Below are 72,089 nucleotides of genomic sequence, written 5' to 3'. Positions count from 1 at the left end.
ATTTCTTCTTAAGCCATGGTGTGAAAGTGAGGGTGGAGGAGAGAGAAAGTGTGAATGCGGGGTCAGGGTTCCATGCTCACATGCAGAAGTCAGTGGACGACAACCTTGGCTGTTGGTCCTCACTTTCCATCTGATTGGAAAAAGGTTTGGTCTAGAGATGGCGCATAAGCTCAGAACACGTCCTGCCTTGCAGAAGGCTCAAGTTGGGTTCCCACTCCTGAGTGGCTCATGCTCACCTCTAATTCCAACTCCAGAGGGAAATGAAGCCTCTGGTCTCTGTGTGCGCCTGCAATCGTCTATCTGCACATATTCTCACACAGATACACAACTAAACATAAATAAAGATCTCTTTTTTTCTCTTAAGGAAGCAAAGTCACTTGTCCACTGCTGCTTGCCAGGCTGGGCTGGTTCTTCCTTTTTTCTCTTCTTCTTCTCCCTTTCCTTCTCCTCTCCCCCTTTCTCCTCCTCCCCTAGACAGAAGATGCCAGGGCAGGGAGGGGGTGTCTGGGGAAAGGTTCCACTTAGGTCTGTCAGGCCTTCAGCTCCCTAATCTTTTTCTCCCCCAAGTTAGTTTGAGACTCAGACAAGCAGGGTCTCTGAGAGCTTCTTGGTGTGATCCAATCCATGTTTAATTTCCCAAACTGGCTTTGTGAGGAGATTTATTTCATTGTGTTTGTCTTGCAAACACCATTTGTTCTAAACTTCAATAAAACAAGAAGTGCTGCTGTGCTGCTTTTAGCTTTTTTGAGAAGGAGGATTTTACAAAGAGAAAAAAATGAGCAACAGGACAGAACAAAGAAGGGGGGCAGAGATGCGTGTGGGTTGGAAGACTTGTCAGCCAAGAAAGTGGGGTGAGAAGGAATGCCTCTACTGGGCACTGCTTGCTCTGCCAGGGTCCCTGGTAGCGTCCTGTCCCTTACAGACCACTGTGATTCTAGATGCCTTTCCTTGGGCAGCAAGTCCCACTCAATCCCATCCCTTATAGGATGAAGTGGTTCTCGTCCATCCGCATCCTTTTTCTTTCCTACCATTGCTGGAGCATCCATGGAGCATATCCTTGCCTGCTGCTCCATTAATCTCAACTCTGCCTCAGACTGTGTGACCCCAAGGATACTTTGTTTTGCTAAACCTGAGTATCAACCTGTTATCTATTTAATGCTACCTTAGTTCCCTGTGTGCTTATTGTCTCTGCCCTTTGTGTTAATGGCTCGGGAGCACAGTCTCTCTCCCAGGCCAAGGGGAGCACCCGCCGTGCCATGTGCTCAGTACCCAGTGACCACTCAAGCCTGGGGCTCCACTGAACACCAAGATCCATCTAGAAAACTACCTCACATCTCAACACAAGCAGCACATACCCCGTTCTGTACATTAAATCATATTTTGATTATCTATAATTCCCAGTACAGGTATAAATGTTAATGAAACTACATGCTAGGTTATATTGTTTAGGAAATGAGAATAAGAAAAATTCTGTACAGAACTTGGGAGAAAGCACTGAAGGGAAATGCTTACAGTTGCAGACTCAAAATTTAAGTGTTTGCTCTGGCTAAGCCTTGATGGCCAGTTTGACAGTCAGAGGCACCTGAGTGTTGACCCTCAACCGAGGAGCTGCATGGATAAGATTACACTGTAGTTGTGTCTGTGTGGAACTGTTCTGTCTAGTAGTTGATTGGGAGAGGGGCTAGGTCATTGTGGTCACTGTGGACAACACCATTCCCTGGGCAGGCGGTCCCTGGCTATATAAAAAACTAATTGAGTGTAAGCCTGCTTGTGAGTCACCTAGTAAGTAGCATCCCCCGTGGTTCCTTCTTCGGTGATGGGCTGAGCTCCATGTTTGTTGATAATGTATGTGGAATAGCAAGCAGGGCCGTCTCTGAACTCCTGTTTGAGTTTCCACACTGACTTCCTTCAGTCATGGGTTGTGACCTGTAAGCTGAACCAAGAGAGCTTTGCTCTCCCAAGCTGTTTCTGGTGAGAACAGTTTATCACACTAGCACAGAGGAACATAGAGCTACTTTCTTCACAAGTCAGGGGGCCATGACTCTCCCAGGTGCAGTCACAAAAGAATGTGGACAGTAATTAAAAACTGGGTACCACCAGGATATTTTTTATTTGATTTTTTTTACATGTCACAATGGAATCTTTATATGGTATTGAATCTCTGCTATAAAATAAAGCTAGCAATGCAGATTTATTTCCTCAATTCGCAGTTCCCATTTAAGTGACTTTTAAACTTCTCCTAGAACACAGATGATCCAGGTCCATACTATGTCTGTGGCATTCTATGTAACAAATCACCCTGCTGCCAGTCATTTCGAATTCAAGCTTTTGATAATCATTGCCAGCTTTTACCCTCTGCTTTCTCTGTTTCTCCCCTCTTTGCCCCCGTTCCTCAATCCAGAAGAGTTCATTTATCCAACACTCAGGTTCTTCAGAATGTTTCCTATGACTCTGACATACAAAAGATGTGGGACAATTCACTGACTAAGAAAACTACTTTACTGAAGGAGGGAGATAGATGTATGGATTAGAATGTGCCAGGCAATAAATTCAGGAAGAAACACTGAAAGAAATGGACACTTTGAGGAGAACTTGCTTAGAGGTCTTAGTGTTGTTCTTAAGGTCATAGTAACTGACACAGCCTCAGCGTGGTTCAGACTCAGTGGGATGGTGAGAAACACCACGCAAGGCCGACTTCTGTAGAAGCCATGCGCATTGCTTGATTTAGTGACTCTCTTCCATTTACATTTATTTAATGAAATACGTTATGAAAAAACGGCTACAGGAAATAAGGCATCTATAGAATGGGCTGGTGAGGCAGGCTTTCCTCTGTCCATTAATGACGCAATCCATCAGGTGACTGATATAGCTAGCTCCATCTCAAGGGAAGCATGGGGAGTCTTGAGAGTGATGCTGGCCGAAGTCTTGAAGGGACAGGGTCAGACTGTGCCAGGCCTGTGAGTGAGGGTCTACCGGGACACAACCTAGTAGAGGTGATGGATGAGATTTCAGGGATACCACAGGCTTCTGACATTTGTTTAGTACATGAGTAGTGGCGAGAGCTCTGTAGCCTGACTGTCCTCATCTTTGCTTCCAAAGGCAAGACTGTACCTCCGAGGGAGTTGGGTAAAGTTGGCATTCCTGACATACTTGATTCCCCATAGAGCCTGGTGAGCACCGATGTCCAGTTCTATGGCACTGGCTTCTGGTGGAGAACCCTGACGATAATTTGATGGCTATCCTCTCTGAAGGCAACCAGCTAGGTTTCCTTTGCCTTGCTACTCAGTTCTCAGTCTCCCTTCTTGATAGATATTGGTGGCTGATCTCATTTGTCATATTCTTTCCTGGGACTTGGTATCCCCAAAGAATCTAAGGTATGTACATAAGTCTCGTATCTTCATAAACCAACTTTTCTTGTATGATATTATGAAATAGTTCTGACTCCATGTGTTGCATGTTGCTTAACTATGCTCATGAGCCACACACTCATCCTGAAACTCCTCCCACCATGTGTAGCAACTTCTCAGCCATCATTCTTCTCACGTTCCCAAGGCTCTGCTCTTCTTTGGCTCAGCCCTCGATCGGAGGACCCGAGAGGCTAATGCATCTTTTGCGTCTGTAATTTTCTTTCCTTTGTTCTATTTTTCTGATCTCTTCCATCTCCATCACCTTTGTCTTGCTGTTCTGGTTTCCTTTCTGTTGCTGTGATGAAGATACCGGTAAGATGTAACTTTGTCGAAACGCGTCTTCTGGGAGAGCAGGTTTACGTGGCCTCTGCCCAGGCTCTAGGTGACCTCTGCAGGGAAATCAGAGTGGGAATTCGAGCACCGCTCACATCACACATGCCATTAAAGCAGGGACAGGATGGACTCACGTTCTCTTGCTTAGCACTCAGCTGCATTTCTCGTTCTGACACAGTCCAGGGCCCAGCCCACGAAAGGGTGCTGCCCACATTCAGGCTAGGTCTCCCTATACAACAGAATGAACAAAGGTCAACTTGTTCCAGATAATTCCTCATTTACATTTTGTTCCCAGATTTCTCCAGGTTGTATCAAGTTGAAACAAACAAAAATATTAATAAACCCTGTTACCACATATTCTTTAATCTCTCCATATTGTCTTTTTCCTTTCTTTTTTATTTATTTCTACTTTTTTACATCCCAACCAAAGTTTCCTCTCCCAGTCCCTCCCCCACTGCCCTCTTCCCCTCTCTCTAATCCCCATTCACTCTTCCTCCTCTCTTTCTCTTCAGAAAAGGGCAGACCTCGCATGGATATCAGTCAGCCATAGCGTATAAGTTACACTCAGACTAGGCACCCCCTCTTCTAATAAGACTGGATGAAGCGATCCAGTAGGACGAAATGGTCTCAAAATCAGGCAGCAGAGACTACTCCTGTTCTCACTGTTAGGAGTCCCACAAGAAAACCAAGTTACACAATTATAAAAGGTGTGCAGAATGCCTAGGTCAATCCTATACAGGCTCCCTGGTTGTTGGTTCAGTTTCTGTAGATCCCTATGAGACCAGGCTGGTTGGTTCTGTAAGTTTTCTTGTGATGTCCTCGATCCCACTGGCTCCTACAAGCCTTCTTCCTCCTCTTTCTTAAACACTTTTTCAAAGGCAGACATTGTACATGTTTTCCGAACTCCTCGTCTGTCTCTGGGACTCATCCGCACTGAGTCATGAATGCGTATTCGTAAAACTTGCCCTCATGTACCTCCTTTCTTTTCTCAGTAACTCTGTCCAAATACCTGCTGTTGGCCTCCTGGCATCTGCTCGTCTTCAGGTGGGAACAGGGCATTCTGGATGAGCCTTTCATTGACTAGTGGAGTAGACAGACTGCCTTCCTGGTTCCTCCAAGTCCAGGGTGAAGCCTACCTTAGATTTTCTCTATGTGCTAGTTTCTGGCACGCAAGTGGTTCTTAGGCACCTTACAAGAACATCCCGTCAAGGAACAGCATCTGCTATGATGTCTTGACCGTGGCTTCCCCTCCCTCCTTAGTCACGAGACACTCCTTCCCTGTGATCCTCAATGTCTTCAATAATAAAGATAAGACTGCAAGGGATAAATGTAAGTTGGAAAAGGAGATGTTCACCTATGTGAAGGGGAATTCTGAGCTTCTGTTGAAAACACGCCTCTTTACTTTACTTCGGTGTTTTTCGCATGAAGAGATTGAGGGATATTTATGGGCTAATGTTTAAAAGGCCCTTTTGGACCTCTTTCCTCACCATGGTCCAATCATGATCAATAACCATGTGATGCTTTTCTGAACACTCTCATCTTCAAATACATACAATGTACCCATCAATACTGGACAGTATAAGGTCCTATGGCTGCAAGACACACCCAGTTCCTAGACAAGGACTCATAGATGTGACTATGCTAAGCACAAGGCTTGAGACTCGGGGGTCTCTTTTCTTTGCCTCACTGGTCTTTTCTTCTCAGAGGCAGGGAATGATGTCACTCGTGCCGAGTGTGTTCTTATGGCCCTGCGAGCCTTGCTCTGCTCCCACATGTCTGCGATGAGGTAAGGTGGGCAGAGGGAAGGCTCCACAGGAAGAAACCTCACAAACAGCAGGAGCAGTTCCTGCCCAGCCTGCGGATTCTCAGACAGCAGAGAGCAGTTACCGTAAGGAAGCTGGCAGTCTGGGCCAGCAGCTTGATCAATGAATGATTTCCTGAAAGAAGAGACTCTATGGAGACCGTGCACTATATTTGATCTTGGAGCATGCACGCAATACGCAGGACTATCTTTGATTCAAAGAAAGCAAGATAATTGTTTCCCAAACAGACTCACTGGAGAGCACATTCCCCCAGCTCTGGTGACCCACGCACCAGCAGCCCCGGGTCTGCCCCAGACCATTATCCTGTTTTGCTAGGGAACAAATCGCTCTTTGGGGGTAATTTGGAGCTAGTTTGCCAAGTTCACAGCCATCCCAGGGGAGCCTCTGGGGGAAATGTGCTCTCCAAATCCCCCTCTCCAGCCCTTCCAAAGGAAAGCAGGTCATTTTTTTTTCAAAGAAAGCCAAAGACAGCGGCTTGTTCTATGATTCCTCCCACCTAGCTTGAGGCCTCGGGGGCAATGCTTTGCTTCCTAGCACTTGTCTGATGCTAGGGAACCAATTTCTCATTCGAGTAATTATGCATGCAATTAAGTAATTGTGGAAGAGAGAGAGAGAGAGAGAGAGAGAGAGAGAGAGAGAGAGAGAGAGAGAGAGGGGGGGGGGGGGAGAGAGGACAGTGACAAGGAAGAAGTTATGCACATTTAGCGTTCAAAAGCATGGCCGTAGGAGGCAGGGGTTGAACCGCACCTGGATTTTATTCCCACAAATGACTGAATCAATTCAGAGGTTTGGGAAGAGAAAAGTGTTAATCTGGTAGCTAAGAATACACACCCACCAAGCCACAGTGTCTGTGCTCACAGCCCAGGCTTGTCCTTCATAAGCTGTTCCACCCTGAGCAGCTTACTTCAGGCGTCTATGCCTTCTGTCCACAGACTAAACTCACACTGAAATGCCCTGCGCTTTACCTGAATGGACGCATGTGTTTACGTGTGTGTGCCTGGCTGAATCAACGCCTATGTTTACATGTGTGTACCTGGCTGAATCAACGCCTGTTTACATGTTTACATGTGTGTGCCTGTTTGCCAGGCTTTATGACTTAGAATTGCACCAAGTCCCACACCACTATTAGCTATTGTTATTGTTTAGGTTGGTAGCTACTATTCTTATTTAATGATGGTCCTTTAAACCCATTCTAAATAATTACTTTCCAGGAGATCTGATATGTTTAGTACTAAATACCATTCTCTGCATCTCCCCGGATGTCATTAGAAAAGGGTAGAGAATAAACTAGGTCTTCATTTGGGAGATGACACAAAATGCTGGCTTTGACCAACGGTGGCGGTGAAAGGGTCAATACCCCCAAAACCTCAGAATTCTTCAGAGAACCCGTGTTGTTTACAGTGTGTGTTTAAAATAATATTCCTGCTTAGTTGGGCCTCCCCTTGGGACCGTGCAATTTCAACAGTAACAGCGGATTAATTAAAGACGGTCCCTTGGGTGAGGCTGATGCTCCAGGATGGAGCCGGGGGTAGACCCTGCACTGTCCCTACATTGTGTTGGAAGGGGCTGGGCCTTCTGGAAGTCATTAGTGTGGCCCCAGGGTGGGAAGGCACTTTTGCCTCATTTGTAGGCTCAGATTTCACCTCCTTTGACTGTGGGAAAGGGGAGCCACCATGGACCAAGAAGACTGTGATTCCCAACACCCAGATCAACAGGGAATAAATCTCTCAGTGGCCCTCAGCCAGGGCTACCTGCTCCTTTGGTCTTATTAGAGTTTCTCTGCCTTTGTGCCTCTGCTGGGAGAGATGGGTGGCTTCATCCAGGGCAGCAGACACAGAGACACACCCTACAGTCTGGGAGCAAGCCATATGGGGCTTCAGGGGCTGAAGCAGGGGCAAGAGACAAACAACATCCTAGAGCTGTCCCCTGTCCCTGGCCTGAGGAAGCTCTCCCATTCCACAGCCCACCTGGGGTGCTTACAGTTGCTCCATCCCAGGCTGTGGCCTGCCCTTCTTCCAAGCGTCTGCCCCTAGATCACGCAGGGACATATGGAAGCAAATGTATGACCGTGACCACTTTGTTTCCTCTGGCACTCCTAGGAGGTCCATTTTCTTGTATCCATAATGTTATCTTAAAGTTGTTTGCAAGAATCTGCAGAGAATCCCAGGTCCCTTGGCCCCTAGAAGATTAAAAGTAACTGTTCTATGGGGCAGGATTGGGGGAGGAATCTGCCTTTCTGGGGGAAGCCCCTGATCCCCAGTCTAACATGCACCATTTTGGGGATCACAGCTCCCATCCTACCTATGCCTGGATTACTGAGCTCATAGTGGCTTCAAGGGTATCTGCCCCCCAGTGCTAGCTAGAACACTCCCTTCACATGCATCTGGGGTCACAGGGCAAGCCTTCCATGGTGGCCTTTCCCATCTTGTGTGCCCTCCCCCCTAGGCTCCCAACACAAAGTAACTGGACCCTAGCTCTGGGTTTGGTGTGTTTAGAAGTGAAGAATGTCTGAGAAAATAGAAGAACATATTCTTCTGAATAAGGAAGCCACCTGCAGAAGCGACCATTTGAATTCAAATGGAAGTGAACCAGACACTGGGTTTCTCAGCCACAGACGTCACTCGGCAGGTGTTCAGTGGCCACATGTGGCTGACAGCCACCTCGCTGACCTGTTTCCTGCGGTGTTCTGCAGACCAAACACACGTGCTTTTTGCGACATGATGGGGCATTCCCACCTCAGCAGGTCTGCCTGTGGCCTGCCTCTCTTCTAGGGTGTCTCTAGCAGTATGGGTTGTGGGAATCTCCAGGGCTTTTTTTTCTTTTCTGCTTATAAGATCTCTGAAGACTTAGAAGATCCTTCGAAGTTCTTGAACCTTACAGAAACACCAGCTTCTCGGGCTGCAGTCTCTTTTCCCTAGTCTTAACTTTGTTGGGTCCCAGACAGGAGATAGAGTAAGCGTGGAAGGTGTATTAACCTCTATATCAGTGGTTCCCATTCTTCCTGATGCTGTGACCCTTTAATGCAGTTCCTTGTGTTGTATTGATCCCCTAGCCAGAAAATATATGCTATGCAGGATATCTGAGATGTCACCCCCCCCCCAAAGGAGAGACTCACAAGTTGAGAACCACTGCTCTATATGGAGTTCCAGCCCCTCCCAAGCTATATTGGAGGTTATGGGCTTTTTAGACTGCTACATAATATAGATACATCTCTGGGTGGATGAGCTATGAATGAAACCTACATTCAAGACATATCCACGCTAGGACTTTGAAGACAGGGCCAGGGCCAGAAAATTTTAAAGGAAGTAATGAGGAGAATTATGTGAATTCCTGAAAGAAAACTAGTAAATTTATTCAAAACTTATTTTTCTTATTTTTAATTAATATATGGGTGTGTGTGTATGTCTGTGTGCACATATAGCTTTGCTCACACGAGTGGAAATTATCTTAGAGACCAGAGGTGTCAGATCACCTGGAGTTGGAATGAGATATACTTATGAGCCATTTGACATGAGGGCTGGTCTTCTGGGAACACAGAAAATGTTCTTAAGTGCTGAGCCACCTCTCCAGGCCCCCAAGTTGGCGAATCACTCAAACATGGCAGAGGTACTTTATCAAATCAAGGAAATTTAGGCAGGGGACTGAAGAACTTCCTCTGAGTACCTGTCAGCCATCAGTGTGTCCATGACCTTCAACATAGTAATGCCCTGGACGAGGCTCCAGCACCGGTCTCATTCGTCGGCAGGGATAATCGGTCACTCTTTGGATTTCCTCCCAGGAAAGGGGGACCCAAGATCTGTTTCCCCGTGGATTTTCTCAGAATGAAGTGCTCAGAAAAGGCACAGGAGGCCTGGCAGTGCCACAGATGCTGTGGCTCCGCAGGAGGAGGGGACCCTGCCATTAGCCTCAGTTACCACCGAGGCCATTCTAAGGGATGACAGTGATGAGCCCAAAGCTCTGAACTGTCTAAAAATCCCTCTGGTATGTTTTGCTGGTCTTGTCCCTGCCTTGGGACCATAAGGAATGGCTGAGTAATTACCCCCAGCCTTGTTGATGGCGTGCACAGGTGTTATGCTGGCACATCTCCTCCCAGAAGCCTCTCTTTCACCATGGTGATCCTTCAAGGTGAGCAAGGTGGGAAATCTTGGTGTGGCTGCTTTTTGGAAGCAGAATTAAGAGCTGGTGGCTTCCTCACACCACCTCCCTGCAACAGTCATCTTTAAGGACAGGGACAAGGAACTGATCATGAGAATCAAGAGTGACCTCTGTGAAGTCACATGTCATGCCAGACAGTGGCTGTGTTGGTAGCTTTTGCTAATATCCAGAAACAGGTAATTCGGCGAGACTGAAAAACAGAGGTTAAAAGGACAAAAACTGATGTCTTTTTTTTGGAGCTAGAGCAATGGCTCAGTGGCTAAGAGCATGGGATGCTCTTGCAGAGGACCCGAGTTCAATCCCCCGCACCTTTGTGGTCACTCACAGTCATTCATAACTCCAGGTCCAGGGTATCTAATGCTATCTTCTGACCTACTCGGGCACAGGCATGCTATGGTACACATCCATACAGGCAGGCAAATGCGCATAAGATAAAAAAAATCTAAAAACAGAAAAAAAGAAAGAAGCCTACTATCTTTCTGTTCTTCTGTGAAGCAAGGGTTATGTCAAAGTCTTTGTCTCCTTTTCTCTGTGGGAAGGGACTGGGTTCCTCCCTACAGGCCTTGCAAAGAAGAGAAGCATGCCACTGAAACACACAGCCCATGGTGATATTCTGTGAGCATCGGCGCCTTCCTGTCTCCCACCACACACATGTTCTTTACACAGACTCACAGGAAAGAAGCAGGCGGATAAACAAGTACCTTGTTGTTGGTCCTCCTGGAAACGTTAAGACAGGCCACGCCAGTTCTCCCTGGCCTGCTCCAGCTGGTGGAATATTCTGCAGGGAAAGGGGTGGTACATTGCCTGAAACTGTGAGAGCCCGCCTCTGCCAAGACTCAGGGACAGAGCCGAAATCCAACAACCAGGGTTCCGTGCTTTTCGTGAGTCTTGTTTCTGCCCATCTATGCCCTACTCTTTGTGCCAGGTGAGAGGCTGGCTCCTAGCAACCCAGAGTCAAAAAGCTGTGGTGGTCATGGTAATGTAGCATGATGGCAGAGGTGGTGTCTGCCCCTCCATGGGATGGTGTCACCAGGATGTCTCATCATTTAGCAAGAACCACATGAACTTACTCTCCCTCCCGGCCAGCAGCCCTGCTCACCTGTCTATGTGGGTTTTCAGTGGGTGGTGATTCATCTCAGGCCTTGGAAAGGAAAGCAGCCAAGAGCCTCGAGATAGGGCAAGGCCGTAATGAGCCATGCCCATCCTGCCGAAGGATAAACAAGAGAGCCTGCCAGGAGAATCTGGCCTCCAATAAACAACTGACCTTGTATTCCGTGACTCTTTTTATCCTCCAACACAGTGAGAGGCAGAGGAGAAGCCCACCAAGCCCAGGGTCCAAGTGGTACAGCCCAGGCCCTCCCCCGTTATCCTGTGTAGCCTCAGACAGGACGCCTCTGAACTCAGGTGGTTCAACTGTTCGCTGGAGATAAGTGACTAACTGCGTGGTGCTGTGGCCTAGTGCAAGATAGTGGAGACTTTGCAAAATCGCCGTGAGCTTGGCCTGTGCTTTTGAAGAATCTCACAGCTGCTTTTGTGGAGGATCATCTACCACAGGGTTGAAAACTCAAAGTCTGTCTTCCTCTAGGGAAATGGGAGACATGGGGACTAGGGTCCACCAACGCCTTACTCTTTCTGATCGTCCTTAGGCACCCGGCTCTCCCTGCCAATGATAACGACATGATTAATCTGCAGTGGGTTCCTGCAGTGAGTCACGCCACATCTAAGCACGTTGCCTACCGTCTTACTTAATCCTCCATCAATCTGACAGGCAGATGTGGTGGCTGTTGGCCATCTATAGATGAGGTCACTGTAGTTCAAACTGCCCAAGCCCATCGTCTCAGCAAGCCCAAAGCCCAGAGCTGTGAGCATTCCAGGTCTATAGATGGCTGCTGTTTCCTTCGCAGTCAGTCCGTCTCACCACAACACCCACCTGCGTGGTGGGGACTGGAGATGTGTATTTCCCTTCCTTTGCCCAGCAGGGTTCTTAGTATGGCATCTCCCAAGCCCCCAGCTGTTCATGATCTCCTCCTCCTCCCCTTCCCTTCTCTTCTGCTCCCCCCTTCTCAATATTGGGCCTCTGGGTCCAGTAGAGGACTTGGCCTCTGGTCAGACCTAGAGGTTTGAGGAAAGTGTAGTTCTGTGTGAACTCCCTGGCCAGAAGAATCAGAGTCCACACGAGGCAAGGCTGTGGGACACCATTCAGTCTCTAGTCCCCATAGGGTGTGACAGAGCAGCTGTCAGAGGTCTTCAGGACTCCCTGCCCATCTGGCTGTTGCCTCACCTCAGCTATTTCTGACAAGACCCTCTCCTCCATGACCCCACTCTAGAGGGGCAACCTAGACTTCTCTGAGGTAGAATCAAGCTTCCCAGGCCTGAGACTCCTTAGATGCCCCTGGAGCTCAGTCAGAGGCTGTCCTGGTTTGCGTCAACTTGACAAAACCTAGAATCACCTAAAAAGTCTCACGTGAGTAATTGTGTCTCTCAGCTTGGTCTGTGGGTGTGTCTCTAAGGGACTGCCTGGGTTGTTAAATGATGCAGGAGGTCCCAGTTCACCGTGGGCAGCACCATCCCTAGGCAGGGGGTCTTAGGCTATATGCTAAAGCTAGCTGAACAATGAGCCTGCAAGCAAGCCAGGGAGCAAGCAAAGCTAACTCCATTTCTGCATCAAGTTCCTGCTGGGGTTCCTGCCTTGGCTTCCCTCAGGGATGGAACATCACCCGTCAACCATAAACTGAAGTTAACCATCCCCTCCCTTGAGACTCTTTCCGTCTGAGCGTTTTATCACAGTAGAAGAAGGAATGTAGGACACTTCCCCTTCCTAAATCCTTGCTTCTGTAACTTGTGGACAACCCAGACAAGGATAGGCATGTCCATATTCCCTACCCTGTGCAGACACAGCATCCATGTGTCTTACTGTTGAATCCGCTCACCATTGGACACTGGCACCATGTTAATGGAGGAGGCATTGTAGACCCTGTATTGACCTTGACTGGTTTAGGAGCTGCTGAAGCTCACTGGTTCATTTGGTCATTCAACAAGTCTTTGGCTGGTATCTCCTCCTGCCTGAAACACACACACACACACACACACACACACACACACACACACACACACATCATCATCATCATCATCATCATCATCATCCAGCATTGGATATACCTCTTCTAGAGAATATAATCTAGTGACATGGGTGGAAATTATAGGTATTAATAAACACACACAGATATGTTTATTTAAGTTGCTCTCTAAATTCATTGTGGCTGCTTCTATGCCTGGGAACAGGAGAGGAATGAAGGCAAATGCGGAAGGAGAGGTAGAAAGACCTACATCAGCTGGAGTCTAGTGATGGACTTGATGGACATTTCTGCCAGGTATCGTGCCAGCAGGTTCATGGAATTCAAATGTGGCCACAGAGCTTTCTCAGAAGGAGACTTTCGAGTCCACATGAATCCATCCTAGTGCAGAAAGAGACTAAAGGCTAAGCGAAGGGATCCTGCCTGTCAGCCCAGAAGGGACAGTGTTATTCAACCATGGCATCTACTATTCTGAGTACAGGAAATGTTGAGTCAAAAAAAATGTGGCAGATATTTTTATTTTTTCCTTCACACTGGAATCTGGGAGCTTGAACTGCCAGGACGTCAGTCAAAAGAGAGAGTTGGACACCCGAAGTGACTTGCTAAAGCCTGTCTCGCACGTAGCTCTGCATCTCACGGCCATCCAGACTTCTCTTATCTCAGGCTGAGTCAGAAACAGAAATACCAAGTCTTGGCTGTGAGGATGGAGGAAAGTGAGCAAGGGCTTGAGAGCCAGGCAGTGAAGGACTTGCCACCCTCCTTCAGGACCCATGAGCACTTAGAAAATGTCAATTACCCACCTGAGCCTCAGTTTCCCCATATGTGGGATGGGTTTGAGGAACCAACATGCTAGGGCAATTAGGAAGTTGACAATGATAGACTCTAAAGTTCCGGTCTAATTAAGGTCATGTGTGTGTTTTCAGGAAACTCAGACTGTACCTTTCTGACAGGCTCTTGAAGGACAACCTCTTTAAGACCAGTTCCTTCACTCCTTACCCACGATGGAGACGGCTGGTGGAGTGCACCAAACTACCTCTCACAAATGGAGGTCCATGTTCAGAATCAAGAACCTTTAGTTCCAGGGCTCCCAAAGAACACCACCAAATGGAGCCTTTTGTTGGCATGAAGGGAGAGGGACTAACAAGTAAAGTTCAAGCCAACAAGGAATTTTCTGCAAGGAGGCTGCAAGGTCAACACATAAGAGAGGAGTCATTAGTCAATCTTCTGAAGCTTAGATAAGTGCCTTCATCGTGACAGGCAGCCATTGCATTAGAAAGGTGTTGGTTTCTATGGGGCCTTTGAAGCCCTTTGACCTTGGTCATCAGTTTCTCTTCAGAACACACATTTCCTCATCTCTGTATTGGGAGCTGTGGCGAGCACTCTTTCATGGAGAAAGTGATGTCGAGTGTGCAGAGCGCTTCCTAAAAGCCATGCCCCACATCTTGTTGAGATGGTTGTTTCTGCACTAGACCTTGTGTGGGTTGAACTCACAGCAGACCTCACCCTCTGGCAGCTGAACTTCTTTAATATTCTCAGAAACCCCCTGCAGTGGGGTCTGGATAATCTTCCGAGTCTGACTCAAGAGGCCTTGGAAATGATTTGAGATTCTATGTTTCCAGAGAGTTCTCAGATAAGTGCTACTGGCTTGAGTCATGCTTGGGGACTTTGTTGAGGTGGAAAGAACAAGCAAGCAAAGAACCAAAGTTTGGTGCAGCTCCATCCTCTGCGTGCTGGATGGGAGCTCACAAGCACAGGCAGATGCTGCAGACATTCAGCCGCATACACCCAAGAGTACATACATGCGTGTTCAGGTTCATATTCCAGCACAATGCAGAACTATGGACACACATGCGCATTCACACATCCACATGCATGTTTGTTCGCCTACAGGTTCACACTCACAAGTGTGTGGGCACATGCCCAATTCCACATTGCACATAGCTCCACCTACCTCTGCTCCCACCTTAAAAAAATCACATGTATTTAGTATTTATGTGTGTGTGTGTGTTTGTGCATGCACATGTACATGCTGCATGTTGGAAGTCGGAGAACAGTTTGTGGAAGTCAGTTCTCTCCCTCCACCCTGTCCCTGTGTGTCCGTGTATCTGTGTGTGTGTACACGCACATTCATGTGCAAGTACATGTTTGCCTTTATGCACAGATGTGAAGACCAGAGGTCAACATCAGTTGTGGTTTCTATCAGTTTTCACCTTATTTTTGAGGGAGGGTCTCTCAGTAAACCTATAGCTCACTGATTAGCTAGGTGGGAGCCCCAGCTCCCTGTCTCTGCCTCCCAGCTATGAGATGACAGGCACTCACCACCCAGCCCACCTCTTACATGTCTGCTGAGGATGGGAGCTGATATTCCCAGAGTCAGTCAGCACGAAGTTACCCACCAGGCCCCAGAATCCATGTTCTTGTAGTGAGGGCACCGTGCACTCATGTTTCATAGCCACAGGCTTAGAGAAAATAGCTCCCCTCCCACTACTGCAGAGAGAGCCGGGCTGGCCCTTTTGTATGTCACCCTAGGTCTGGCCGTGAACTACAGCAGAAGTCACAGAGGGAAAAGAACCAGATCTTCACCCTTGCAGACCTTATTTCAAAGGCTGGGATCCATTCTATTCACAGTGGAGGCCCTGAGTCTCGTATCCCGGCAGGATGCTGGGGACTCTGGATACTCATGCCCACAGAATTGTGTAAGTCAGAAATTGTGTAAGTCCAGAAAATTTTGAAACACATACGTCAAGCTTAACATCATCTCTGATCTATGAACGGTGCACCTGCCTCAGATGTGTGCAAACCAGGGACAAGTCCCCAGGACACATCCAATCACCAATCCAGTGGTGAACAGCCCCAAGAGAGCACCACACATGTCAGAAAGTTTGAGATCCTGATAGGTCTTGCTATGCAGAAAACCGGTTCGGCCAGTGTGGTCTACGGGTCTTGAACATGGCTTCCCTTTAATCTCCCTCGCATAGTGAACTCTGGGCTCTTAAATAGAAGTTTCCACTCCATGTCTGAAAGTTTTCATTTCTTCTAATTTAATAAGCCTTCCTCTGCTGTACTCTGCATGGATTGGAGGCCATCTGTCCCTTGTCTTTTAATGAGGGTTGAGGGGAACAGGGTATTTCATTTCATTAGTGATGGTGACAATCACAGGGGCCCTCTGCTCAGATTTCCAGGTCTGACAGATACTCTTCTACACCTATAACAATTGCTGTGGGTGGATCTGGGGCTCAGAGAAGCTATGTGACTTTCCTGCAGCTGCAGAGCTGGAAAGAGGCAGAATGGACCCATAGATATCTCTAAAATTGGAAATTCAAGATATCTCTAAAATTGGAAATTTTGGGTGAAGCGGGAGATGGGAGTCGAGCCACTTATCTGTATGTGAATGGAGACATTCCCATGGTGTTAGACGTGATGGACGCCCATCGTGGCAACACCCACAGAGAGGACTTGGATTAAGAGTGACATGAGCCCTGTGGGTTGGGTTTAAGGTGACCCCCTGTCCTTATGTATAGTGTGACCTGAGCTCGGATCAGGGGAGTATCTATTGCAAGACGCCTTTGAAGCTTCCTTAGCGTGGCTGCTTGCCTCTCCCCGAAAAGAACAGCCTTTCCTTGGAGTCTACTGGGGATTCCAAAGCCCAAATCGAGACAAGAGCCACGGCACAACCCCGAGGAGAAAAATTAAGGGCAAGTAAAGTCTTTCTTGGAGTGCATGTGCTTCCGAGGAAAGAGTGCCACTTGGTTGTTTGTTGGCACTGCTCCTCGGCAGCAGGCTTGCTGGGAGTCACGGGAGCCCGCCCCGCCCCTCATCTCTGCGCAGGCCCTGGTGGAGACAGCTGAAGGTGCAGGACACAGTCATGCCGCTCCCAGCCCACAGCTCCTGGAGCAAGTCCATGTTCCCCAGTCTTGGGAAGAAGAAAGAACTTGGTTTGCAAGGGGTGTTCAGGCTGCCCCTCTCGTGGCTGCGCTGTTGTGTGCCCTGCTGAAAAGAGACAGCTAGCGCTTGCGCCTCAGGAAAGTCTCTTCTCCATCTGGAACCGATGGGGGGTGCTCAGCGGATGCCCCCTGAGGACTGGCTGATGTTTGTAAGATCCTAATCCTGGGGGACAGGCTGGCTGGGGCGCTGGGAATGAGTCTGAAGCAGCCTCTCCAGGGCACCAGCTGGAACCCAGCCCAGCTCTAATGAGGGGAAGTCTCCTGCCGTCCTGATGGAGGCAGCGGAGGTGGCTCCTGGGTCCCTCCCCCACCCTCCCCCTCCACTGCTTCCCACCATCTCTGTAGCTCCTGTTTCAGGTTCAATGTCAAAGAGCTGCTTGCTGTGCCTCGGGGCTGAGCCAGCCAGGATGAGGTTGCATGGCTGAGGAAAGAAAAAGTGGAGGTGAGAAGATTGTGGCGGCGTGAAGGGGTGCCTGGAAGTGTTCTGTGCACTTCCTGTGCAGACTCCACTTAGGGTCAAGATGGAGAGCCTGTCATCCCATTTCAACCCAGAGGTCCCCAGCCTTGCAACTGAAGTTGGGAAGAGAGAGTCTGAGTGACACGCTGTGCTCAGGGCAGAGTATTAACAGTTCTGAAAGTCCCCAGCTCTGCAGCGTGCTCCTAGCTCCTCCTGTGACCTTGAATACCATCCTCTGGCCACACTGCCACACAGTGCAGCTGGACACTTGCTGCCCATGGTGGGATTGGGTACACACACACACACATGCACACACACACACACACACACACACACACACACACGCACACACACGTTGGTTGGTATCATCAACCACAGAACTCAAACCAGGTTATAAAAGTTACAAGTTCCAGACTCACTCTGTGCTCATAGCTCACACCAAGACAGCATTTTTTTTTCCCTTAAAGGCCCAGAAATAAGTCAGAAATGCCTTGCTTTAGGTTTCGCTTGCCAAACAGTTCCTGTCACAGCTACCTAACTGCCCCTTGATAAGATGGAAGCTGCTGTAGGTAGCAGGTATACAGAGGCCTGGCTGTGTCCGCAGAGACTCTGGGGACAAGAACAGGTGATGGCAAGTTGGGTTGGGCCAGAGTTCAACAAAGTCTTTAGGAATCTTTTCTCAATGAGATAAGCCAGGAAAGCCTTCCTGGATGCTCTTCCGGGTAAAGGACACTTCAGTGGGCAGGTGGGGCTTCAGCTGAGGAGCTGGGAGAAGTGGCTGCTGTAATAATGAGATTAAGGTAAAGGCAGTGAGATGGTTCACCAGGTAAAGGCCACCTGACGACCTAATGCCCACACAGTAGAAAGAGGTAACTGATCCCTGCGCGTTATTTACTGACCTCTGTGGACAATAATGTGGTGTGGAAACACACACACACACACACACACACACACACAAAATGTAAAAGAGATTTCTTTTTTCTTTAAAAAGAGAGTAAAGTGAGTGGAGACTTGGGATGGAAGGTGGGTTCAGGGCAGGAAGAGAATCATGCAGGCAAGAGCAGGAGAGGAGCCCATGGGGGCCGGATGAGACCAGCTGAGGGAGGCCCTGGCCCCAGGGAGCTCAACTGCACCAATCCTGCAAACCCTTTGTCTGGAAGAGAGGCTAGAAGTTGAGTCACCAGTGGCTTAAAATTGGTTACAACAGGCAAAAAAAAAATATCACTCTAGGGGGCCCCAGTGAAATGTATCTTCTGAGAATGTGGTGGGTCTCAAGAGCTTGATTGCAGAGGGGTCTGGTGGACAAGACACAGTTAAATCAGAAGTGCAGGGTGGCCTTGGTCTGGTTTTCAGGCAGTCAGACTAGGAGGTCCTTCTGTAGCTAGAGTCGGGTATGTGCACCATCACAGGCCGTGAGAGGGACGACAGGAGATAGGGCTTAGGGTGGACTCGCTTAGCTGCCGGCAGAGCACATGCTGTGACTCTGGCTCGGCTCTGATGTGAAGCTCAGAGCATCTGCTCCTGGGAGATGTCTATGGGAACGGGAGCCTCTTGGCTCCTCCTTGCTCACTACACTGCGGCTAACTGGGAACCCTCGGCTCTGCTTTCTCAGTGCTTTCTCACCTAGAATCCCCTCCCTTTCCTTCTTCCCATCTTGACCCTCTAAGGTTCAGATGAAAGACTTCCCTCATAGGGAAGCATCCTCTTTGAATACCAGAAGTGATGCACAATCCTGCTCTCTCCAGAGCCTCTCTAAGAGTCACCCTTGGCAGTTTCTGAGGTACCAGGAACCAGGGGGCATTCACAAGTGATGGGAAGGATGGATGGAGGACAGACACAGCCTGTCCTTCCTGACGCATTCAGAGTACATGTTACTGGAATTTTACATCCCGGTATCTTCTCTGTGTCACCCAGCTTCCTGATGTCATTTCCCCATCCCACAGAAGGGGAAGCAGAGGCTCAAGGGCACCTAGCATTGCAGAACTTACATCCAGGTCATTCACGTCTGCAGCTGCTGGTTCGCTGGCAGCTTGCTTTAAACACGCTCTCAAACCTGTTCATTGACAACAGTGCCATCCTTGAGTAGGGGAATAGGGGGCCTAGGAGGTTCTTCATACAGACTAGGAAGGTATCTCACTGAATGCTGTCGCAAGGTTTCCCGAGGTGAGGAGAAAAGGTGCCACAACTCAGAGACCCGATGAGTGTCCAGGGTGACATTCTGCCATGGGCAGAATCAACCCCCCCCCCACACACACCAGTGATGTCATTCTCCCATTCCTCACAGCTTATGACCACGTTTATCTTCTGGGGGAAGGAAGCCATTGTCGTGATACAAGCCTGGAATTGCTGCACTCAGGAGGCAGAGACAGGAGAATGACAAGTTCAGGGCTAGCCTAGGTAGATCAGCCGTTGAGACACCGTCTAAAAAGAGTCTTCGGAAAGGAACACAGCACTTTTCTATCGTGATTTTAACCAATGAGACTCGTATCAGCTGTCTGTTCTATAGAACTGCCGGGATAACAAATAAATGCAAATTAATTAGCAGTCAGCAAGTGGGTGGTAATTGTCACGACTATGCTATAAGACTGATGCATAGAGACTCTCTACAGTCCCTCTCACCAAGAAACTGATCTACAGGTAAAAGGGAGGCAGTCCGCCTTAGCAGTATCCTGTAGCCAAACTTTCTTTTCCACCGCCAGCCGCAAGGAATGGCACAGAGACTTATTGTTAATGATAAAAGGACGGCCTCGGCCTTGGCTTGTTTTTAACTATCTCTTATAACATGAATTAACTCATTTATATTAACCTATGCTTTGCTTCATGGCTTTTTACCTTTCTTTTATATGTATCTTCTGTTTCCTCTCTGGGTCTCCTGGAATCTCTGCCTTTCTCCTTCCCAGAGCTCTTCCTATGTCCGGAAGTCCCATCTACGTTTCATACCTAGCTATTGGCCATTTAGCTCTGTATTAAACCAATCAGAAGGTACATTGGCAGAGACACATCTTCACAATGTACAAAAGATTATTATGTAACAATTCCCTCTTTTGTCCAAATAAAAAGAAAGGATTTAATCCTAACACAATAAACCTATGTACAATAAGAACAATTATCAAATGAGAATTACATTTACAATGTCCAGACCATTTTCACTTGGAATATTCAGAGAAAATATTCTATTATATATCATCCTGTCTTGATGAATCCAAAGTTTTATATCTAATTTATATTACCAACCCCAAACTATCTTTAAGACCTGAAAGCATTTTTTTAGACAATTTAACCTTTATATCTTTCAACCTTATACACTTTACACCTATTTTGTGAGTTTTTTTTCCTGACCTTTATAACAAGAAAAACTGTAACTATAGCTATCTAGTCTCCAACCCCATCAGAGACCCATAATATAATATTTCCTGAGTAAACAGGAAGTATAGAGCAAACAACTTCCAAGGAAATGACAGAAACGTCTGGCTACCTGGGCAGTCACCCCAAGGTTCTTCTGCAACCTTGGGGCTTCTATCTTTTATTTATGGGTCTACAGTATCTGACAGACTTTCCTGTGAATCGGGAATTTTGATTTGTCTTGGCAAAGTTCAGCAGTTGCCTTCTTTTGTCTTTTGCGTGTCTAATTTGGATAGTATACTGTCAGCAGTTGAGACAAGGGTTGTTTCTTGTCCAGATGGCTAGCCTCACCACATTAAAGACAAGCTCCATGTGGAGGTTCTTAATGCCCACCCTCCTCTTTTGAAGTAAATTAGTGCAGTCAGGAGCAGGTGTGCCTCACTGTCATGAAATACCTTATGTTATTAAAACATTATAAATGCCATATTCTGTAGGTTTCTGAAGTGTTTGAAGATCACCTATCTAAAATATATCTCTGATGTTGAAAACCTACCTAACATGAATACAAGTTTGGTTGTTGTAGGTGACTAACAACTAACCTGCATTTCTTTATTATCCTAAATACTTTGTAATAATAACTTTCAAGGACTAGAACTTTACAATAGATCATTAAATGAGATGTATAGGCACAATACCTTAAACAAGACTAGAAACATATATACAGTACGTTCTAGCATAAACAATCATAAATATGTATGAATATGCAAAAACCCATACCTTTGTAAAATACTTAAGACTAGTAGTTGGTTTTTTGTGTTTTAGTTTAAAAGTAGCTTCAATAATCTACCCTTTTACCCTACCATTCCTAGTGCCCACCTGGAATTGTACTGGATGCAGCCCAAGATGACAGAAGCAATGAAGAGAAACCTTTTAAGGATATAAATGGGACCTCTTTCTGTGGTGGTCTCCCCATTCAACTATGACCCACCGTTTAAATAGTCAGTGCTAAACCCCAAAGTCAACACAGGCTAAAGTAACAGGAAAAGATTCACAGCTTGTGTCCGCACTCTGCATTGCTTACCTGTGAGCTATGTGATTTTAGCCTCCCTTGACTTCTTTTGTGGGAGTTAGCAGTGGATGTTCTGCTTGTTTGGGGCTGTGAAAAATATTGGCTTTATCTATTATCTAACTCACCACTGCAACTTAGCTCATAGAAATAAATCATAGGTTTTCTCTTGTTATTCTTTTTAAATTATGGCCTCATTTTCTTCTTCAAGTATGGGCAGGTCAATCAGGTGCCTCCCATGACCATTAAGGAGTCAGTCTTTGTGATGCCAAACCATGGTATTTGCTTGTTTGAATTTCTGAATGTTTTAGGAAAGTGATTGACAAATTATGTATAAAGTCAAATGCTGGCACAGTAATTATGATAAAGTGAGAGATCTTTCATCTCATTGGATTATCTAATTCACCCTCAAGATCCCTACTTCTGAAACCTAATGTAGCAACTAGTTTTGATAGTTATTTTCAATTATCTGTCAGTCTAGTGATAATGCAGAATAGCTTTAGTGGGGGCCTGGAGAGAATGCTGAGCAGTTAGGAGTGCTTGTCATCCCTGTGGAAAACCTGGCTTTAGTTCCCAGTACCCACACTGAATGGCTCACCATCCACCTGTAACTCAGCACTAGGAGATTAAGCACCATCTTCTGTCCTCTGAAGTTACCTGCATACACACGGGGGTCAGGCATACTCTTGGACTTATAAAATAAAAACCAATAAATAATATTTAAGTTAGACCAGCATATTGATTTTCTCTTTCCAATATCATTTCCTGCCATGGAAGAAACTGGTTTAGATTTCTTATAACTCTCTCTCTCTCTCTCTCTCTCTCTCTCTCTCTCTCTCTCTCTCTCACACACACACACACACACACACACACACACACCTTCTATGTAGTTTTAAGACAGTTTTCCCTTTTTCCCCACAAGTCAGAAGTGTTTGAAAGTTAAATATTGAACCTCATAGTGCACTGAGCTTGGAAACACACTATAATTAACATTCATGTTGGTGAAGTTATTTCCCCTGGAGTTAATAACTATTATTGCTAATTGGTTTGCTTAATTTTTCTATATAGTTACTGCTGATTCATTTTTTTTAATTCTTTAATTTTTGAACAATCGTAAGATGACTCACACAACAGCCAAACGCTGGCACTTGGTACCCAGTGGAAACCTCTCTTGGTTCCTCCACCTCCCAGGCTGCCTGGCTGCTCAGATTTGATTTCCGAACTTTTTATGTCACTTTTAGCCTGAAGTTTCTCTTCACTCTTCTTCATTCTCCTGTTAGCAGCTGTCCATCTTCTCTGACACTGCTTTATCACCTTACTGCATTCAAGAACAGTTTTTAGAAAATTCCTGAGGTTCCAGTCCATGGGATACACATACTTAGAACTTGTATATGTCTGAAAAAATATTTAATTTACTTTTATGTTTGATAAATAGATAGAATTTTTTTAACAGGTACTGTTTTTTCTTGTTGAGGAAGGTCATTGTTGGCTGGCTTCCTCGTTTTTTCAGGATCTCGGCTCCAAGGTTTACTGCCCTGCGATAAATTTGAATCCTTCCCTTCTCTGTGTCTAGAGGGTGTTGTGTTTGTTTTGAAGTTTGAGACTGACAGGAACAGATGCCCAAGGCTCTGTGCTGACACAGTGCCCACTTCCTGGAGATGGCCTGACTTTCAAATAGGAGGCGACGTGTTTTGTTCCTAAGAGATTTTCTTGAGTCTTGAAGTGTTGTGTTTGCTCTCTCTGTGGTGTCTGTGAATTGACCATCTGGTTTCTGAGACCATCCCCTCTGCTTTCCAGGTTTCATATAGTTAGTTGACTTTTCAACCCTTTCCCAATGGTTTCTTAACTCCTGTCAATGTTGGTTCCCGGAAGTAGCTCATCCAGGCTCCTGAGAGTATATCTGGAGTCACTCTGAGAAGTCCAATCTAACACATTTTCATGATCCTTTTCCATGACAAGTCTCTACTCTCAGTACTTTGCTTCTTTTGGACCATGGGATCGTGTGTGACACTTTTGGTATCAAACCTCTCCAAGAGTACAAAACAGAATAGTTGTATTCACTTGGCACGCACCAGGGAGAAGAGTCCTGTAATCTAAAGTCCCCAAGATGTGCCAACATGACTGGTTTTCCATCTCCTCAGGCCTTCATGGCCACCTGTGGAAATTCTTACCAACCTAGTCAGACAGTTGGGGCAAGGTCTGTGTGGGAAAATCACATGCCACCACTTTATAACTGCTTGGAGACAAAACAAATGCCACAAGATGGTCTTGCTGACCTCACACCCCTGTTTCCCTTCCATCATGGCTCCGGAGTTGTTGCCCTTCTGCCCTATGGGCCTTGACTACCTCAATACCTGATCAGAGGAGAACATTCATGGATGTCATTCGAAGTTTCATTCACATGTTGATGGCATCAGACTTGCCTAAAGCCATGCCATTCCCCAATAGTAGCAGCGGGATTCAAACCCAGACAGCTGGGTCAGGTAGATGCAGCTGGATGCAAACGGGTAACCACAACAGTCTCCTTTCTTTCTTTAAAACTAAATATGGTGCCCAGTTGTAAAGAATAAAACTCAACTCTTCAGTAAGACATTCACAAAGGCGTCATCTCTGGCCCCTGCTAAGATGCTGCACAGTCCTCTGAGGTTGCTCCATGCTCAGGAGCCCAGCAGGCTTCCTCTCGTGGTCTGTGTCTGAGCTTCGCAGCCAGGCAGGTCACAGTTCTCCTCCCTAAAGGCCTGGGCAACAACAAGGTATCTCTCATGGCTTTGGGAGGGGAGGCCAGCAGTTCTTCTTGAGAATCACCCACGGTCCGTCATTCCTCCACTGGACATTGTCCAAGGTAACATGGAGGCTTGGTCTAGGAAACCACTGTGGCCTCCCCCGAAGCTCCCCTCTGCCTCCACAGTCCGCCATCACTCCGTGGGACAAAGTCAAGGCTCATTCTGGAAAGCCTCCCTTCATCCCTCTCTGAACCCAGACTCCAGCACTCTGAAAGCACTTTTTAAATATTTGTAAAAGAAAGAAGAGAGGGGTGAGAGAACTAGGTAAGAAAGAAAAAAAAATATATAAAAAGTGACAAGTTCCAGTTGCCTGGTGGGAGAATTGGAGTCCTTTTTATAGTCCTGTTAACACGCATATAAATACCGGGAATTCCCCTTGCTAAATTCAACTTTGCAAAGGCTTTGGTCTTTCATAAAATTACATCATTTAAGAGGAAATCACTATTTTTTTTAAACCCAAGCCAGACCAAATCCTGAGAAATGTACAACGGCAGAAGAAATAATAAAATCCAGAAAGTGGTTGCCACAAATATGGAGTTCTTTTCGAAGCAGCACACAAAGCCACACTCTGCTGGTGTGGAGCCCACAGCAGCCCAGGCGTGGATTTAAACCGTTGCGAAATCCACACTGGCCCACACGATGGAGTCAGAGGCAGGGACCATGCTAAGAGGCCTGCTCCAAATACAAAACAATTTACGTCAAGAGGGACACTGAAACAAAAGTAGGAATATCTACCCTTCCAGAGATAGCAGAGGAAAAAGACTGATAAATGATTATTTTAGAAACAGAAGAAAGTGAACAAAAATGATTGAATGAACCCATCATGGTGTGCTAAGGAAAATCTCCCATTTTCTTTTCCTGTTTATTTTTTCTCCTTCTACTTGCTTGACCTTGCTTTTGTCAAGGTCAGGAGGGAAGGTGGTTCAGGTGTGGTGATGCACTCCTATAATCTGAGTGCTGCCCAAGTTGTGGGGGTCAGGAGTTTGGGGTCAGCCTTGGCTACAAAAGTGCGTTTCAAAGCCATCCTGGACTACACAAGAGCATGTCTCTAAACACACAAACAAACATGGGCAAAATCGTCACAACGCTCTGGGGCAAAAAAAAAATAATAAAATAAAAAATGTTGGAAGAGGAGGGCATTGCTCACAGTAGAAGCGATCTCTCCGGGGTTGGCTGTGTTGGAAAACATACTCAGGCTTTAATTAACAGCAGGCCTGTTTTCCTCAGCCAAGGGCTGCCCCTTCCCTGCAGGGGTCCAGGCAGTCTCAGGCAGTTTGTTCTGACATTGGTCCTTCCCCTTTCAAGCCACGCTGGAAGGAGCAAGCAATAATCAGTCACAGATGGAAAGATGGACAGAATAAAGGACATTAGCCCACAAATTAGAAACTAGAACAAACAGCCCGCAGAGGACTTTTCCATCGCCCTTGGAGCTGCTGCAGCTTCCAGCACGTGTCTCTCGCAAGTCTTAAGTTACCTTGAGGCCTTGAGACCTTCGTTGTTCGCTGGATACCACCCAAACCATGGTTTGCTACTGAGCCTCTCCTGGCCCCCGGACAATGTCTGCTCTGGAGAGGAAATGGAAAACCCAGGCAGGGTTTCAGGTTTATGTGCACGTCCTGCAGGAAAACCCTCCATCTGAAAGCGTTTGAAGTTGGTTCCAGGTATACTCACTTAAAAATAAAGCAAATTAAAAAAAAAAAACCAAAAAACCTTTAAAAAAAAAAAGTTTGATTTTCCTTTGTATGCGAGAGGGAGAGGCAGGCTGATTTTTCATCTGCATGCCTGACATTATAAGAAATCTCTAAGTTTTGATAGACTTAATTCCAACCACAAAGGGATGAAATAGCAGCCTCTACTGCCAAGGCAAACCCAGACCACACCAAAAAAGCCATGGGCTTGCAAGGGGCTATCTGCCAGGTCTCGTCTGGCAAAAACCTAGGTAATAAATAAATACACAGTATCCCAATCCATCAAGCAGAGCGTGGCTTTGCCCCAGTTGTCTAGGGAAGGTCTGAGGTAGCCATCATTGATAATTCTGTCCTATTACCCAGAAGTCTGTGACACCCACACAGGGAAGACACGGTTGGAGACACCCTTGAGTTCACAACTGTCCTCTGTACACTGTGGGTTCTCTCTGTGTGATTGTGTGTGTGTATGTGTGTGCACATATGCCAGTACTTTTCACTACCCAGATTTCGTCGTGACTTCTGACAACTACCGGATCTTCCTTTGTTGCTCCCCAGACTGGTTTTCATTCTGCATATGATTTTAGCATAAACGCCTGTAATACATTTACACTAACTGTTGAGCAATATTGCCTCAGCAGAACGAAGCCACAGAGTTCTTTTTATAACACTGGGAATGTCTGGGCTCTAACTGCGGAGCTGACCCTCTGGCTAGGTCTCGTCAGCTCATGGACCCAATGGCCGAGTTTGAAGATGGATGTGCAAGCAGGGATTGAGAAAATGGACTGCGAAGGAGAAGGGTGGGGCAGGAAAGGAAACGAGGCTTTCTGGGAGTCAAAGTCAGTTCACCCCTTCTTGTCTCAGAGAGTCTAGTCATTGCAAAGGCCCACTATTAAATCTGACCTTTGGCGGTGTGGGTGGGCACGACTTCTGTCTGCTTGTTAGCACGCCAGAAGAGAATTCTGGGAGATCTATGATTTGTGGTTAGTGGACTGGGAAACAGGGCAATTAATAACATTATTATTAGAAGAAAGAAAAGATCAAAGAGGACAAAGAGGAAAAGAAGAGGGAGGAAGACTCTGTTTTATGATTCCACTCAATTTCATTCATTTGCATGTGAGTGTTGGGGGGGATTGTGTGCCTGTTTGGGTGAGTATGAGTGTGGGTATACACATGTTGCAGTGTGTGTGTGTGTGTGTGTGTGTGTGTGTGTGTGTGTGTATCAGAAGACAACTGTCAGGAGTCTCTTCTTTCCGTGTGTGTGTGTGGGGGGAGGTGTCCCAGAGATAGAACTCAAGCCTTTAGGTTTTATGACAAGTCCCTTTACCTGTTGTGCCGTCCTGCCAGCCCTCTATGCATTTAATACATGTATGAATGCCTGAGTCTCTTCTAGAGGCTGCAGCAAAACACCTGGAACTGCTTGTCTTATAAACAACAGATGTTTATTTCTTACAGCTATGGAACCTTAAAGTCCAAGATCAAGGTTCCAGCAGCTTTGCTATCTGGCAAGAGTTTGCATTTGGTTTGTGGTTGGCACCTTCTCAACATGCCCTGCCTTAATCACTGTTCTACGATGTGAAGAGACACCATGACCAAGGCATCTTATAAAAGAAAACCTTTAGTTGGGGCTTACAGTTTCAGCGGGTGAGTCCATGCCCACTCTAAAGGGGACCATGGCTATCAAGGCAGGCACGGTGCTGGAGCAGTAGCCTAGGGTTTACCTCTCGTCCACAGGTTGGAGACAGAGAAAGACAGAAACCTGACATGGGTTTTTGAAATCTCAAAGCCCACCCTCAATGGCACACCTCCTCCAACAAAGCCACACCTCTTAATCCTTCGCAAACTGTTCCATGAGCTGGGGACCAAGCATGCAAATGTATGTGCCCCTGGAGCATCTTCGACAAGAATGCTAACCTCATCCATCAGAACCAAGTCCTCCGGATCTCGTCGCTTCCAAAGAACATTACTGCAGGGAGTAGGATCTGAGCATGCGGATTTGAAGGAGAGGGGCACAAATATTTGAAGCACAGGGATGAGTCCTAGGAGTCCTGGTCAATGTGCTTGCACAATGGTCTAATGTCAGGATCCTCACCTCATTGTTTTGATAAAGCAAAAAAAAAATCTATAATTCTTCTAGCCATAGCATCACTCTCTCTATGGCTTTCTAGCATGAGAATGTTCTAAGAAATTTTTACTGACAATTAAAACCCTTGAATCATTCTTTTATTTTTAGAAAACTTAGTGAGCCCTTTATCTATAGAAGTGATGTGTATGTGTAAGGGAATGTGTGTGTGTGTGAGGGAAATGGGGTTCTCTACAGAAGGAGACATGATCTAACTCATTTTTTGGTCCCTGTTCACGAGTCTGTTAGAAACAGCATCATAAACTACATGAAGCTTTGCAGTCCATGCCCAAACACTCACACCCAGACGGTAGGGACCTAAATGATCTTATTTTACATTTCATCCTAACATGTCATTGAGTGAGCAATAGGGATTGCATGCTATTTCTCTGTTTTCATTCTGGCTCCACATTCATTGCTCTTTGACTCAGAGTCTGTAACTCTGCTGACAGCTTACAGAGGGCAGCTCCAGTCTTAAGACTCTGCAGCGACCGACGACGGCTTTGACGGTCAGGAAAAGCCACACCACAAATCGGCTGATAGCCATGCTCTAGTGCTTCTCTGCCTTCTTCGCCCTTGATTCGAGCTGGCCCTTCTGCAGAAGGGATTTGGAAATGCCTCTCCAAGTTTTGCTATGGAGGGTATGGCCCGTCCCAATAGGGAACACAGTCCTGAACATTCTCAGTGTTTGAGCACGCAATGTCTTCTACAAGCTCATATTGTGAATGCTTAGCCGCCAGCCATTGGTCCCCTTTTTGGGGTCGGGGGCTTTACAAACTTAATAAGGTGGAGCCTCACCTCAGGAGTGAGTCACTGGATCACACCTTTAGAAACAGTTCCCCTTTCACTGCTTCCTGTCTTCCATGAGGTGAAGAAAGACCTCTAATAGGCAATGTCCTTTCCAAGCACATGCTATAAAGCAACCACAAACTGAACCCTCTGGACCTGTGAATGAAAATGTCAGAAAACTCAGGGTGCAGTGGGAAGTTGACTGGCAGGCCTTTTAGGAGCTTCTGTTGGGAAATGCCCTTGCTAGCAAAGCCCCAGGAGGCTTTAGCTTGTGTAAGTTGAAGAGTAGTCTGCACTGTTGCTCTCAAGTCTGAGGTCCGAAAATGTTGAAAAAGTCCATTAATGCAGTTACCTTAATTGTTCTAGTATTTAAAAAAGTCAGAAATTGAGATTCAAAAAAAACTGATCAATCCAGAAAATAGCAGAAGAATGATGGTTTGACCCTACTCTCCACATTTCCCAGACCAAAAAGCCTGCAAAATCCTATTGAGATCCCCTTCTTCCTTCCTGAGTCCCTCTATCCTAATCTGAGACCATCAAAATCTCTATGATTTATTCTGGCCAGCTGAATGTGGACTCCACCCTCTAATTCAAGATTTTGCATTATTGGTAGTCTCAATATGACAGTATAAACAAATCAGCAAAATTTCTCCCCTTTTGCCTAAATAAAAAGAAAAGGTTTAACTCTAACATGGTAATATTATGTTGTAGGGAGTGCAGGTCCCTTGTTCGGTCCCACCCAGCTAGCTTACACCCCAAAAAATCACACAGAAATTGTATTAATTTAAACACTGCCTAGCCCATTATCTCTAACCTCTTATTGGCTAACTCTCACATATTAGTTTAACCCATCTCCATTAACGTGTATCACCACTTGACTGTGGCTTACCGTCATGAGTCTAAGCAGTGTCCGTCTCAGGCAGGAGAACCATGGCGTCTGCCTGTCTCTGCTTTCTTCCTCCCAGAATTCTGTTCTGTCTTCCCTGCCTACCTGAGTTCCACCCTATCAACTAGGCCAAGGCAGTTTCTTTAATAACCAATGAAAGCAACACAAATATAAAAGGGCCTTCTACACCAATACTGTATAAAACAAGAACAATTATCAGGTATTGTCTTTAAAAAGAAAGGTTTTAAACTTAAAATAAAATTATGTACAGTAGAATCAATTATCAAGTATGAATTATATTAACAACGTTAAGTTCATTTATATTTGGCAAATACAGAGAAAGTAATCTACTATCTCTCCTGTTTTGGTGAGTACGAAGTTTTGTACCTAATTCATTTTCTATCCTAACATATTATCAATCCCAAACTATTCTTTTAGACTTCAAGACATTGTCTTTGATAAACAACTTAAGCATTTATGTCTCTCAACCTTATATTCTTTACACTTCCTTTGTGAGATTCTTTTCTGATTTGGTTAACAAGGAAAACTTTAATCATAACTATCTAATCTTCAGTCCCATCAAAGACCCCAGAAGGATAGAATATTACCTAAGGAAACAGGAATTGCAGAGCAAGCAACTACCAACAACTATAGAAATTACAAAGAGAGTTGGTGACTAGAGAGTCACCCCAAGGTTCCTCTGCAATTTGGGAGCATCTATCTTCAGCTACAGGCCTAGAATATCTAAAAAACTTTGCTATGAAGCAGGAATTTTGAAGACTGTCCTACCCTGTCTTGGCAAAGTTTGGAAGTCACCAAAAAGAAGTTTCCTATTTGGGACAGAATCTGCTTTGTCACTCTACATAAATGACTGCATGAAACTCAATCACATTACACAGAGTTTCACTAAGTTTATTAATCTCACCCAAAGACCCTCAGAGAAGCAATCAGAATACTATTTTACCAAATTCTTTTACATCAAGTGGCCCAGTCAATTTGTCACAAAATCAAACTACATAGTCTATAAGAAACATATGCTTCAGTTGGGGACATAAACTAAAATGATTAACTACTTGGCTTTTATTATGTTTATTGTAACACAAAGATTAATTTTAATATCATTCATGAACACTCACCCTCACTTTTCAGACTGATAAGTGCAGATTTGTTCTGCTTGTTCAATCTAGACAGCATACTGTCATCAATCAAGGTAAGCACAGTTTCTTTTTGCCACAAAAAAAGCAAATTCCATGATGCTCACCACCTTCTCCAAAGAGGATTCATGCTGCCAGCAGCAGGCATTTCTCATTATCATTAAAAACCTTATGTTATTAAAACATCTTAAATGCTATTTTCTGTAGGTCTCTGAAGTGTTTGAAGACCATCTATCTAAAATATATTTCTGTTTGACCTTGAAAACATACCTAACATGGCCACAAGTTTGATGTTAAAGTACTAACTACTGATCTGTATTTCTTAATTATCATAAATAGATTGTAACAATAACTTTTAAGGACTATAAATTTACATTACATTGTTAAATGAGGTGCATGAGTTCAATACCTTAAACAAGGGTAGAAACATATATATAGTGTTTAAAAAACCTTGAATTTGTATCAATACATAAACATTCATGCCAATGTAAAATACTTAAGACTAGTAGCTGTTTTTTTAATTTAAAAGTAGATTCAATAATCAACCCTTTTATTCTATCATTTCTATACTGAGGATATGCTTTCTTTTCAGAAAGAGATCCCTGAATCTAACCTCCCTTGTTTAATATTTTCCCTGAATATGACCAATAACAATTTGCAACAACCCTCTTAGACAATGATAAACATCTATAATCCACCAAATGAATGAAAACCACTGACCCCACCTGCTGGGAATGTGGGCATCATATTTTTAAAATTACCTTATTGGTAGTTTCTGAGTGACACTGTGAACACATTCCCACAAAAGCCCATGACTTTAAAGAGACCTAATGAGATATTTTGCTGTACAAGCTCAAAATCTCCTCATTTGACAATACTTGCTCAAAATTTCCAAAGGTGTCCAAAGCACTTCCTTTTAAGACGCAGACTATAACAAGAATATTCTGACCTTTTTATCTTCAGGTGGGAACCCACCGAAGCTCCTGGCACTGTGTAAGTTCCTCTTCTTCTAGAGATGGAAGGTGTGTTGAAGTAATGTGTAGTGTTGACAAATAGCTGTTCTAGGAGAGACCAACCTCCAACAGCACCATCTGTCTCTTACCCTAGTGTAAATACTTCTGGGGCCAGTAACAAGACCCTGGTGTGATATTCTTGACCTTGGGATTAGGAAGAGGTGCTCCAGGACCAGCGATTTCCAGAAATATCTTGAAAGGCTATGAGTCATTGTAGGAGAGGGCATGGGAACTAGAGGGGCCATGGTTGGATCTACACTTTCCAGATACTTTCTTTGCTTTAGGATTCTTGTATCATAACTTCAAAAAATTAGGACAAGTCAGATCTTGTGGCTAGGGTGGCCCCATGAGAAGGAACACAGGGTCCTTCGTCCCACCCCAAACAGCATTTCATAAACCACTAAAGGAGAAGGGCATGTGCAGGAGCTTTGCCCTCCTGGATCTTCTCATCTCACCCTCCTAGATCCTCTCATGGGGTTATGTTGCTACTTCCATCTTAAAGAAATATAACCTGGATACTAGAAAGGTGAGCCCCTTATTTTCCCATAAGCATTACAGTCCATGCTGGCGTATCTACAAAGCCCATTTAATCCTCGTGAGGCATGTGAGAGTGGAGTTCATCAACTGGAGAACTGATCAGTAAGGACAGGCAAGCACTCCACCACAGGCTGGGACTGTCACCTGCTTCCTCCACACGTAGTGATGGTTATACCACCCTCCCACCAGGCCACCCAAAGTCAAATGCCATCCTCCTGTACCTGTAGCAGAAAGAATGGTGGCCAGGATAGTGGATGCCCAGTTAGGACTCACTTACTCTGAGCCTCAGTCTGGTTGCTGTCAGTGCAGGATGGAGTCCAGCTCACCGGCTCCCCACTACTTTTGTTGCTGGGAGTCAGAAATTTGAGGACACCCATTCCCAGCTTTTCTTCCGTCTTCCCATGAATTATTGGGTGAGCTTGGGTGAGTCATTCCTTTCCTTTCTTGGGGTATCTGAATATCTTTGTCTATGAAGCTAGGCTATTTGTAAACATATCATTGAATCTCTGTGTTTTGGGGGAGGAGAGAAAGGGTGGGGAGACAGAGGCAGAGGGGGGCGGAGGTGAGAAAGAGAGAGACTTCAAACAATGAGAGTAAGCCCCTTGAAGGGAGAGATTTTTGTCTTACTAGGTTTACTTATTCAGAACTAACCATCAGTAATATTGTCCCTATGTGATAAGGAATGAGTCATTTTTCTGAGACAGATGTCCCCAGGTGAATGGATATCTATTGCAGGTCTAAGTGTGATTTGTAAAAACCCCTGTCTGAGTTTTGCAAAAAAAAAAAAAAAAAAAAAAAAAAAAAGAAGAAGAAGAAGAAGAAAAGAGAAGAAAGAAAGGGAAAAAAAGACAGTTATGGTTTTACATTTTTAAACTTAGGAAGAGAGTTTCATTTATTTATATTTTAATGAGGGCTTGTTTTCAGGGTAAAACAACCTTTCCGGAGTTCCACCGGCAACTAATAAATTGGGAATAAGTAAACTATTACACTGTAAACTGCAGCCCCGTAATCTATCATCCGCACATCTGCTGCGGACGGTGAGAGACAACAATAACCCTTTGGTTTAATTGGGCTCATGAGCAGGAGCATATGCGTGATAATGGTCCCATTGACATTGCTTTGCACCCAAGGAATGAAATTAATGCCTGCTAGTATATGAAGCTCTATGGGGTCCCCTCTCCCCTGGAAGAACCCATGCGCTGCTATTAGCACAAACTGGAGTAGAGTCTGGGCTTTGGGGTTACAAAGGCACCCTTGGGGTGCAGCAGCAGAAAGGCTGCCGAATAGTCCATGGGGCTGTGCACTCCTGGAAAGGCCTGCAGTTGTTCCAGAGGGTGCTCTCTGCAGGTCTGGCTGTAACCTTAATGGAAGTGCCTGACAATGACAGTCAATTGCATGTGTGAGCATGTATATTGACACGTGTAGTGTGTCTCTTTTATTCTTTTCTCCAGAACCTGATGCTGTGCCGTGCTAGGAAGAAGAGAGGCTCACTGCTTATCCTAGGCCTTGGGCTTCGTATCCGTGGCCCTTTCAAACACAGATCTGCTGACTTCCATCTCTTTTGGTACTAGCAGGGCAGTTTAATTCCGGATGCTTCTCTCATCTGAGAATTAAAGCAGTGTTGATGAAGTTACCAGATAAATTAAAAATGCACATTTAGCTTCTGCTTCCCCAGGATGGATGCAAGCCCCGGGCTCACCCACTATGGCCAGGATAAGAAAGAAAAACATTATTACACTGGCGTCCTGGGCCAGAGCAAGTGCACGGGATGGGCTCCTCTTCAAGGGTCCTGTAGACTGTTTCTAGCGGGCCTATTTCATGGAGATTCCGAAGGTCACCCTGCCCCTCCTCCTCCACCTGCACCATATAAGTTAGCTTCAGGAACATGCTCCTAGTTACGGCGGGGCTGGAAACCCAGCCTTCCAGAGCCTGGAGCCTGGAAGCTGAGTAGCACAAGGCAATTATCTGTTTTGAAGGAATACTCTGATTTGACATTCTTAAGGAGTCACAGACGTCTGATTTCATAATATAATTTGTAGAAGTAAAAAAGGCGAGTTAAACATTTGCTTACACATATCATGTTTACATGTGTTCACAGAACTTTCCAGAACTTTGCAGTCTCATCCAACGGCATCTTTTTTAAGCTCGCTTCGCTCTTGTAGGTTTGCAAACAAATTCCACAGCACATTCAACCGCAAATTGATTTACTTTTGGGGAAAGTCCTCGAGTTTCGCGACTTTCTTCATGCTGTTTAATGTACACACAGATGTAAAAAAGAAAAAACAATCTCCTTAGACAGGAACACAAATCTGGCATTCGGAGGAGTTGGGTTTTTTTTTTTTTCATTTATTCTCAAAATGAACGGAAAGCAGCAATGGATGCGATCCAGATTGCCAAGCAGCGTAAAAATGATTTCTTGGGCCCTGCCACAGTAGTGACTGACAGCCGCGGCTTGGGCAGGGTGGATGAGGGAGAGAGAAGAAACCCTTGGGAAGGAAGCTATGTTCCCCTCAGCACCCAGCACCACTATCCACATGGCTGTAGAGACAGGGAGCTCTTCAACGGCCGATTCCCTCTCATCGTCCATTGAGTTAGATCCCTGTGTCCCATGCTGGTGGCTGCCACATCCCTGGACTGTCCACTTTCTCCATGACACTATGGTTGTTCATTGCTTACCCGTGAGCCTCCTAGCTGATCTCACTGATTCCACGTTTTTGTTTTTTTTTTTTTTTTGTATTCCACCTTATGCGCTTCAGTGCAGCCACAAAGAGAGTTTGAGCCCACACCTCAGACGCACTGACATTCGTGTTAAGGCCACAAGGATTCCCCCTCCTCCCAGTCAAGGGGCTGCTTTCTTAATGCAATGTGCACAACACATCTCACTGCCCAGCTGTGTCCCCAGGTAAGCTCCCGGCTCTTCCTGGAGACATTTGCACAGAACATTCTATTGACCAGGAATATCTTCCCGATGTGTTTCAGTCTTGAGAAACTCTTGTTCCTCATTCAGAACACTCCAGGATATTACTTCTAGAAAGAATCTGAGCCAACACAGGGCTGGGATGTTGTGCCCTGTGTAGAGAAAACCTCACTTCTTTTCTGTAGCGTCTTAATGTCTGCCACCCTTTATGCTCTCCTCCCCTCTCTGTCGGTGTGCCTGAGTGTGTGTGCATGCATGTGTTTGTGTGTGTGTGTGTGTGTGTGTGTGTGTGTGTGTGTGTGCGTGTGAGTCTGTGAAGGTATGCATGTATATGTTTTTGGAGCCCAGAAGTCAATGTCAAGTATCTACCTCAACCGATCTCCACCATATTTTTTTGAGACAGGGTCTCCACTAAACCTGGAACTTGGTGATTTGCCTGAGCCATCTGCCAGCACGTCCCAGGGACCCTTCTGTACCTGCCTCCTGAGTGCTGAGTTTATAGACACATGCTGCTGTCCTTGCTTCTATGTCAGTGTGGAAGATCTGAACTCAGGTTCTCATGGGTGCTCAATCAACACTTTATCCATCCATCCATCTCCCACCCCCACCCCACCCCATGTGCCTTTGACTAGTCTTTATTCTGATGAGATTTAGCTTTTATGAGACATGTACTGTGCTTGCCAAGGTTTTACAAAAAACTGTGTCCTTTGTCATCGTATGCAATATTAAACATGCTTTCTAAATGCTCTGTGCACTGTATGCAACGTTTCAAATAAAGAGATAGATAATTAAACCTGTCCTTGGAATTAGAATATATGCAGTAATGCCCAAGGTTGGGAGGCAGAGGCAACCTACAGTGTCCCAAACTTACAGCAAAAGAAAAAGGACCCTGTTTTGTACCCAGGGGGCCTGAACAAAATGTCCACACCGTACTGACTTCTCATCCTCAGAAATCATCCTCTTAGGTAGAGATCTTCTGCCCTGCTACCCAGTGATCTGACCTGAGAAGGGGTTCTTTTAGAAGGCTACCTCCCACAAAGGGTTGGAGATCCTAGGAGAGGGAGGGCAGGGAGGTCTTTCCCTTCAGTTGAGAGGACAAATGTTTGTCTGGTCAAGTATCGCAGATTACCCAGCCATGTCACCTTAGGAGTTTAGGACAGCTCTCTGCCCTGCTTCTTGCACCCATTCCAGCCCACCCCCTTAGAAGTGGATACCAGTCTTTGTCAGCCATCTCCAGCAAGATGCTGGAAGTGCCAAGGATCACATCCCCAGCTAAATGGATCCACTGAATGCAGCATTAATAGCATGGAATTAAGGAGGCCGAAGTTTACCAACAAACACATCCTCCAATCTGCCTGACTTCTGTCCCTCAATAAAGCAGCATATGTCCAGCCGCCTGCCTTCCAAGGTTTTGGGGTTTGCTTTTGCTTAATTGTTTGTGAGAGGTTAGTAAATAACCCAGTGTCTGAGCTGTGGAGGTCTCGTTTATATGCAACCTGGTTGGCAGCCGGCGGCCCTGGGCAGCCCTCACTTGCAGCCAGAGTGGATCCATTAAAGCTTGGAAACCCACAGCGTTAATAGGAACCAGGCAGGGAAAGTGAGCTGAGACCAGGAATGTGTCAGCAGGAACTCCAGCTCTGCTCAGCTGTGAGGGACCCAATCCTGTCACCTAAGGCAGCCCTGGAGTGCCGCAGGAAGGTTTTGGCAAGGGTACTGGGTCCAAGATCGGGACCTTCCTGGGTCTTTTCAACCAGGTTGATGACTACCAGAAGCTCCCTCCCGGTCCCTGGGGTCACTCTGATGCTAAAACCTTGGGGTTTTAGCATCATCCCCTCCTATTTATCTTCATGGCCACCCCACGGAATAGTCAGAAACTCAAGAATTCCACTGACAGAGTGCAGCCTGGCAGAGCCAGGCAGGAGGGGGCTGCATGAGGTGGAATGGTGGCCTTCTTGGGTGATCTCATCTACAGAGCTGTGACCATATCCTCCAGAAGCCCAGCCTGTAGTCACCCTGTGGGAACAGTACTCAATTCTATTTGCAGACGCCCACACCCAGCATGGAAGCTCTGACCTCCTAAGACAGTATCTCTTCTCCAGCCATGCTGGCAGATAAGTGTGTGCTAGAGCAGGAGGCAGCAGACACGGGAACCAGGAGCAGAGCAGGCAGAGGCTGACTTGGCCAGCAGTGCAGAGTTAAACATCTGCAGAGAAAGTTCATGTTGCCTTCTCTGTGTGTATTTTTCACATTGGGTCTTGTTTTTCAGTAGAAAACGGACTGATTCATTTGGGACCGCTGTCGAGGAACTTCCAAGAACATTCTGGGAGCTGAGGGAAATGCCGCTAGATTACCTGGGTCTGGGGTGGAGGCAGGGAGGCTATTCCGTTCTAATCAGCAGAATGAAGGGAGGATTCATTTTCATTGCAGAAAACTTGAAAATACCAAATAGGTACAAAGATACAAGCCGTTTATGACCGCATCACCCAGGGACGAAACTCTCAGGATCTTGCTTACCTCATCTTTCAAGCATTAGTTAAGATATCTCAGATCCACTGGAGCAAGGTTATGCTCTGACTCACTGAACCACTGAAAACAATACGGATGCTTTCAATCTGCTGAGATTATTTTGGGAACCTACGCAATCAACGTTGCCCTGTGTGTGGGCTCCCCCTCCCCATGTGCTTCAGGGTCACAGTTTTCTTATTTGGGGTACATATTGATTAATTTTCTTTTTAAAAATTGGATGCTGTATACACACACACACACACACACACACACACATATATGTTTATATGTCTCTCTCTCTGGGTGTATATATATACACACATATATATGTCTCTCTCTGTACACACACATATTACACACACACACACACACACACACACAGCCCTCTCCTCTTTCACTTTTTAGTTTGAGATTTATAACCTCTCTCTGTGTCCCCCTGTGATGAGTGTGTGTGTGCACGCGTGCACATGCACCATGACACACCTAGAGGACAGCTTGCAGAAGGAGTCCAGTTACTCCTTTCAGGAAATGGATCCCAGGCATGGCACTCAAATCACCTGACTTGGTATTTGGTATTTTCACCTCCTAATCCATCTCACTGGCTCTCTTTCGCTCTTTCACTTCATTTGGGGGACGGGTAGAGACAGAGACACATAGGGAGATACAGCGAGGAGGAGGAGAAGGAGAAAGGGGGCAGAGAGGTGGGATGTCAGAATTGCTTTTAAAAATTCTAAAATGATTTTGACAGCACTTTTTTGGGTACCCAAACCAATAAACTGACCTGAAATACCCCCAGTGTTGAAGAATTCTAAAGAACATCTGCTCCCTAAGTTAGAAGCTACGGTCCCCTTATGTGTGAGCAATGTCAGGCCCACAGAGGCCCAACACGGCCATGGCTAGGCTGACACAGCAAAGCCAGAGGCTGGGGCAACACACAGTCTTCCTGCAAGGGCTGCCCTACCCGGCTCTGAAGGCTGTCCCTCCTGGCTCTACTGTTGACTTTTGCCTACTGTCTTTGATTATCTCTTCCAGATGAATGGAAATTCGTGGCACTCTATGAAAATCTTTATCCCAACTGTAAGAAAGAAATTTTGAATTTTAAAATATATTACAATTTTCTGTTGGGATTTGATGCTATATTCATTTCTCACACCCTCCCTGTAGTCCACCCTCCACCCACCCCTCAAAACTCCCCTTCTGTTTTTATGTCATGGCTCAGATTATATACAGTCACATAGGATCCTGATGTTTCTTAACCATACTGGACACAGAACTCGCTAAGACATTTCCAACTAGTCATGCCTCAAAGAGAAGAGGACGTGTTTTCTTCCCTCCCTTGCATCACTAGAAGTGTGATGGAAGAGTGGCTGTCAGGTAAAGGATGTGGAGGGAGAGGCTTGTATGTTGTTTAGTCAGGGTCGATTAAGAAAAAAACAGCACGTGGTTGGGCATCCAATTTGCCAATTTGCGTATCTGCCCATCTATGGAGAGACACTCACTGGTTCTAATTTTTTTCTTGCCTATCTCCTTTGAGCCAGACACCCAGCCCAAACAGAACAAGGTGAGATGATGCACCAGACCTGAAAACTTCCTCATTGCAACTTAGAGTCAGTGAGAACAGGGAACAATTGTGGATCCTAGTATGTGATCCTATAAGGACACGAGTTCTGTCTGGAGATCTCTGGAGAGTCCCTCAGACTGCTGCTGGATAGGAAGCCGACAAGGGAATGCTAAAACTAGGTTGGACTTTAAAGTCATTCCTTTGCGGTGTGGCCTTGAGCTATGCCCTAGCTCTTCCCTCTCCCCATTCTTCAGTTTCTAGTTGGCTAGGAGGCTATGAGAAGCCATGTTGGACTAGGAGAACACTCTCCATAGTAATTGCATACTTTAGGCACTTAGTGGAGAACAAATGTAGGGGAAAATATGATTATTATCATTGTCTCCAATGAAGGACTCCACTCAACACCAGAAACCAGATTCTAATTCATGATGGCTTTCCTGCCTTCTTTCATAAGTGGTTGCCACAGCACCAGTGTCCCTTATCTGGAGGCAATTAAAGCCACATCTACCCAGAGAATGCCCTACTACAAGTCAACATCAATATGATTTCTTTAACCCAGCAACCTGGTATTGTTCTAGGTGGATGAAGTAGCTTACGTCTAAAAAGATCATCTGCTCACACTATAACACATAGCAGAAAAATGAGTCAGGGTGAAAGTCTGGCCAGCTGAAGGTCAAAGTCCATGCTCCATACTTTGCTCTAGGCTGGCCCTCACCCAGGTTCTCATCAGATTAGCAAGAGGGATGGGGAGATGGTGTGTGCAGCACAGGCAGAACAGATCACAAGGGTCATACACACAACCACCTAATGTCTTATTTTTTTGGTCACTTTTATGGGTCACCATGGTCTTGATCCTAAAGGAGATGCTGAGATTGAAGGATGAAAACATTCTCACCTTATATTATAGGATATCATGACCTGGAAGAGTGAAGGCCAAAGGGGCAATAAATCCTGCCCAATGGGGTGAGAGTCAGTAGAATGGTGTCTGCTGTGCAGCCCCTACCCCACTTCCTTTCTCTCTGGACTCGATTGATTCTTCATCACTCACTTCTCTGTTCATAGAAGCCTTGAACTTCCAGCCCCCTTGGGCTCTGTTTTCGACAGCTTTCTCTGCTTCCCAGTGTCCCTATAACTTACTTAAGCCCTTCTGCCCAAAGCCTTTCTTCTTTCTGAGATTCTAATGGGGCACAATATTCGTCATAGCCTGAAACACACATGTCATCGTTTTTTGTTCTTGTTTGTTTGTTTGTTTGTTTTTGTTTTTTTAACCTATAGCTTAACTCTATCTTATATCTATGGCTCTACTTAGATTCCAAGATCAGAATCCCAGCATTTGCCAGCTCGTGGTAGGTTCACTAACTAGCATCTTTTGACTTGTCATCTTTGAAACTTCCATAGGCAAAGCTGAGGCAGGTCCATCAGCACTGGGTATAGGTAGTATTCAGAGCCCAGGCAGTCAGAATGTTTACATATAGAATGGCCTATGCTCCCAAAGGGGCTAGCGTGACTTGATATATAGGTCAGATAGAGAACTTTTGGGTCTTCGGGTGCGCCTTATTCAGTCCAGAATGAGATGCTAGGGATAGCTGCGGTGGGCTGGAAATGATACAACCATGAACATGACTTCTTCGTGTTAACAGATCACCTCCAGATGTTGGGGGAACTCCTTAGAGACGGGTCCCACCCTCCTCTGTCTAGATAGATAGTTGGGCATTCTACTATGTGACAAGAATGGGGCAGATCTACTCGGCCTCTTGTTGACAGTTGGTTTTGCTTTTCTGTTCCTTCATTTTGTCGGCTCAGTCTCTGCACCGGGCTTCTTCAGCACACTGCTTCCTTCTGCATCGTTGAGTGCTAACCTCAAGCAAGGTCCAGACCAGATCCTCGGGCAGTTGAGTTTGTTCTTTAAGCCAGAGTAAAAGTACTTCTTTCAGGTTGGCTTGCTTTGATTTAGATCAGACTCAGTTTTCTTCATCTTCTGGTGAGATCCATAGGTTTCTACATCAGTCTAGACTCTGGACGTTTTGAATCTTGGAATCTTGGAGGGTTCTGCTTAAGCTACAGCCAGACGTAAAGCCTAGGCCAAATCTGTTTCTTGGAGATTCCAGGAGTCCCCCATACAGTGAGAGTTAAAAATATGTGCACATATTCTAGTAGAAGGTGTGGCTTTCCCCCAGAAATGGCCCTCTTGGCAAACCTACAGTGCTTTGAAAGAACAATTCTGTGTTCACTGCTTATCAAACTCTCTGCATGCCTATAACATGTCAGAATCCATGTGTAAGGTTAATAGGGACTATATAAATGAGATATATCTTTTATATATACATAAGTATATGTATAGTATATTATATTATATGTATAGTATATTCCAGTATATATAGTATATATCTTTTATATATACATAAGTATATGTATAGTGTATTATATTATATGTATAGTATGTATATGTATGTATATATATGTATATACATATATACATATATACATATATATGTATAGTGTATTATATTATATGTATAGTATGTATAGTATATATAGTATGTATATGTAACCTTACATATGTAAGGTTAATAGGGACTATATAAATGAGATATATCTTTTATGTCAGATGAAAAGTAAGTTGCAATTACTTACTTTTTGTCCATGGACCTAATTTTATTCTCCAAAGGTTTCTGGGTTGGGTTTTTTCCTACCATGAAGTGTAATGTCTGGGAAAGTCTACAGAGTATGTAGTACCTAGTCCAGCACATGATACCCAATGGACTACGTGGGTCCTGTGTTATTCTGATTGTTATCTCTGTTCTTCTCACCGTTATCACTTTTCCCATCACCAGCAATGCCATGCTAGACCATAACCCTTATCACCATCACCATCACCATCTCATCATTATCACTACCATCTTTATAATCACCATCACGACCAGTCCCATTGCCATCACGATCATCATCATTGCTACCACCATTATCATCACCATTGGTATCGCAATCTGATGCCATGGTTCATGATCACTACCTCCACCATCATCACCACTCCACCATCACCTTCAGCCTCATTGGCTTCTCCACCACCATCACCACCATCATCATCTGGGCTTACGGAAAGGAGCCTTCATAGTAAGAGAAAAATCAACTAATATTCTATGAGACAGACAGGTTGCTAAGGTAACTGAAGACTGAAACCTATCCCAGGTAGAAGTAAGAATTTATGCAAAGTCTCAGAAGTATGTGTAAATGAGCTGGGTTATTTTTAGGAGGCAGCAGTAGTTGAAATGACTGTAGCCTACACTTACTGGAGTAAAAGGCGTTGGCATATGGATCTTTTAAAGGACTGAGGTGTCAAATGAGAGACGGTGGTCAAGCCCTAGGGGGTCCTGAACAGCACACTGGAAAGTAGAAATAACTAGAAGGTGCTGACAGCATTGTGCTCAGTGTGGCCATCGGTGTGAAAGCTCAGCTACAGGGCAGATTGGAGATCTTGTGTTTAGAAAGACCTAGAAGGAGCAGGAACTGAAGGGATTGAGTACTTAAAAGCAATTAACAGCAATGGACATGAGGCAGCCAAGGTTATTTTCAAAGGCTATAAAGATAGATTTCTTTCCCCACTGCTCTTCTGATAAAAGGACTTTTTGCTTCCTAAGTACATAAAATAAATGAGCATCTACAGCTCAGCTTTATTTGGGTAAAGGGTTACAAGGCTGCAGACATGGCCCTCAGGGACAGACAGGTTTGAGATGGTGGTTTCTCAGTTCGTGTCTATTTCACTGGCCATGAGTTGACCAAAATACAGATCGCTGCCTTCAGGGGACAATCCCTTCTAGTATCTGGTGTATGCAAATTATGAGCCCTTCAGAATTCTGGAATTCAGGAGGGAAGAGAGGGGGGAAGAAGACGGGTGTAAAGAAGAGAAGAGAGGAGAGGAGAGGGGAGGGGAGGGGAGGGGAGGGGAGGGGAGGGGAGGGGAGGGGAGGGGAGGGGAGGGGAGGGGAGGAAAGGAGGAATGTCCAGGGAGGAAAGGGAACATGGGGAGAGGAGGTGAGAAAAGAAAAAAGTAAATATAAAACTTCTTCTTTGGACCCTAATGTCCCCGGTTCTATTTTAAAATGTTATAACTTTTAATATATGCCTCAAGTGTTCAAGAGAGCTTCTACTGTACAGCATAAAAGACTTTTGGGGAAAATTGCTTTTAGTTTAGAGAGTTTTAGAATTGGTGCCAAGAACACAGAAATGAAACACACTGTCCCTGCCTCAGGGAGTCACATGTCCATCCCAGGACACAGGCATGGACATGCTACATCACAGGAGTTGTGCTGACAGGCGCAGGAAACCAGAGCAGAGACATCCATCTGCCTGGGAGAGCGGGACGGAGGCTTTCGTGGGAGGCGAGAGAAGCCCCACAGCCCACAGTGGTGGCAATTCGCTTACCATATGCTGACCATATTTTCTGAATCAAAAATCAAGAAACATGATCTGACAGGGAGTGTGACGGTGGGACAGAATATGTGAGAGCAAGGCTATGACCACCGCAATGGGCCATCGCTGTGCAAAGAGCACGCAGAGTTTCATCCACAGAATGACCCGACACCAGAATTCCTGCAGATTCCTTCCAATGCTCTGCTGCTTGAGTAAGTACAGATCCCAAGCTTACCTTCCTGCCTGGGCAATGTAGAGGGTACTTGCCACTTCAGAAGATCTCAAATAGAGGGAAGCATACTAGTATGTCAGCACACCAGATCTGAAGAGCCTTAGAAGTTACTCAGTCTCAACATTAACTCACCTCAGCAATAGAGAAACCGAGGCTCCCAAAGGAGAAATGGCTCCCTGGAGATAGTTAAACTGTGTAAGGACCGGGCTGGACTGGGTGTTACTCTTACCCCAGAGGCTGGCTTTGAGGACAAGCCAAAGAAGCCCATGAATTGGGAGACAACCAGATACTGGTTTTGGTCTCCCCAAGTCCCATTTAGTAGATTGTAGCCGAACAATAGAGGCACCGCATCGGATGGCCTTGGGCTCAGATCTGGTAGGATACTGAGAAATCTCTCATACTAGATATTAGAAAGACAGAGGAAGATGTTGAAATACCAATCAGCTATCCCCCAAAGTCCCAAGCATTCTGGCTGTCCTTGGACTGTGTGGCTAATCCCCATTGGTGATAGAACAGGAAGAAAAAGCCTGCAGGAACAGGATGGAGCTTGTGCTGCTGGGTACCCAGGGAAGAGTTCACCTCAGGTGGACAAGTAGGAAGTAAAAATCCCTCCGCGTGGGAAGCAAAGCCCCCCACGCACGGGGCTTGAGTAGGCACCCAACTGCCAGCAAGGCCCGCAAGCTCTCACTTCTGCTCTCTGACTCAGGAAGGGGCTGAGTTCCAGGAACTCCTGCTGCCAAGAAACACAGAGGGCCTTCACAGCCAAGAAAACGCAAGGCTCCTGCCCAGCATGTGAGAAGGGCAGGAAAAAAAGAAGCGGCTTTTTCTCTGTGGCTGACAAGTATCGCCCAGAACTCAGACGAAAATTCATGACAGGCCCCTCCTTCCCCCTGATGTGGGTGTGGGCTGAAGGAATGACAAACTCAAAAGCATCAGTAGTGTGGCCTGAGTTTGGCTCACGTGTCTCCCCTACTGGGATTCTAGAACAGTCCCACCCCTGGGATCCAGAGCTGTCTGAGGCACATGCTCCATTCCAGAGGCTGACCACCCACCTTCCTTTCCCTTCCTGTTTGTGTTCTCTCCTCTCTTCCCCTCCCCTCCCCCCCTATGCCCCTCCCCTCCCTTTGCCCCCTGTTCACAGCTTGTCCTTTACCTCTCTCTTCCCTTCCCCTCTCTCTCCTTATCTTTGTTTCCCCTTCTTTTTTCCCCTTCTAGCTGATACACAAAACTGAAATAAACTAAATATGAATTACTCCTTCTCAAGACATTGTAAGAATCTGTGCTGCTCACATCATACTGGTCCTTCTCAAGAAGAAAAAAATCCTCCATATATCCGCTGACCTCTTTGCTTCATGTCCATCTTCCTTGATGGCCTTCCAGGTGGGAGTTGGTAGACTTCTAGATGAGCATCTCCTGACTCACATCCTGGTGACAGAGACTGCTGTGATCTGGACCATGCCATAACGTTTTCGTGGTTCCTGAGCTGGCTTATACTTCACACTTGCTAAGACTGAGGCCTGACTGGACTCTGTGAGGCAGGAGTTCCTCAGTTGCAGCTGAGGGTTGGTGAGGGGAAAGCACAGAAAGACGAAAATCTTCCAAAGGTTGGGCAGCTCTGGAGCAGGGTGGGAGACAGAGAAAGCCCATAAAAAGAGTGTTGGCAATAAGAGTCCAAGTTGGGAAAGATGGCGCCAATTACTATCGATTCAGATGACAGAGAGAGAGAGAGAGAGAGAGAGAGAGAGGTGGGAAGAGAGAGAAATAGTGTGTGTGTGTGTGTGTGTGTGTGTGCAAATTGATTCTAGAATGCAGATAACATGGTGTGCTGCCCCCATAGGCATGGGCTAGAGAAGGTTCTGAAGCTTTGAGATCTTCCCCTTAAAGTCAGCAAAGACTTGGGTGAAACAGAACTGAAAGATCACACCCACACCATATGTGCTTTGATTTGTGTGGTAGACAGAATCGCCACCCAAAGACATCCAATTTCTAATCTGTGGCCCAAATGAATATGTGAACTCATGTGGGGAAAAAAAGGAGTTTTCAGATGTAAACCATGGATTGGGTGGTGGGAGAGCATCCTGGGCAACCCAGATGACCTCAATATCATCGTAAGAGACATCCTTAGAGACAGGAAATGAGAAAGGAGGTCAACATCAGAGAGAGACAGGCCATAATGGAAGCAGAGGCCAAGGTCAAAGTGATACACCTCATGGAAGGGGCCATGAGCAGGAAAAAGCAGAAAATTCTGGAAAAGGCAGTGAGCAGCTTCTCCTGTAGACCCTCTTTGAGGGGCACAGTCTGACCACCAGTTCACTCCTTAGGTCCACCTAGAACTCCAGACTCTTAAGAGAGTGTCCTTGTGTGTCTTCCTGTCACTGTGATGACACTCTAGCCAAAAGGCCTTAGAGAGGAAAGGCTTTACTTGCCTTCCACTTCCGGGTCAGAGTCCATCAGTGAGGGAAGTCAGGGCAAGAATCCTAGCAGAATCACGAAGGAGCACAGTGGTTCGCTTTCCTCTGCTTTGCTCAGCCTGTTTTCCGACACAGCCCAGCAGCACTTGCCCAGGGGTGGCACCTGTGGTAGTGACCTGGGCCCTCCCATATCAATCAACAATCAAGAAAATGCCCCACAGACATGTGGAATGGGAGAAATCCATCAATTGAAATTTGCCCTTGTAGGAGGAAACAGCCGCTTGTTGGTTCCCGGCTGCTTAGCCCCAAAATAATCACACAGAAACTGTATTAATTAAATCGCTGCTTAACTCATTAGCTCTAGCTTCTTAATGGTTAACTCTTACATATTGATTTAACCCGTTTCTATTAATCTGTGTATGGGACATGACTGTGGTTTACCGGCTAAAGTTCCGGCGTCTGTCTCCAGTGGGGCTACATGGCATCTCTCTTTAATTCCTCTCCCTTTCTCCCAGCGTTCCATTTAATTTTCCCCACATAGCTCTGTTCCCCTATAGCTCTGCTATAGGCCCAAAGCAGTTCCTTTGTTAACCAATGATATTCACAGCATCCAGAAGGGAATCCCATATCATCCTCTTCCCAGTGAATTCTAGTTTGTACCAAGCTGACCAAGACTAACCAGAAGAGAGAATAAATGTGCTTTGTTTGCACACCCATTCCCCAGCAGGAGCCCATAGTCACTGCGAGCATGGCAATGGGACTCTGATACATTCCACATTTCAAGACTCCTGCAAGAAAGGAGCTCAGGTTGCCTTGGTGCCGTGTGCACCACTAATTACAGAGGGAGGCAGCATGGAACAGACCCAAAGAACTCTGAAATGCAGTTACACGTTGGGTGCCTAGATGTGGCCCGGGAGGAGAGTGGGCATCCTGATGCATCGGTACACATCTGTCTGGGTTCTTTGTGCTGCTGGCTTGCTTCAGCTCTCGGGATCCTCTGGTTCTTATTAGTCTACGATGAACAAAACCATGTGAATATTTCAATGCAAACTTTTAACCTTTCTAAATATTCTTAAATGATCATGAAGCCCTAACATATCTGTGGCTAAGTGAGCATGTGTTTTCAAGGGAGAGTGACAGTATACCCAAGGGGGCCAAATTCTTTCTTATAGAATTGAGCTTTCCTTTTCAAGGCTTAGAGAACATGTATACAGGTGGTGCATATGCCGGACACTGCTCATCTGTGCTACTAGTGCTTGTTTCATGGGGGAATGATTAGGGAAAAAAATGCCCAAAATCTCCTTCACGGGCAAAGAAGAGGCTGTGATGGACCTCTTGCTTAGGGAAGGCACACCATGTATTATTTGTTACGGTATTTCCGATGGAAACAACGAAAAGGAATGATCTTAGGAACTTCTCAGAGTCAGACTGTTGCAGCTATAATGTGATTCTTGCACAGAACTACGTATCTCTGTCACCAGGACCTCAAGTCTCTGAGACATACAGATAGTATCTGCCTTGCTTGTTATTGGTATTTAGTTGGACAGAGACAGAAGTGAGGCTCACAGAAGCAGGGCAATATTCTCACCCTCATAATAAAGAGTGGCAAGGGGCTGAAAAGTCTAGAACCACCCTTTAAATATCAAAATCTGCGTGTTTGAGCCCTGTTCATGAACTGGCACATTTGAATGAGGTCTATCCCTACCCTTCTGGATCATCTAAGTCATGTCATGTACTTATCATCCTTGGCACTGTGTGTGCCTGCCACATAAATGATTGTTACACTGTTTCATTAGGAAATAATATAAAAGAATATCAGAACATGTTCAATGTTCAATGTTCAACAGATGTACAATGAAATATTTCTGATCCTTGCTTGTTTGAACTTAGATATAGAAGATACAGAAGGTCCTTCCATACAGGGTGGATTCTCCCAATTGGCTAGCTCTACATGTGGGATCAATTATGGATCAGAGATCATAAAGAAAAAATTGGGAGGGACATGTCACTGAAGGCTATGTTCTGGGCCTGTGCACAGCCGAGCTGTCCAGAAATGGCTTCTGGGAGTGTGATCCCTGGGACACCATTGGCATGGCCGGCAAGAAGCAGCATCTTGGAACCATGCCATGATAACACCAGAGAACCTCTTCACCCGCATCGTCCAAAGTCAGGGTGTCTACACGGTAAGAGCTCATCAACCCCTCTGTCAGGAAGTCCCGAGATCCGTGGCCCACATATCATCAATCCAGGGTCTTGTGCCTCTGAACTCCACCCAGCCCGTGTGCACTGCCATCTGCGTCTCTGCAGCAACACAGGCGTGGTCAAATGATCTGGGGTGACCATCAGCCTGCCTGGGGTAGGGGCTTCCTCTGTATCCACAGTTCCTGGGGCTGAAGAACTCCACTGAATTTTCCCGAAGCCCAGAAGTCAAGTGGCTGATTAGGTTAAGCTCGCTCCACCTGAGCACACAGCCGCCCCCACCCCCAAATCCCAGAGAGGATTGCTTTCTGTGTTCACAGGTGGGCTTCTAGCAAATGAGTAATGAGATCTCATCGCTAAATCCCTTTTCCCTAGAGGCTCTCCGGGAATCAGCTGGTCCGAGCAGAGGCCCTGTGGCCTGGGTTTTGAGACAGGTGTTGAAATTCTCCTGTCCCTGTCCCTTGCAGCCTCCCACGTGGACACAACTCCCCACTGAACCATCTTCGCCAGTGTCACTGAAGAATTGACCAACGCAGGCCACCCTTTCTCTCTGGCTTCATCAGACAAAAACCAAATAGTGCCCCCGAAAATCAAAGTGTGATTGGGAGACCTGTTCCTAAAGCATGGCTGTCTTTCAAAATCCCTTACCCTGCACATCTGCCTATCTCGGTAAACAGTGCCTACGCCGCCACCTTTGAGGCCTTGTTGGGGGCAGATTACAGGTGATGGAGCCACAACTTCTGCTTCAGGGACCATTGCCCTCTCCCAGGTGGACACCCCACCTCCACACACACACACACACACACCTGCTCCGCCATGCTCAGAAGGATAAGAAATGGGCGCTCCCTGGAGAGAGCAGCCCTGAATCACAGAAACAGAGAGAGAGAGAGAGAGAGAGAGAGAGAGAGAGAGAGAGACACTGTGAGAGAGGTACAGGGGTTGCAGAGTATAGATTTCGTTTCCTTCTGCATTTTGTTTGTAGAGGTTTTAATGACTTTGTAGTAACGATCCTTTTTATTTCTGCAATTTCAAATTCAATGATTACTCCTGACTAAAATTTCAAAGCTGGTTACGCACAATTTGTGGTGACTTGCGGTTCTATGAAAGGGGTGGTGGGGCACAGAGGGTGGCCTGCGTGTGTATTAACCAAGAAGCAGATACCATTCTTGGAAGCTTCAATCAGGTTCTTCCCTGGTGGAGGCAATGATGGGGGTGTGGCCTTTTAGCATCACAATCCACCATGAACTTGTTCGCCTTTCTCCTTACTTTGACCGTTCACTGCAGAGAGAAGGCAGCTGTTTAACCCTCTCGACCATTTACTGCTGCTGGAAGAGACAGGCAAGGACCTCTGGGAACATAGAAGTTTGGGCGCAGGTGACAAGGGCCCAGGTGAGAAGGAAGGGCATGAGGTGACTCTGCTAATGGCGTTTTACCATCCGTCCACAGGAGCCTCAGGAGTCTGGGGGCTCGCTATGGTTACCTAGGCTAAAAGAGCATGTCTGGTCATCCCAGGAGACCACCACTTATCCTGGACAATTAGACCACATAAACTGACCATATTTTGCACTAAAACCAAGGGAATTCCTGGCCCAGCTTGCCATGGCTTCCTCAGACTCCCTCGGTGAAGGAACCACAGTATGAGCAAGAGTGTCCAGTTAGCCTGGGACCTGTGGGAACTCCCCAGGACTCTGTAGGGGGGAACTCAATGCTCATGGGGTCACAGAGCAAGACACACCAAGCAGGCCACAAATTATCAAATAGGCAGTGGCAACAGTTATGGTACATTAGAGAAGGAAAAGGCAGAGTCACATGAAAGAAAAAAATCACTAGCTCGTGGTGTGCAAAGGTAGGCAGAGGAGAGAGGCTCTGGCTGCCCTGGTGAGGCCTGTGGGAGCAACAGCTCTTTACTGGGGCCCAAAGCTGTCAGGAACTGAGCAGAGTGGGGATATGGGGCAGGACTTTGTGAAGGGCTTAAGAGGCATGGTTTAAGCCCTACATACTCTTCCTTACCCTCCAAGATATGCCTGGTGGTCTCCCATGAGAAAGCTCTCTAATTCTCCCCATTTGCTGTGGCCCAGTACACCCCTCGGTACCCAGATGGGAGTGTACTCCCTCCAGGACGTCTTCTGTGTGGATCCCACTCCATCCCATCAGGCGCTCCTGGGGTATGTGTGCATGACAGTCCAAGTCAGCTAGAACACTGCCATCTATGTTTCTGCCGGGGTGAGCCTGGGTCCCCAGCAGATCTTGAGTTCCACAAGCACACTGGCATCATGCAAGGACCTCAGCGTGGCTCCCCTTGCCCCCTTGCCTGACCATGCAATGGCTGGGTGCCCTGCTCTGAGAAAAAAAATAGACAAACAAGAAGAGGAACAAAATCAAAACCATGCCACATGTGAAATCTGGTTTTCTCTTTAATTTAATTTCTTCTTTCTCTTTAGTTTAATAACACAGATTAGAAATTCACATTATGTTTTGTGTGTAGGTGTGTGTGCACATGTCTGTATGTGTGTAAGTGTGTGTGTAAGTATATCAATGTTTGCATTTATGAAGGGCAATCTGACCCACTTTACAGGTTTACAAAAAGCCCTGGAATTCTGATGAGTTTCTTCCCCACAAGGAGATTAAGAAACCAAGGTAGGAGGGTCACAAAAGAGGTGCTAGGCCCTAAACTGTCGATCTTATGCACATTTTAGTATGTTGGACCATGTTTCCATATGATCTTATTTTAAAAGCAGATGTTGCTGCGTGGATCTACAGCCACCTGGCAGCTTCAGCTACCGCTGCCATACATGACAGAGGCCTGGGGTTGGGTGAGGACTTTGCCCTTGGGGGTGAATGAAGTGTGTTGTCTTGGTGATTTAAGTTCCAGGAGTTCTTGTCCTTTGCTGTCATTAATAAGTAAAGTTGTGGGCTGGAGAGATGGCTCAGGTGGTACACTGCCCAGCTTGCAGGTATAAGGACCTGAGTGCATTCCCTGGGATCAATGGAATGAAGCCAGACATGGTGGTGCACATTTACAGTCCCAGTGCCAGGGAGGTGGAGACATGAGGCTTACTGCTCAATCATCTTAATGCAATTGGCAAGTTCCAGGCTTTCTCAAGACTGATACCTGAGACTGACCCCTCACCTCCATGGGAAAGTACACACACGTGTACTTACACTCAGCATGTGTCCCTGTATGCACTAACATAAGCGCACGAACATGAGCGCACACATGGGCACACACACACACACACACACACACACACACACACAAAGAAGTAAAACCATGCTCACAGCTTGAGTCTCCAGTTCAGGAAATGTAGTGATATTTATATTTTGTTTGTGATCTAAAATAAAGCTTGACTGAAGATCAGAGTGCAGAGCTAGCCCCTAGTTAGCCATAGCTGCCAGTGGTGGCACACACCTTTAAACCCAGCACTGGGGAGACAGAGGCAGATGAATTTCTGTGAGTTCAAGGCCACCCTGGGCTGCATGAAGTTGATCCAGTCTAAAAGAAAAACCAGAGTAAGGTGGTGGTGGCTCACACCTTTAATCCCAGTACTTGGGAGTCACACGTCTTCAATCCCAGCACTAGGGAGGTGGAGACAGGAAGGGATGTTGCTGGGAGGAGAGAGGAATATAAGGTGGGAGGAGACAGGCGCTGACCCCATTCAGTCTCAGGGTTCTTAGGGACAGGATTGCTCCTTTGGTCTGGGTATTCAGTAGAGGTAAGAACTAGTGGCTGGCTGCTCAGCTTCGCTGAACTTTCAGCACTAACCTCTGTATCTGACTGAGGGGTTTTATTATTAAGACCAATTAGAATTTGCGCTACACCAGTGTGTTTCTCACGAGCCACCCAGGAAGGAAAGATGCAAGCATGGGTCATAGTGCTTTAAACACGAAAGGTCTTACCTAGAAAAGAGTTCACCCATGAAAGCTGAAGTACCTGCCAAGGATGTGATGCCTTCGGGTAGAAACTTGGGGGAAAGGCAGCCAGCAGTTAGCGCTAAAGTTTTAGGGTCCTCCTCCAGCTTGGCAGAGCAGTTGTGTTTGAGTGGGGATGCATGCAGTTTATGTGTCCCTGTGCCTTCCTGGGAAGAGTGGAGCCCCAGGAGTGTCTGAGTGGAAGGAGATCTGGATTCGCCCTGTGATCCTGTGGGGTCCGTACCTGGACTAAGTCCTGGGGACTGGGCTGTGTGGATCTCGAGGGATGCACCCAGACTGGGAGGCGTTTAGCCAAGAATCCTAACATGATTAAAAGAACGCCGGATTGCCTTTCATGGACACATACATATTTACTCTAAGTGACAGCAGAAGGAGACCAGGGAGATAATTGAAGGACTGTGAAGATCAAACAGCTAGAGGATTTGCTTTCTCTGGTGCAAGGGTCTAGGGTTGCAAAATCAGAACAAATGCACAATGCTAAAATGCCGTTTGCCTGGCAGAAAGGCTTTTCATTTTTTTTTTTAACAAGGAAATTATTTTCGTCAGAAGAACTTGGATTTAGGGGATGATTCAGTGTCTGGTCTTAGGAACTGTCAGCAATGCTTTGGGGAGAGAGTAACCATGTGTGGGGAAGGGGGGCTTGGAAGGCGTGCCGTCATCTACTCCCCCATTGCTCACTGCGTGCACATGGCAGGAAGAGTCTCCACTCCTGCAGATCGAGCACACGTTCTCTAAGCAGAGCCTTAGAAAGAGGGAAGCAGGGTCCCTAGATGTCTCAGATCCCTGACAAGATACAGAATATCTCCTCGGAAGGAGCCCGGCCTGAGCCCAAAGCTGCGAATTTAACGATAGTCAAGGAATAGGGGGAAGAAGTCAGACAGATGATGGAGAGGAAAAAGAATACCATCTCCGGGATTAGGGAGATGACCCAGCAGATAAAGGCATGCGCTGCCAAGCCCAGTGACCTGAGTTCTAGCCTTAGAAACTAATGGAAGAATAGGATTGACTCTATGGGTTGTGTACGCTGTGTATAAGTACATACATGGACACACACACACACATGCAAAATAAAGGATATCATGCTTAATATTTTAAGGTTTTAAGCAAGACTGTCACGTTATTCTCTCAAGCAAACATCTGCTAAGCTAAACCGGTTGTTGTCTTAAAAACAGAGGGTGCTACTAAAACTTTGTTCAAAACCCTATATTTCCATTTTACTTCACATGTGATTCTATAACTTAGGGAATGTGAGAGTGGACGACAAAGACATGGTGCTGTAAGAAAACGAACCGTGTTCAGACATCTTAAGGCTGAGCAGGAATTAAAGAAGGCTGGGAGCTAGGAGCGTGTGGTAAAGCAGAGCCTCGGGAGAGCAGAGCCCACTGCAGGAACCGAAGCAGTCCTAACATGGCTGCGGGGCCCAGAGTTATAGGTACAGAAACCTGAGACACAGTCATCGCGGCTACCCCATCATCAAGGGCACTGCTGGTAAGTCGCCGAAAAGTGACTGTGGAATGTCGGCATCACGCCCCCACCCCAAGATTCAGGAAACAGCAAGGAAAACATGGAAGAACCAGTGTAAGAGCCAGAGAATCAGGAAAGATGGCTCAGTGGTTAAGAGCACTGGCTAGTCTTCCAGAGGACCGAGGTTCCAGAGGACACAAAATAGCAACGTGGAGTCTTTGTGGGAGTTGGATGGCATCTCAAGACAACTGTCATGGAGATGACGGCAAGGCTTGGCACCTATGCAGAAGCACTTCGAAAGACCTGGTTGGCGAAGCTCAGGGGTCAGATGGATCTCCAAGAGATCGCATAACCAATTACTACACGACTTTTCAGTGGCCCAAGAAAAGCCTTGAGCGACACCAGCATCTGGTGGCAGGTGGGAGACGGTCTCAGAAGGGAAACAGAGAACGAAAGAAACAAGGAAGAAGTGGAGATCCAGGGGCACTCAGGAGGCCCCAGCAGGATTGGGAATGCTTCTGGAGGGGACTATGATGGGACATGGAGTGGCACTCTGCCCTTTGTTGGTGCAGCTGTTGGAAGGGCTCAGAGAAGGGAGGAAGATGTGGAGAAGGAGGCAGTCTTTATGTTTTGTCTTGGAGACTAAGCAGGCATTTTCTGGAAATGAAAAGTCATACCAACCCAGAGAGCGGTGAGCGCAAAGTCATCCAGTCATGACCCACCATGACATGCTTCCAGGACAAGAAAGGATTCCACACTGTAGATCCAAAGGGTTTGTGGGACCGGATACCTGAGACACGAGATGCCGGGGGATTTGGTCCAGAGCCCTGTGTTAAAAAGCTCAGATTTATAAAGTCATGGGTAGAGAGAGTCTTAGACCATGCTGAGGAGGGGAGGAAAGGTGTTCCTTCCTTTATGTGGAAGGGATCCCTACCAAATACTCCAGACACTACAGAACAATGAGTTGAGGATATATATTTAGCTTAGCGGATCTAAAATCCTTGAGATCTGAATGAAGTGGGCTCCACCACGGGGATCGACTAAAAGCAGGAATCTCTGATGACATCTTGATGTGGTCCCCAGGCATCTGTCATGTGACAATATTCCAGGGAAGAAGTGAGAAAAACACCCCAGGTATGGAACTGGTGATAAACAAGAATGAACCGATGAGCTTTATTGGAATATACGATACTTACAGGAATATGGGCGAGGGATTACTTAGAGGGGCATAATGACTCAAAGGCAGCTCTGGTGGATCCAAAGCCCACCCCAGTGTGGGTAAAAGCTCACAAGGCTGGGAACCTGAAGCACACTGGGCAGCCTACAGGAAGCTCAACAGGTTGAACAGTGTACTATTTTGGTTGCTTAGTTAGACTGAGCCTTGTCAAGGCAGTGTGGCTGATTTTTGTTGCTTCTAGGGAGTTTGGCTGCTCTCAAGCTCTTCCGGAAGCCTTGGGGAGAGCCTCTTCTAAGCAATTTAGCTTGTTCAGGAGACTCTGAACAGTTCTCACTGTTGAGAGGGAGGGGCCTAGTGAATCTGGTCAGTTTCAGGAACCTCCTGAAGCTAATTTGAATTGTATACTTCCTAACTTAACGAGCTTCACTACAGGATGGAGTATTTCATCTCTTGAAGACCCTGTGGTTTTACCTTCTTGTAAGCAATTCTGTCCTGAAACACCATTGTTTCACCTTCCTTTTTCATCTTATGATTTTAGTCAAGGAGGAACCTGCTATACAACAGCCTCTGGGTGGAAGGCAGTGCTTTCCAAGACAATGGAAGCTTTGCTCGGCCCTTGTTTAGAAACACAGAAACCTTATCATTGCTGTGGCCAATGTCAGTGCCAGGGCTGCTGGGTGACAGATAAGTCACACAACTTCAGATTTCTGAACCCTCATCCTGGACTATGTTTTCTGGTCACACATAGCATGTGACATTCAATACGATTGAGTCCCCACTGGACCCTCATGAAACTCTTGTCTCAGAGGGTTGACCTCAAACATTTTACAAGGAGAGTGTACTCTCTTCTCCCATTATTTGGGTTGTACTTGTGGGTTCAGACAATGCCTACACTGTATCTAAGCAAGCCTATGCCAGGGAATGAAGCAAATGGACAGTCCAACAGATGGTTAGCCACAAGGAAGTCTTGAATTCTTATTGACGGGCCATGGTTTCTGGCTGTTTATTCATCTCTTTCCACCACAGTAATATGAAGGAGGCGTCTGATCTGCCCCGTGGGATTCTGGGAGATCCTGGGAAGGGAGTGAGGAGTGAGGAATGCTTGTGTAGGATTACTGACATCTTGACTTTCTGGGAAACAGCAAGTCTAATTCCCAGTAAAATGTCATTAGAATTTGCCAGGTCCTCCGACAGGGAGAATGAAAAGCCCTTCCTAGAAGTTCGTCATGCTGTGTGGTTTCTGAGACATTCTAAGGACTTTGCAGAGAAATATAACATTGTGATACGATTTGGGGACTAATATTAATTTCCCTGCTCCATCAAACATGTGGTCTGTCTTTAAACAGAAGTAAACTGCAAAGCCCAGCATGATTTTTTTTTTTAAAATAACGCCCGTGAGAACAGGGGATCTGAGGATTGCCCAGCCTGAGTTCCATCCTTCTACTGCATAGTCCTGTATCCTCAGGGACCTCGTTTCTGTACACAAAGCCCGATTTTGTTGCCTGTACAATGAGGCTAATGTAGAATGTTCCTCCTAGGTTTGTCAGGAGCCTTTTTTGACTTCCTCAAGCTTGAGCACTTAGCATTGTGCCCAGCACGGTAGGAGTAAGCCATGATCGCGGCTCTCTTCCTCAGGCGCGGGACGCACCGCAGCTAAGCTGTGGCCTAAACGACCTCTCCTTTCCTCTCCCCTCGCTGAATGGACTAAATGGCTCCGGTGGAGCACATTCTTCCAGAGTGGTTTGTTTGCCCACCAAGCTCTTCAGTGTCTGGGGCAGTCATTTCTAGTAGCAGTTAAATGTCTGTGGCCCTGAACTTTGCGGGGAGACGATCGGCGAGTCGAACGATTAGGTGTTGAAGTGTGCAGCAAAGAGAACTCCAGTCCTTTCTTGTGATAATTGAAGTCATTTCAATTCATTTCCTTCTGGGTTGGACAGAGACATGTTTGCAATAGTGAGCAAGTCTTGAGGGAATCCATTGACCTGAGCAGTCATATAATGCGCGAAGTTAATGGACAAAAAATGATATTCATCTTCAGTTTATAATAGCATTTTCACCACGGCACCTAAGCGCAGAGGTGGCGGGTATGCATTGGAGCAGCAGCCGCTCCACTGGCGGATGCATGACCTTTGTTGTATCTAACAATTATTGGATCTATGGTGAAATAAAATAAAAACCAACACAAGTTTTGACACTAAGATAATAAATTATAAATTATGGAAGTCAACGCCACCGAGGATCTTGTAAACAACAGGCTGGTCTCTTAGCAACAGCCTAAGGAGAGAGCAGTTGTTGGTAGCGAGGGAGCTGATAGAATTTGTTGTGTTGTGTTTCTGCCGAGGACCAGAAGGCACAGTTTAGCACCTGCCTCCGGTCCCCTTTCTGCCCAGGCCTTCTCTACCCAGTCGCCAGCAGTAGCCCCAAATCTCTCCTGGTATTTAAGCTGCTCTGTCACCCAAATCTAGCGACAAGAATCCAAGGAGAAAACAAACAGTATCAGGTACAAGGAGAAAAGATGCAGCGTGGCTTCTTTCTGCCTTGGCAGAAGAGGCTTCATTTTCCGACAGCAGGTAGTGGTGACTAGACAGGCGCAGAACTGGCCAAAACACAACGAATGAGTGTCCCGGGCTCAGCATTAAGCAGGACATCTGTAGCACGTCCTCTGAGACACAGGGAATGTTATGGGAAAAGAGAGGGGCAGGATAATATTAAATGGAGAATAAGGAGGGTGCGATGATGTGACATTCTGTCTTCTGCATAAGTCATGGCCATGTAGCCAGGAACACACAGCAGCTATAGCTACAATGCCTTCATACCTTAGACACGGAGGAAGGAAGGCCTGAGGGGGACGAAAGGGTCTTCGGGAGCAGGAGGGGATAAGAGAGGGCATGGAGGGATTAGGCTCATAGAGCAGTGCATGCATGTGTGCAATTGTCAATAATAAAATCCAAAGAAGTAGGTCAAAGGAAGTCAAGAAGAGCGGTGCTGTGAGGGTATCAGGGTTTATGTGGGATGGTTATGGGTAGATAGATTCTCATTTGACACTGTCTCAAATGATAACTCCAAACAGGGCTGGGGGGGGGGCGGGCTCTGTCTTCCCTACCCCCGACTCCCTTTGGCTTTTAAAATCTCACTTAGAGTGGTTGTCATGAAGGAAAGGAGACAAGAGTTTGACAGTGTGCCAAAATGGTTTATTTTTAAATGTTGTTCCCAAAAGCAGTGGAATATTAAGTTGGAGCAAATGTTGCTCAGAAGACTGAAGGGTTTGTGGTCACAAGACAGCCAAGGAGCGGCGATGGGCGTGAAGGTTCGCAGGCGTTAATTAATAAAGTCAAGGGACCGCAGGATCGGTCACCTGGAAGTGGTTTTTCAAGTCTGAGTGTGAGATTGCGTGAGTGCTGTGTCTTCCAACTGCAGGGCATTTTCAGGGTCTGAGTGGGAAGGGAGATTTGCTTTAATTAATTAGATGTCTACCTCGGGCATCTTCCCTCGGTGGTTTAGACAATCACCTGCCCACAAGTGAGGAACGGGATTGTGTATGTTCTCTTGGAATGAGTTTTTCTTAGGCTCCGTGTCTGGTAAGAAATAGCCAATTCTTCATTATCTGGCCCACAATGGAGGCGCTCGTGCTAAACTAACTTAGACTACTCTCAAGAAAAATACCAGCACCTGAGGTCAGACCATCTGCATTCTGAATTACAAACTTGTATGGTTTATTGTTTCATAAAAGCTTAGGCCGCCTCCATCATAACTTCTTAAGATTCACGTGGCATGTCATTTTCAACTTTTTGTATAGATTAATTTGCCATTTGGAAGGAAAGGGAGCATTCGCTGGTGTTCCCCAGGGTCTCATTTTCCCCCAGCTCCTCTGATGTCAGGAATGAGCAGGAGCTCTGACTTCCAAACTGATTAGTTCCCATCCAGAGGATTCTGAGTCTATTTGTGTTCAGAGCAGCTCTGCTGGGAGGAAATTCTACCTGGGCTGAGGCCCTGGCCCCATGGGGACAGGGCTTTGAGTTAGTGAGCTACTCGTGAGGGACCCATGGGTCAGAGCCATTCCACAAACACAGAGCCAGTACTTCCAGCTACGAGGCAGTGATGGCACGCTTACCCCATTCTCCAGATGAAGCCACGGAGGTCAGGCCAGACAGTCACATACCCGCGCCTGATGCCTGGATTCAGTGCAGAAAGGAATAGCTTCGGAAGCCGTGCCTTCTCTACCACAGTGCCCTCCCTGCATTATAGGTCAATGCCAGGCTCCCAGATTAATTCTCCTTGGCCCCCTAACTGTCAAATCCTTCATCCCCTCTTTCTCCTCCTACTTCATTTTCTTCTTCCAAAGTAAAGTTTCAAGGGCAGTCCCATTCCTGCTCCGAAGAATACGTTCCTTCCTCACAAGCATCTTAGGCTTTACTTTCAGACCTGCGTTTTCAGTCTCTACAGTGAAGTCTTTCTATACAGGTAGGTCCAACACTTCCTTCCTCTTTAATTTGTTTAGAACCTGTGCACACTTTGAGGAAGTAAAAAGCACCTGAATTTTTTGGATTGTTTCGTTTCCCTTATCGTGACCCGATACGGTGGAGAACAGTGCTAAGCTGTGAATTTTCTCCCTTCTTTTCTGTCTAAAACCCACCGAGGCATACTTTGCCAAAGCCTTACACGCTTGAAGCAGGCGAAGTTGAAGCCCAGAGCCCTTATCTCACACTCTAGGCAGTTCTAGTCAAATCTGAGCTCAGCAAAACCACACTTTCTCCTTTCACTGTTGCACTGAAATCCTGCATTCCCTTTGGAAGTCACCCAATGACCCGTGTGGTCACTGCGATTGGAGTGAGGACCCGGAACACGATCAAAGCATGTGGGGTGACTCTCACTGGCAGGGGAATGATTGCCAGCTCAGGCCCTTGGAGGAAGTGCAGGCAGTTTCTCCTCCCAAGAGTCCTGGTTTGTACTGATGCTGGGACGGAGATCACGCCTAGTACCCAGAGGCCCTAAAGTCCCACCTCACTGGCTCCCCCGATCCTACCTGCATCTGGGAAGAAGTGGCTGTCTAGACCTGGTGGTCGACTTCCACGGGGTGATGGGCCCAGGTCCTTCCTGGTGCCTCACCCTGTGGAAAGTGCCTGACCATGCAGCACCTCCGGGCATTCGCCCCACAATGCAGTGCTGATCTGGCAGCCGCTCAGCTGAAGACTAAACAGTTGGCCCTGTTTCAACACGGCTGCCAAGATTTGGCAACCGGAGAGTCGCAGGGAAGCATCAGACTGCTAAACCCTTTCACATTTTTAATTAGATCCACACACCCATGTCTTTGAGCTATCATAAATATACAGATGACATAGAGAACATTATTCAGGGTTAATAAAAAAAAAGAGGAAGCAAACTGTACTAGGGTGTATCTTATCTTTGGAAAATAATTTATAATTCATTTGGGGGCTAAGGGAGAAGAAGAGAGGGTGTGGATATTTGTGTTCCTAGAGTCAGGGCTGAGGTGTGACTATGTCCTTAAATCTGGCCACACAGGTCTCTGCACACAGGATTCTGGTTGGGCTTTGGGAGCTTGACCAGAAGAGGGCATTCTTGTCAGGGATCAGTCTGCAACCAGCCCCAAACAGAGGGTACAATGTGTGTATGACAAGCAGTCCTTGAAGACACCCTGCCTCCTTTCCTTGGTGAGAGTTGCAGAGCTGCAGCGTTTGTGCCCTGGTCCTAAAAAAGCAACGGCTTACACAGTCAGCATTGCTGTAGGGATTCTAGCCTTGTGTCTCGTTCTCTGTGCTGCCTTGAACGTCCTTCCAGATGTTCCTCCTTCTCCTTCTTCTTCTGAGTCTCATGCCTCAAAAAGCCCCATTGCTCCCCTACATGTGATCTTTCCTGCCCTCGGCTCCCATGGGATTGGCTGTAGAAAGGAGAGAAGATGCTGGAACCTGAGTTTGATGTTCGGGCCTGTGGGGTCAAGACGCCTGTTTCCAGTCTTTCTCCTGGAAGAACTGCTGATCTCACAGCTCGGTTCGGGGTCCAAATCAGACCACATGCACAGGGCTCATACTACAGGGCACACCTAACATGGCTGCTTTTCTTATGGTTGTTGTTGTTGCTGTTAAGATCCAGGGTATCTCACGTGCCTCTCAGAGGCTCAGCTATGAAACATAAGCAGTGACTGCATGGGGTCTTCCTTGCCTGCCCCATTTCCATCCATGCCTCTCAGGCCTGCCATCAGCTGAGGAGTATGACCAAGCCAGACAGTGCATGTTCAAGGAAGGGCTAAAGCATGTGACCTGCCAGGAGAGAAGCCTCTCTGGTTTTTCCTTCATGAGAGGCCAGTTTATAACCAGAACCATTGCTGTCACCAGTCCAGGACTATGCCAAGGCCTCCAGTGCCCTTGTCTGAGGTAGGCATCTTGTAGCTATCTCTTCCCCAAACATCCACTGCTACAGAGAGGACTCACAGCCCACTGCAGCCCTTCAGCCATATTCAGTCTCCACCCTCTCCTGGTGGGGGACTTATTTTTGCCATATAGTTATTTTTGCCACAGGCCTTGGAAAAAGATGGGCTTACCCCGTGGTACATCCTTTCCACATTTCCAGCAAATAGGATTCCCAGACACACTGGGGTGACCCAGTCCAGTTAAGTGAGCTGTAGACAGCTCTGAGGCCTTTCAGTAACCGCCACAATGAAGGGCAGACCATGGCTGCTGGAACTTCTCAATTTTTCTACAAGCTCATTCAATTCTCCTACTGCCTCGCTTCCTTCTCCCCAGAAACTTGTCTCACTGACTCTGGGGACTTACCTTTAACTGAGAGAACCCGGAATATATAAACAGATCTCACACTCACACTCACACACTCTACACGTATGTGCCTCGCCCAAGGAGTGCATCTCGGTAGGGCAGCACATGTAGGCTGTTCCTGTCATCTTGAGCTGCTATAACAAAATGGGACTGGCTTAATGATTAAACCACAGAAGCTTATCTTCTTATTCTCTGGGAGGCTGACAAGTCCAAGGCCAAGCTCTCAGCCTAATTTGTGATGAGGGCTCTCTGCTCCTGCCTCGGCCTTTGCTTGGTGCACATCCCTGAGGAGACAGAGAGTGCTGCGTTGTCTCATTCACAGACACTGATCCAGTCATATGGGAACTGTGCCCTCATGGACATATTTAGCCTCAGCTTCTTCCTTCAAGGGCCCATCTCCAAGGACAGTTCAGCTGGAGTTCAAGTTTTGCCCTGTGAATTTGGAAAAAAACAGAGTTTTCATGTCTAGTAAAGGATGCATTAGTCTGTGATGGGTCGCCCTCTCTGTTCACTCTCGGCCATGTGTCCTCCTAGTGGTGGGCAGTCAGTGTCTACTGTGAATGGCCTCACCAGCCCTGTGTTATCAGTGTTTCAGCTTTACTGCCCATATAATATCTTTAGTGTCATCTTGGGGCATCTGGGTGTAAAATCATCCCAGGGCACACAGGGCCCTGTGACTGGTGCCCACCTTCTGTGCGTCTTCTGCCTTGAAACCCCTCATCTCATTAGTTAGGAGGTGGATGTCAGCTCCAGAAAGGAAGAGATGTACACGGAAGACACGCCTCTGGTGGCTCCCAGGAGTGCGACTTTGGGCAGCTCAGTGACCTTGAGTCTAGGGTCTTCTGCAAATGTAAACCATTTGATGCATGGACATGGACTCCCACGGGGCCTCTAGAGAATTCTCTTATAAAATGGTCCCCCTCTTCCTTTTGTCTTACTAAGAGGTTGAACTCTGGAATTGTCAGAAGTAATTAAACCTTGGCAGTTTCATCCCGTTCTGGCTAACAAGTGATAAACCTGGGCAGATGTGGGGTTTTTGTTTAAGTCTTTGCTGTGTGGTCCTGAACATCCCCAAGAGAATGTTCCACAGCCAGAGTGGAAAGCAGCATTGAGAAAACAGAGGTGGAGGGCGTGGAGATGCATGAAGCAACAGCTGGCCCAGATGTCTCCCACCACAGGGAACGGTGTCTGCTGGGAAGGGTGGAGAAATTAGAGCTGGGAGTTCTGCAGAGGATGGGGTCGCAGGACAAACGCTACACCTGTTTTATGGGGTGTCAAGGAGAAAACGAGCAGGGATTCAATCCCAGCTCTTCCAAAAAGAAATGTGGAATCTTGGGCAAATCACTCATCCTTGTATAAAAATGATTTCATCTCCCCAAGGACAGCTCCAGGAGGCACCCAGTCTTTTGGGGGATCCATCTCTGTACTATTTTTGCTGCGACTGAGCTAGGGAATACTGAAAAAATGCAAAGCAGCAGAATTCCAGGAGCCTAAATCTTCCTAGGTCCAACTTGAAATTACACTAAGGGGATTGTGCCAGGGCACTGGTGGGTACCCCCAGAGCAAGCTGTTATCATTCCCCCAACCAGTGCTACAAGAATTAGAGAGATTATCACAATCCCCCACTCCTCGTTACAGGTACCATTTTCTAAAGGTAAGCCTAGGAATTCCCTGGGTGGAAAGTCAATAGAGGGTGGGGAATATTACTATACCTGAAAATTAGTTTCCCTTATACCCAATAATCAAAGGATTAAAATGCCCCATGCAAACTTCAAGGCCACAGTACAGATATTCCTTGGCTTTTAATTCAAGGTTAAGTTATAAACAGTCCACTACAGTTGAAAACAATGTATATCAAAGTATACCCAAACTCTCAGATATCATCACTGAACCTAGATTACTTCATTCAATTTGTGTATTTCTGTGTGCTCGTGTGCGGATGTACAAGCATATGCATCCATGTGGTCATCAGAGGTCAGTCTCGAGCATCATTCTTTGTGACACCTTCTACTTTGCTTTTTGAGACAGGGTCTCCCATTGGGGCTGTAACTCCCCTGTCTCTGCCTCCCCAGTGGTGCAAATCTAAGCCCATCCACCACACCAGCTCAGATTTCTAAGCCTGGGCAGCAGGCACTTCACCAACTTAAATATCTCCCCAACCCGCCGTAAGCTACTTGCGCTATACTCACCTTAGTCAAAATCTTGGCAAAACTGCCTCGCAAGAAGTTGACTTCACAGAAACAGTGTCCGATGCCTTCTGTGACCTGGTGACTCCTGTGTTGTCACCGCATCGCCTTGTCAGTGGGTACCCACGATCCGAGAACCATCTGTCGGTCCTCTGCTAGCGGAAGGAGGTGGGGCTCTCCTCATCTTTACCTTGAGCCAGAACAAAACACTGTCCAATCCTTTACTCTCTGTGCTGTGATGAGCCCTGAACCAGATACAAGGAAGAGCCAGCAAGGTAATAGGGACAAGCTTTATTGCCTGCGTCCACGCAGACGGAAAGGAGGACAGGCTGCATCAGGCATCACTGGTACCAGTGGAGGGAGGGTAGAGGGGGACTAATGTGTGGATCTGGAGCACCAATGCCCAGTAGAAGCATCACCAAATGTGGTGCCAACAATACAGCCCCTCACGGCTTAGCAATCTTAGCATGCATCCGTCCACTCATTCGTCCACAGACTCCGTGTCGTTCACAACTTGTAAAGAGTAGAAGAAGCAGAATGTTAGTCTCCTCCTCCTCTTCTGATTCTAGAGCTGAGCTCAAAATGCATTCGCACATATGCGGAAAATGCAAACAAAGAAACTGTCTTTGTTTTTGTTTTCCATGTAGCTCATCTCTGAGTTTCCTTCAAGGGAGGAAGGGTTTACTGAGCTGACATGGGATGTGCTCAAACAAACCATGGCCAGGTATAGACGTTCAGTTGCACAAAAGACACTGACCTGAGCGCCCATTTGCCTCTGTTTTCTGGCAACCAAGGCAATGGGAAATGAAAAATGCAATGGACTATAAACTTTTGTCCTATTTCTGTTTTGTTTTTAAGAAAAGAGGATGTGGAAAGCAAATCCCCTGGGGAGATCTAGTGAGTCTGGTGGACAAAGTCCAAAATGCAAGTCTGCAGAATGTGTACCTAGTCTCCTTTGGTGAGTTCCCATGATGATGCAATGAAACTCAAAGTTGTAGCACAGTACAACTTAATGGAGGTGATTTGGCAAGAGGCTGGACAATGTGGCCCAAGCCTATGGACTTCCACAGATCTAACCTCATACAAGAACCCAATGTAGCAACTTAAGTGAAGCACAAGGCTTGGGCTCCTGAGGTCACAGTCATTTGCTAGCAACATCCTTACCCAGGAAAGGGGGGTTTAACTTAAGAAGTGACTGCCCTGCCCATCACTCTCTTTGACCATGAAGGAGATCAGGCCCTGCCGTTGCAAGGCTTCCTGAGGCTTTACATGCTCCACCAAGGAGACTTTTACCTGCCCCAGCTGCCTGGTAAAGTGTCTGTATCACTTTTGACACCTGTGAACCACGATAGAGTTTCAGAATCTCCCCCAGGTTAAGAACTCTCCCAGTCTAAGGACTTCTGGGAAAATTCTATTGCATCCTATCAAGATCAAATAACCCCATCCTTGTGATCCTCCTCTCTGGGGTATCTCAGTTTGGCTTCGTGAGCACGTGACTTTGCCAAACCTTGACTCTCTTCTGCCAGGCTGCAGAAGAAATGTGGAACACTGGGATGTGTGCACAAGAGAGTGAGGCAGTGAGCTGGTGCTGGTTTCAAGTGGCTGCTGTGGGTCCTTGCATCTGGTCCAGTAACTCCTCTTGGAAAGAAAATTTCTGTCCGGGATGGAGCCCACACTTTTGATTTTGACTGGATCTTCAGCAGACAGTTGTCCTAGCTAGCTGTATAGGTCTCCCTGTGCTTGAGAGTCCTCAGAATTTCTACTGTGACCGTCTCTGTCAAGGCACTTGCTCTGTGCAGCATGGCTGTTCATCCAAGTCGCTGTTTCCTTGAGAATTGCCAACCCTTGCCACCCTAGACAATGGCTGACCCAGCATTGGGTGGTTCAGAAGGAGCTGAGTGTCCCATAAGCCTTATCAGTGGTGACATTGCAGTCACGCACAGCTCAGCTCTTGGTCCTATCTTAGATGCCACCTGTTTGAGTTACCATCACCACCCCTTTTGGATGTGGCAGACATTGAAGCCCAAAGATGGGGAGAGAAGAGAGACAATGTCTCCAGTCACTAAACCCTATTGTTCACTTCTACTTAACTTGTCACTCTCTGGACCCATAGAACCTCTGGACTCATAGAACCATCAGGCCCTAGCTGTCTACAAGTTAAATTGGATCATCTGATCGGGACAGGAAATTCTTGAGGACACAGGTGTCCCTCTCCTTTGCTTGTGTGCCTGGAAGAACGGAGCCCTGGTTTATACATATTAAGTAGCTAATAAGTATGTGTTGGGTGCATTATTAATTCAATAACAAATTGCCAAAGAGTTTTCCGCTTGAATGCACGAACATAAACATGCACAGGGGAATATAGTCAGCCACTTTATTGACATTTTAATCCTATATGTATTACAGGTTTATTCCTACCAACTATATTGGCCCTGTTGTAGAAGAGGAAGTAAAGAGTCAGCTCATCTCTGTCACTCACACTATAATAGCCAACCTCTGTCACTTAGATGTATTTATCCCTTTTTTTATTCTACTTTTTTGGGCATACAGCAGCATGACTTCAAGCACAACTTCTGTTTTACAAATACAGAGGGTTGTTTTACAAAGGGGTTGGTCAGTCGTGACACATAAAAGTCGGGGCCTTTGAATATAATATATTTTATATATGTTTTGTTGGGGCCTGTTCATGTGTATGTACATTACCCGTGAAGTCCAGAAGAGGGCGTCAGATCCCCTGGTGTTGGAGTTACAAGCAGTCCTGACCTGTCTGACATGGGTGCTGGGACCTGAACTCAATTCTCAGAGCAGCAAAAGTTCTTCACTGTTAGCCGTTTCTGTAGCCCTCCGCGTTGTGTTTTCTTTGAATACAATGGAAAGAATCTTGATCAGAAATAAGAAAACGTAAACACGGAGAGAAGAGAGATCCGTGTATATTAGCCATGGGGTGGTAGTAAGTTGTCGGGCATCGTGGACCTGACCGTCTTCCTCATTTTATGACACAGCCATGCCGAGAGCACAAATGTCCGCAGAGACTACGTGGTGGCACCGCCATTTCTGTTCCCACGAGAGTCCACGTGTGGATATTAAAGTTCAAATTGCATAGACTTATCACCAGGAATCACAAAACAGTTCTCTCTCTCTCTCTCTCTCTCTCTCTCTCTCTCTCTCTCTCTCTCTCTCTCTTACAAGATGTTCTCAGGCCACTGGCAAGTAGAAATAATGGCCGAACTGGATTTATGTCTATACTGCAGTTTGCAGGGTTGTGTACTATGAGAATCACCTTGAATTTTATTTCAGGTTTTACAAACAGAATTCAAAGCTATCTGCCAGGAACCTCATTAAGGGACCCTGGCTTCCTCATTTCCCCAGTGGACCAAACCTTCTGTGAAGCTGACTGGCAGCTGGAAAAGTGGGAGGGGAAGGCCACAGAGCGAGGACACGGCAGGGCTCTATCCAAAGCCCATAATTTCTGGTCCCATCTCTAGGCTTTGGACCTGTGCAAAATGCAGGAAACCTCCTTCTGCTCCCCAGCTTCACACCACACATGCTGTGCATCTACTAGATAGAAAATATTTATTGGGGGATTAAATTATGACAAAAGCACCCTAGCAAAACAAAGCTGGCCGTTGTCGTATTGTTCCCCAAGGTAACACCTCAGAGAATTTTGGACACCCAACTTCCACATTTTCTTAGAAGAGAAGCACCATGGAAAATCTAGCATCCTGCATGGGGGAGACACCCTGCACCAGAAGTAAGCCCAGGGAGCCTATCAGCCTTGGGCCCCTGGTTCAGACCATTCTCCACCGCTCCTCCACCACAGCAGACAGCCCTGGGCTCAAAGATTGCAGGCAGGCAAGCCGTCAGCTGCAGGAGAACTTGCTTCCCTGAGAGTTATTTTAAAGAGCGCACCAGCAGGCTGTCAATTCTAGCAGTGCTCTGTGGAGGAGTGCAGAGTACTATACCAAAGGGGGTAGGAAGCTAGCCCCCCACCCCGCCCGTCCAGTGAATGCTACAGCGGTGAAATATTCTGATGCTCGAGGTTAACTGCAAACCATCGATGGTAAATAAAGACTAACTTTGATTTTTATTATTTTATCCATGGCACATAGCAATCGATGAGTTTCATAGAGATACTCTCTATCTTTGTGGTCTTGGGTGTGTTTCTGGGTGAATACAGATGGCGTGCATGTGGAGATGGGAGGACAAGTTTGGGCGTCCACCCTCCAATTCCTCCTGGTCCCTGTGTGGTCTGCGGTTGTTCTGCCCAGCAGCTGTCTGTCCTGTGAGCTTTGGTGACTCTCTCGTGCCCACTTCCATCTCCACACGGGAATGCTGGGATGGCAATGACGGCCAACTTTACCTGGATTCTGCAAATGTAAGCTCAGGTCCTCACACCTGCACGGGGTGGTGCTTTGAAGGGGATGCCCCCCGGAAGTATCCAGCCTTTGAATACTTGGTCTCCACTTCAGAAGTGTGGCCTTGTTGGAGGAAGTGTGCCATGAGCAGCGCGGGGTGCTTGGAGGTTTCAAAAGCCTCTTGATTTTCCTTGTTAGTGCTCCTTGCTTTTGGTTCGTAGTCCGATGTGTGAGTTCTCAGTTGCTTCTGTCGCCGTGTGTGCCACTATGCCCCCTGCCATGACAGGCCCTAACCCTCCATCTATAAGGTATCTTAGTCATGGTGTTTTATCGCAGCAGCAGAATAGCAAGGCACGTCCTTGACCCACTGTGTCATCGCCTCATAAGCACATCTTCACGCAAGCACCCCATGTACACACATCAACCCACCTTGACTTCTACTGCCCCCCCCACTCCATGTACACATATTAACCCGCCTTGATTACTACTGCCCCTCACCCACCCTGTGTACACACATGAACTCACCTTGACTTCTACTGTCCCTCCCCTCCCCAGATCCCTCCCTCATTGTAAACCATCTTTCCACCTTCATACCGCATGCACCGGTGTGTGCGTATATAATATATAATTATGTATCCATTATCTGTTGTTATTCAGGCATGTCCGATCTTATACCATCACCAGCAAAGTTCACACTCAAGAAATGTGCAAGAGAGTTACAAAAATGTGAAAATCAATCTCCTAGCATTTGGAGTAAGTTCACAAGTTTGTGTTGGGGCTGCATTGCAGCTATCTTAGGACCCATGTGGCCCAGGGGCCATGGGTTGAACATAGCAGGCGGGTCATATGCATGGCTCACATCTCTGTCTTTACTCTAATTTGAGAGCAGACATGTCACACGTGGATGGGGAGGGGAGCTGTTATTATGGCATTTTTGTAGGCATTTTGAAAATTGATTGAATTGATGGGAAACTTGGTATAGAGTTTTGACAAACAGAAACTTAGGGGGCCATGCTTTCCAAGAGTCACAAAGTTGACTAGTGTCCCCAAGCCCCTTGCCAACCAGGTGGTGTAACACACATGCCTACCCCTGTACACACACCCCAGATTTGTTCTGCTTCTGGTATGGAAAATTCACCACATGTATTCACCACATCAAACGCTCCATCAGTTGTCTCAAACACGTGTGGTGGCTCAGGACTGCAGAGATAGCTCAGTGGTTCAGAGCATCTACCGCTCTTGCAGAGAACCTGGGCTCACGTCTGGGTCCTTGATGTCGCATGTTAACTCATGACCATCTATAACTCCGATTCCAGGGGCTGCAAACCCTTTTCTAGACTTCTCCTAAACTCCACACTAACACAAATACATATAGCTGTTCATCCCTACACATAAGAGAAAGTAGATAAATACAAAGGAAGTAAGGTGCTTTGTCGGTAATATTCATGCCCGATATAGAAGTAACCCTTGCCAAGCAAGGGTCAGCACTATTCTGCATTGTGCACTGAGATTTAGTACACCAGGCGCTACAGCACTGAGAGCGCCCTGATGTTCTTTCTAAAGGGTAGAATGGGTGTTGGTGTGTTCCACCAACACCAATGCTTTGCATTGTTTTCACCCAAATAGAGTTTTGAAAATTCCCACAGAAGCAGCTTCCCTCCCCGTCTCTACATAGACAGACATAAACCCACCGACACAGGCCCATCCTCTGATGTCAAGGACTCCGTTCACATCTCCAAGAGGGCAGCACAGGATGCAACGAGTAATGAGCTAAACTGCTCTGGAATTCATTCGACAGCCATGGTAGGTTTTAAATGCCTGGTACAGGGGGTGCGCTCACCACTGGAAATTAGATCTCTCTGAGGTGCTGGGCATGCCTGCAGCATGCATCCTGCAATGTGGAGTTTATCCATGGGGTACATGTATTGAGATGTCACACTGAACCCTCCAAATAGTTACAGCTACCCTGGACTGCGCGTCAAGCAAAGACAAGCAATGCTTCTTTATCTTTTTGAAGGAAGAGGAGAGATCGCACTCGGATGGGTCTTTACTCCTAAATCTTGGGGGTCCCTATGCATCTGTTGTTCTCTGGGCCCTGCCCTTGAAGTCTGATAATTTAGTCCAGACCAAGGAAGACACCTGCAACGGCAAGGCAAGCCAGTCTTCTTCCCCAGGGACTCCATGGCAGTTGATAATCTCTTTGATGTCCGCAGGCTGGAGATGGGAGAAGACATGGCTAGTTAGCGCATAAATGCGCATGCACTCTCTGCATTTTCCACTTCTTTATGGAGCTACAGTTTGGACAGTTTGGTCAAAGAAGCCTTTGACTGGAGGAGTGATTCTGTGTCTGGAGTTCAGAAGGTTGACCTTCGGCTGAGAAAGTGCCTGAAGGTGAAATCGAGCCAAGTTCAAAGGGAAGACTAATTGACTGCTCTTGGTCTAACAACCTTGAGAACCAGTGCCCCTGAAATACAAAATTACTCTGCAGGATGCACAGAGGCCTCCAGGAAAATCCCTTAGACGCTGTCACCCTTTAGGGTGGCCCTGGCTTCCGTGAACTGGCTTTCTTTATTCATTTGCCAACAAGTAGCTGCTTACGAGTGGATACCTGCCCTGCTGTGCCATCCTTTCAGGATATGTATGTACCAACTTCTCCATCCAAGACTCCAGGGCCAAGTCTCTGTTTAGAAGATGCCACCCATATTACTTCCACACCATCGCAACTGAGCGAGATGATGGCAAATCTGATCTTTAAATCGTTATCCAGGCCAAGGCCAGCCCCTCTTCAGCCAAGGGATTCTCATGTCATTGTAGTCCCTCAGGGCCTTATTAATTGCACAATAGTAGCTAAAGCTGTCCCTTGTGTTTCCTTCCTTCCTTCCTTCCTTCCTTCCTTCCTTCCTTCCTTCCTTCCCTCCTTCCTTCCTTCCTTCCTTCCTTCCTTCCTTCCTTCCTTCCTTCCTTCTTTCCTTCCTTCCTTCCTTTCTTCTTTCCTTTCTTTTCTTCCCTCCCTTCCTCCTCTCTTTTTCTTCTTTCTGTCTGTCTTTCTTTCTCTTTCTCTCCCTTTCTCCCTCCCTCCCTCCCTCCTTTTCCTATCTCCCTCCCTCCTTCCCTCCCTCCCTCTCTCCCTCCCTCCCTCCTTTTCCTATCTCCCTGGGCTGTGTTTTCTTAGATGTATATTTTCTCTGCCCACATCCTGATGGAGACGAGCCTCGGCCTTTAGTGTCACAGAGTAGATGCCCAGGAGAGAGCACAGACTTTTCTTCTTCCCTCGAACAAATGCCAGAGTGTAAGAAAGAAAACCACTGAACTCTAAGACTGACTTGCAGATCCAACATTCCTACCTCTCCTCCCAGTGCACAGATCCCCAGCACTGGAAAGCAC

At 46.5% G+C, this 72,089-nt stretch overlaps 1 long non-coding RNA gene across 1 annotated transcript; it reads right to left on the bottom strand.

The window, feature by feature from the left end:
- Positions 1-58,545: 58,545 nt before the first annotated feature.
- On the bottom strand, positions 58,546-60,519 carry LOC146892482 (uncharacterized). The gene is made up of 3 exons (XR_015004361.2): positions 60,400-60,519; positions 59,488-59,548; positions 58,546-58,807 (listed from the first exon to the last, which is right to left on the bottom strand). It is a non-coding gene; the product is annotated as an uncharacterized LOC146892482 (long non-coding RNA).
- Between the last annotated feature and the right edge of the window lie 11,570 nt (positions 60,520-72,089).

This window comes from Myodes glareolus, chromosome 11 (assembly GCF_982192425.1).
Source record: "Myodes glareolus chromosome 11, mMyoGla1.1, whole genome shotgun sequence".
Taxonomy (NCBI): domain Eukaryota; kingdom Metazoa; phylum Chordata; class Mammalia; order Rodentia; family Cricetidae; genus Myodes; species Myodes glareolus.
Note: the sequence above shows the minus strand (reverse complement) of the source record. Positions and strands in the feature narration are given on the sequence as shown.